Here is a 72089-nt window from a genome sequence, read left to right as displayed (position 1 = left end):
AAACTTTTGAAATTCTCATTACCAGGTGGCACTGGAGAAACTTTGGATATCCTGTTGCTGATCATATGTATACCAGACAGTGCCTTGTTTGACTGGGTTTCATGAAAATGGTGTAGAACAGAGATGACAGTAATTTGGAGCCTGCTGAGTAGTGGGCCTAGAGCAGTGGTGGGCAGGTGTGTGATAAAACATCATGGTGGGGCAATGTGAATCTGCCATTGGCTTCCAAATGGTTTGTATCTGACATCGTACAGACATCAGACCCTTATTTGTAAAGGCATCTTGTTATAAGGAGAGGTTTCAGGGCAATGTTCAGAATCAGGTTGCTATGCTTGTTGGGGCAAGCTATGTGGGACAGAAGCCTTGTTGGTGCATTCTCCTGCAGACCCTGACCCACCACACGTGACAGAACTCCCGCCAGCACTGTATCCCAGTTGAACTTCTTGTATTTTGTGAAGCAAATACCAAATTCCCAGTGCAGCAGCAAGAAACACCAGGAAAATTGGAGGACGACCAAATGTCTTCACAGTCCCCACCGGGAGACACTTAGCCTACAGTGGCCACAGTTTAACTACAAAGAGAGAATTCAGCACTTCTGCCTCATGGTCATTGGAATTTAAGAAACCATGTCTTCCAGGTCACATAGATGCAGACCCTGCTTTGATGGTCTCACCACAAATGAAGCTAAAGCTCCTGAAAACAACATATATTTTAAGTGCCCAACCTCAGAGGCAGTTTCCCAAAAAGTCTTAGGCCAGCAGAGCTCCATGTTTCTGGAGTGTTTACCCTGTCCTTTACTTTTGGAAACTCCTCTACCACCTCCAAGGTTGTGAACTCCCGAGCATATTCCATTCCAGATATGTATTCACAGATTTTCTAACTCTTCTCCTCTAATTGTGTCTTACTTGTGGCGAAGGTAATTTCAAGGCATTGTTCTTAATGTGAGTGGGAGGATTTTTGTGTAGCACATATTTACATACACATTGAATTTATTTTCCAATTTTCCATTTGAAATACTGAATCCCTGACACTATACGATACCCTACTAGACTCTGACTACTTATCCTAATATGATGGTGAAAAATAACCAAAACAAAATAGAAATACAAGCAGTTCAGATGAGGCATGGTGTATAGTTGGAATTGCCTTTTGCATTATATAGTGTAGGAGTTATAAATCTAGACAATTTTTTGTTGAAATAGTTCTACTTGTGTTTTTAAAATTAACAAATATGTGAATTCCTGTCTCCCTTTCTCTGTAGCCTATTCAGCACATGTATTTTTATATGCACATATAAACTCATACCTGATTTCAAACTTACATACTTGTGAGGTGGCTGAATTGGCAGATGCAAATTGTGAGAATTAATCACTCCTCGTATACGCTGTTGAAACTGAAAATTCAACCTATGGGTGAGCTTCCTAGTTGAACAACTTTATACATAAATCCATGTTCAGTAAATTGAATATTTTTCGATCTGTGGATGATATATATTTCATGATGAATTTTGATTGGCATATATATTGCTACTTTTATTATTGGTTGCTCACAACATTACAAAGCTCTTGACATATCATATTTCATTCATTAGATTCAAGTGGGTTATGAACTACCATTTTTACCACAAATACAGATTGAAGAATCACATTAGTTACACATCCACATTTTTACATAATGCCCTATTAGTTACTGTTGTATTCTGCTACATTTCCTATACTCTACTATCCTCCCTCCACTCCCTTCCCATCTTCTCTCTCTACCCCCATCTACTGTAATTCATTATTCTCCTTGTTTATTTCCCCATTCCCCTCACAACTTCTTATATGTAATTTTGTGTAACAATGAGGGTCTCCCTCCATTACCAAGCATTTTCCCTTTTCTCTCCCTTTCCCTCCCACCTCATGTCTCTGTTTAATGTTAATCTTTTCTTCCTGGTCTTCCTCCCTGCTCTGTTCTTAGTTGCTTTCATTATATCAAAGAAGACATTTTGTATTTGTTTTTTAATGATTGGATAGCTTCACCAAGCATAATCTGCTCTAGTGCCATCCATTTCCCTGCAAATTCCATGATTTTGTCATTTTTTAGTGCTGCGTAATACTCCATGGTGTAAATGCCACAGTTTTTTTTATCCATTCATCTATTGAAAGGCATCTGGGTTGGTTCCACAGTGTAGCAATTGTGAATTGTGCTGCTATGTACATCGATTTGGCAGTATCCCTGTAGTACGCTCTTTTAAAGTCTTCAGGGAATAGTCTGAGAAGGGCAATAGCTGGGTCAAATGGTGGTTCCATTCCCCGCTTTCCCAAGAATCTCCATACCGCTTTCCAAATTGGCCGCACCAGTTTGCAGTCCCACCAGCAATGTACAAGTGTACCCTTTTCCCCGCATCCTCGCCAGCACTTGTTGTTGTTTGACTTCATAATGGCTGCCAATCTTACTGGAGTGAGATGGTATCTTAGCATGGTTTTGATTTGCATTTCTCTGACTGCTAGAAATTGTGAGCATTTTTTCATGTACTTGTTGATTGATTGTATGTCCTCCTTTGAGAAATGTCTTTCCAGGACCTTGGCCCATTTGTTGATTGGGTTATTTGTTATCTTATTGTCTAAGTTTTTGAGTTCTTTTTATACTCTAGATATTAGGGCTCTATCTGAAGTGTGGGGAGTAAAAATTTGTTCCCATGAGGTAGCCTCCCTATTTGCCTCTCTTATTGTTTCTCTTGCTGAGAAAAAAAAAAACTTTTCAGTTTAAGTAAGTCCTATTTGTTGATTCTTGTTATTAACTCTTGTGCTATGGGAGTCCTATTAAGGAATTTGGAGCTCGACACCACAATATGTAGAACAGAGGCAAATTTTTCTTCTATCAGACGCAAAGTCTCTGATTTGATATCTAGCTCCTTGATCCACGTTGAGTTAACTCTTGTGTATGGCGAGAGGAGTGGATTTAGTTTCATTTTGTTGCATATGAATTTCCAGTTTTCCCAACACCGTTTGTTGAAGATGCTATCCTTCCTTCATTGCATGCTTTTAGCTCCTTTATCAAAATAAGGTAGTTGAAGCTTTTTGGATTAGTCTCTGTGTCTTCCATTCTGTACCATTGATCCACCTGCCTGTTTTGGTACCAGTACCATGCTGTTTTTGTTACTATTGCTCTGTAATATAGTTTGAAATCTGGTATCGCTATACCACCTGATTCAAAAATTCTTCCTGCTTAGAATTTCTTTTGCTATTCAGGGTATTTTATTATTCCATATGAATTTCATGATTGCTTTATCTATTTCTACAAGAAATGCCTTTGGGATTTTGATTGGCATTGCATTAAACCTATAGAGAACTTTTAGTAATATCGCCATTTTGATGATGTTAGTTCTGCCTATTCATGAACTGAGTATATTTTTCAATCTTCTGAGATCTTATTCTACTTCTCTTTTTAGGGTTCTGTAGTTTTCTTTTTTTTAAAGAGAGAGAGAAAGAGAGAGAGAGAGAGAGAGAGAGAATTTTTAATATTTATTTTTTAGTTTTCGGCAGACACAACATCTTTGTTTGTATGTGGTGTTGAGGATCGAACCTGGGCTGCACGCAATCCAGTTGAGTGCGCTACCACTTGAGCCACATCCCCAGCCCGTGGGTTCTGTAGTTTTCATTGTATAAATCTTTCACCTCTTTTGTTAGGTTGATTCCCAAGTATTTTTTTTTTTGAGGATATTGTGAATGCAGTGTTTTTCCTCATTTCCGATTAGAAGTTTTGTCACTGATATACAGAAATGCCTTTAATTTATGCATGTTGATTTTATGTCCTGCCACATTGCTGAATTCATGTATTAGTTCTAGTAGTTTTTTCTGTAGACCATTTTGGGTCTTCTATGTATAGAATCATGTCATCTGCAAATAGTGATAATTTAAGTTATTCTTTTCTTATTTTTATGCCTTTAATTTCTTTCATCTGTCTAATTGCTCTGGCCAGTGTTTCGAGAAATATATTGAATAGAAGTGGTGATAGAAGGCATCCCTGTCTTGTTTCAGATTTTAGAGGGAATGCCTTCAATTTTTCTCCATTCAAAATGATGCTAGCCTGAGGCTTAACATAGATAGATTTTACAATGTTGAGGTAAGTTCCTGTTATCCCTAGTTTTTCTAATGTTTTGAACATAAAGGGATGCTCTACTTTGTCAAATGCTTTTTCTGCATCTTTCAAGATGATCATATCGTTCTTATCTTTAAGTCTATTGATGTTGGGAATAACATTTATTGATTTCCATATATTGAACCATCTTTGCATCCCAAGGATGAATCCTACTTGATCATGGTGCACAAATTTTTTGATGTGCCTTTGTATCTGATTCACCAGAATTTTATTGAGAATTTTCGCATCTAGGTTCATCAGAGATATTGGTCTGTAGTTTTCTTTTTTTGAGGTGTCTTTGTCTGGTTTCAGAATCAGGGTGATGTTGGCCTCAAAGAATGAATTTGGCAGAGCTCCCTCTTTTTCTATTTCGTGAAATAACTTGAAAAATATTGGTATTAATTTTTCTTTAAAGGTTTTGTAAAATTCCGCTGTATACCCATCCGGTCCTGGCCTTTTCTTGGTTGGTAGTCTTTTGGTTGCTTCTTCTATTTCATCCACTGACATTGGTCTGTTTAATTTGTGTGTATCTTCTTAACTCAGTCTGGGCAGATTAAATGAGTTAAGGAATTTATCGATGTCTTCACTATTTTCTATTTTATTGGAATATAGGTTTTCAAAATAATTTCTAATTGTCTTCTGTATTTCTGTAGCATCTGTTGTGATATTGCCTTTTTCATCCTGTTTGTTAGTAATTTGAGTTCTGTCTCTTCCTCTCATCGTTCGCATGGCTAAGAGTCTGTCTATCTTATTTATTTTTTTGAAGAACCAACTTTTAGTTTTGTTAATTTTTTCAATAGTTTCTTTTGTTTCAATTTCGTTGATTTCCGCTCTGATCTTAATTATTTCTTGTCTTCTACTATATTAGCTGTTGTTTTGCTCTTCCTTTTCTAGGGCTTTGTGATGAAGTGTGAGCTCCTTTATTTGTTGGTTTTTCCTTTTTTGAGAAATGACCTCCAGGCGATGAATTTTCCTCTAAAACTACTTTCATTGTGTCCCATAGAATCTGATATGTTGTGTCTGTATTTTCATTTATCTCTAAGAATTTTTTTGATTTCCTCCTTTATGTCTTCTATAACCAATCGATCATTCAGTAACATATTGTTCATTTTCCATGTGATGTAGAATTTTTCCTTCTTTCTTTTATCATTGGTTTCCAGTTTCATTCCATTATGATCAGATAAAATGCATGGTATTATCTCCACCCCTTTATATTTACTGAGGGTTGCCCTATGGCATAATATATGGTCTATTTTTGAGAGTGATCCATGTGCTGCTAAGAAGAAAGTATATCCACTTGATGATGGTTGATATATTCTATATATGTCAGTTAAGTCTAGGGTATTGATTGTGATATTGAGTTCTATAGTTTCTTTATTCAATTTTTTTTGGAGGATCTGTCCAATGGTGAGAGAGGTGACATGAAGTCACCCATAATTATTGTGTTGTGGTCTATTTGATTCTTGAACATGAGGAGAATTTGTTTTATGAACATAACAGCACCATTATTTGCTGCGTAAATATTGATAATTTTTTATGTCTTGTTGGTGAATGGTTCTTTTAAACATTATATAAGGTCCTTCTTTATCCCTTTTGATTAAATTAGTCTTGAAGTCGATTTTATTCGATATGAGGATGGCCACCCCTGCTTGCTTACGAGGACCGTGTGCATGGTATATTTTTTCCCAACCTTTCACCTTCAGCCTGTGTATGTCTTTTCCATTCAGATGTGTCTCCTGGAGGCAACAAATTGTTGGATTTGTTTTTTTTTTTTTTAATCCAGGTTACAAGCCTATGTCACTTTATTGGAGAGTGTAAGCCATTAACGTTTAGAGTTACTATTGATATATGATTTGTACTGCCACCCATGTTTGATTATTTATCTTTTTTTTTAATTTTCTTTGTTTCTCCATGATTAGCTTTTCCCCTGCTCTCTGTCATTACTGAGGCACTTCCCACTGATGGTTTTGGTTGTTGATTTTCATTTCTTCCTCGTGTAGTGTTTTGCTCAAGATGCTTTGCAATGGTGGTTTTCTGGCTGCAAATTCTTTCAGCTTTTGTTTATCATGAAATATTTTTATTTTGTTGTCGTACCTGAAGCTTAATTTTGCTGGATACAGAATTCTTGTTTGGCATCCATTGTTTTTAAGTGTTTGAAATATGTTGTTTCAGGATCTTCTCTCTTTCAGCGTCTGTGATGAAAAATCCATTGTTACCGTTTTTGGTTTACCCCTGAATGTAATCTGACTCCTTTCTCTTGTAGCTTTTAATATTTTCTCTTTGTTCTGTATATTGGATATCTTCATAACAATGTGTTTTGGCATTTGTATACTGTGATTTTGTGTGCTTGGTGTCCTGTAAGCATCTACAATGTGTATATCCGTTTACTTTTTTATTTCTGGAAAGTTTTCTGTAATTATTTTATTCAGCAGGTTAATCATTCCCTTGGTTTGAATCTCTGTACCTTCGTCTGTCCAGATGACTCATAAGTTTGGTTTTTTTATGTTATCCAATATCTCTTGGATGTTTTTCTCATGATTTTTTACCAGCGTTTCTTTGTTGGCTAGACTCTTTAAAAGATGATATATTTTGTCTTCATTATCTGACATTCTGTCTTCTACATGCTCCTCTCTGTTAGTGATACTCTCAATTGAGTTTTTAATTTGGTTTATCATTTTCTTAATTTCTAGAATTATTGTTTGATTTTTTTAATAATCTCTCTCTCCTGATAAAGATGCTTAACTTCTTCTTTTATCTGTTTATGTAATTCATTTTCAATGTGTTCTTTCACTGTTTGGATTTGCTCTCTCGTATCCTCTTTAAGGTTCCATTCCATCTGTCTGAGGTATTTCTTGAGTTCTTTACATGACCATTTTTCTGATGACTCTAGGTCCTCCTGAATATTTAGGCTGTCCTTCATTGTTTGTACTCATTTTCTTCATTAATTTTTTATGCTGTTCATGTTACTTCTTGTTCAGTTTGAATGCTGAGTTACTGCTTACTCTTATAAATTTCTTTGATTATTGGGAGGAAATACATTAGAAGGGAAGGGAAGAAGTCACTAAAGAGAATGAGAGAAGGCAGGTAGAATTCAATAAAGGGAGAAAAAGAAAATTGCAAAGAAATAAATAGACAAAAGAAAAAAATAGGAAATGAAGAAAGAAAGAAAAAATTTTTAAAACATAATAATGATAATTAAAAAATGAAAATTAAAATTTAAAATAATGATAATAATAATAAAATGAAAAAATAAAAAAATGAAACAATTAAAAAATGAAAAAATGAAAAAGTTAAAGAACAACAACAAAAAAATGAAAATGAAAGAAAAAGAAAAAAATAAAAATATAATAATAATAATACATGCAGTCATAGAGTTCAATTAACTTCTCTTTTAGTAGGTGGACCTGTGCGCATTGGGCCAAGCTTCTCCTCTCAATAAGTGGGAACCAATCACTGTGCAGCAGCTCTTCTTCCCAGACTGGGTGTGTCTCCAATCCTGACTGCCTAGGGCCTTCTCTTTTGTTTCCTCAAGCCAGGTCCCACTCACCTGTGAAGCTCACCTCAATACTGGCTACACGCCAGGCCTCTGCTCCTGGTAGCCCTGTTTTCATGAACGCCTGGGTACACTCTCCCTGTTTGCCTCTCTCAGACCCTAAGTTTGTAGAGCTTGGGGTGAGAACCCCCAGCGAATTTGCTTGCCCTCTGTTAGCCATGTCCCCGGTAGGTGGTGCAAGAGACCTCAGTTGTTATCACTGGTGGGAGCGGTAGAGTCTGGCCCCACTCTTTATTCCCTAGGTCTGGCTATCGCGCTCACGGGAGAGCTGGGAGGGGACCTTACAGGAGAGCAGGGAGGGGCCCTTAAGGTTTTCCCGCTGTGTTGAGAGAGATGGCTAGGGGATTACACACCTGTTGCGCTGGTTTCAATGAAGTTGTCTCCTCCGACCATGATGTCAGTTCTCTGCCATGGTGGTATCCATTTATATGGTGACCGATCGTTTCCTTTGCCGGGTGACCAATGCAACGGGTGTCTCTTCCAAGCCCCATTTCAATCCTGTGGCCACTGACTATGAAGGCTCAGTTGGCTTTTACCTCTGTAAATTCAGAAGGGCTGACCAGTTATTTCAGTGGGAATGTTAGTGCTGAGTCACAAGAAGCAGGCGAATCTGAGCTTGAATGCAGCTGATCCGGGCTCTGTATGTGTTCTGAGGGGCGCAGACAGTTCGCCCAAGATCCACGTCAGGTCAACTTTGCCTAGTGATTCTTAGGAAACAGCATTTACACAGTTTACGATTCCCTCTGGCGCAGAGCTGAAGAGGTCAGAGACATGATTACTCCATGCCCGCCTCCATGTTGGATCTCCTGTATTACTACATTTTAATTTCTGTGCATGTGCATGTGTATGTTTATATATATATATATATATATATATATATACACACTCCCCAGGTTTTTCAAAATATGAAATATATGTGTCTTAATTTAAACTCCCTAAATTCATTCATAGTCATATATGTGGATTTATAATCAACTTTCCACAAGATGATTTTCAGAAATAATCATCCACCTGAAATGCATATTTTTTTCCTAGTACTGAAAACTAACTTCAGTGAATGGTGAATACAAACCCTAATATTTCTACAGTTATTGACCCAGTTTAAAATCAATGCAAGTAGATTCCTAGGGGACATGATATGCATTTTGACATTCATTTTTATTCAACACTTGTATGTTACTATGTCTTCAGTTTATGCACATCATAGGATATATATTTCATCCAAAAGTTAGAAAATTTATAGGCATTGTTTTCACGATCAATCACTTCCTGCTTCAAACCACATGTATTCCTCCATGTTTTTTGACTGGTCTTTTCATGAGACTTCTTTCTAAACACTTTATTTTCGTTTAACATCATTACTTATGAAGCAAAACTCAAACACCTTCATGATAAACCATAATCCTAATATTACCATTAGATGTATACCTGTTTGGAATGAATGATTGTATATCTTATATTGATATACAATATCAATATAAGATTTCCTATATGTTTTCAGATATCAATTCAATTCATTATTTAAAGTGGAACCAGTTACAATATTTATTCACAGTATGGTCTATTCATGCATTATCTCTATATTCATAGACACAGGGTACACCTCTTTGTACCCCTAATACTAACGTATACATCTTCAAAATATTGCTCCCAGAAATGGTGAAAGAAATACTCATGTCACCTGATCTACATATATATTTTAGCACAATAATATTCTGAACAAAAAAAAATGTAAAGGTCACACTTATGATTGTACCAAAGCCTAAAAGGAAAGTGAACCTGGATAACTAAAGACATCGATGTCCACGTATCCTAATGCTCTCAAATATCAATCCTACTGATCATTACAAATTTGTTTCTTCCTAAGATTATATATTCAAACTCAACCCTGTTAAAAATGTCTAATCCTATCACTAACTTTATACTTTGCCTGATTTCATAATGTCTCTATTGATACCTGCTTTCCTACATATTTTCCCCAGTTCATCATTGTGACTGACTCTTCGCATGTGCTGACATTTACATTCACTCTCTAAAAGAAACCCTCTTGTTAAAGAATCTTTTTTTTAAAAGAGAGAGGAGAGAGAAGAGAGAGAGAGAGAGAGAAAGAAATTTTTTTTAATATTTATTTTTTAGTTATCGGCAGACACAACATCTTTGTTTTTACGTGGTGCTGAGAATCGAACCCAGGCTGTACGCATGCCAGGCTAGCGCGCTACGACTTGAGCCACATCCCCAGCCCCAAAGAAGCTTTTTTTTTCCAAATCATATACTCACTCTTCTTCCTAAAACTACCGACTATTTTTCTAATCCTACCGACTATCCCTTTTTCACTGGATGTTCTCTTCTACATTCAATCATACAAGGTACAAGGTCCTATGCCATTGTATATTGATTTAACAGAGACAATTTTGCAGAACGTAATTCAAGGCTAAGTATCCCAATCAAGGGTCCAATACACTTCTGGTCTTCAAATCTTACTTACATTTCCGTTTTCATACATATATTTCACCTATATATTCTTATAAATACCGCAGGTTCCCAATCCAATTATTCATCAAGGAGAATGATTCCTAACACAAATCGAACATGTTATTAACCCTAACAATACACTGTTACCTCCATCTAACTTTACAGAAGAGCAGGGACAGAGTTGTTCTTAAAATACAGAAATGTAGGGGATCTTCCACCTGCTGAGAACCTCAAATATTAATGCAGAAATGATCCGTGGAGAAGATGTAGGCAGGTATGAAGGACCTGAGAAAGCAAAAGTCAACTGCCATGGCAATCATCCTCGTCAGGATAAAGGGTTGTGTCTGAATCAGTCTCTGTCTTCTTAATGTAGGGAAGATGGACCAAACCAGGCCTTTGTGGAGAGCTGTTTCTAGGTTCTCTGAACTTGGGATCCAGGGAGCCAGGCACCCAGAGCCAGTCCCACTCCCAGTTCCAGTGGTATCACTTGTTTTGGATTTACCAAGGATAGAGTCAGTCTTTCTTGGTACCTACAAACTTGAGGAAGGCCAAATGCAAGGAAAGCTCTGAAGCAGGGCTTTTCCTGAGAAAGCAGGTAGTGGCGCACTGCTGGCTCCTGAGAACTTCACATAGTTGGCCAAAGAGACCAGAACTGAAACAGGACAGGCCATTTCGTGGGAACATATTATGGCCCACCAGTCAGAGGACACTCCGGATAGTCACAGACCTACTTGGGGGAAGGAGGTGCCTTTGTGGGTGTGGTTGTGTGTTTGTGGTTTTGTCTCATTTTCTGAGAATAGGTAGGAAAGTTGGTTTGTTTGGTTTGCAATGGAGTGTTTATAGTAAGTCGTTTGACATGGCAAGTGTTTCTATGTCTGTGTATCCCACTTGTCCGTGGTTGTAGACATTAGAAAAGAGAATGCATCAATGGATGTGTCGTGTCTAGTAGAAAGCTTCTCAGCATTCATATTGCCCCAATAATGAATGGACTGTAGTTTTCCTTATCGATGGGCAACATCTGCTATCTTCGTAAGTTCCTGTTTTCTTCCTGAATTCTGGCAACTCTCCAGAATAGGCCCATGGTTTTGTGTCCAAGATATGTACCACCTCCAAGCTCTGTGACATGCCCATGTACTGGATAGCTGAAGGGAATAGCGAGTATCTCAGAAACTCAGACATCAGTGTGACCATGAAAGACTCAGTGAAGAAACCCTGCTTTTGGCCTTTTGATTACCTATTGTTCTGTTTCTCTGAACCTCAGGAAGGTCTTTAACTCAGGACACCTCTTTGTGAAGCCTGAAGAAAACAGTTTTCAAATGGAAATGAATGGGCATACCTGTGGCTCTTTTCTTAATTGCTTTGGAAAGAAATGTGTCTGAATCAGCCCCTTAGCCCTGTGTGAGGCTGTGGCTTAGATTCTCAGCACCTGATGGATCTAAAGAAATTTCCCATGTGTGCATCCAAAACCAAAATGGCCAAAAGAGCAGTCATTGGGATGAAGTTTCTCACCTTCCTCTGTAAGGTTCCTGAATTCCATCAAGTGAAAATAGAACTCATTTGGGTCAAATGAGTTCTTCAAAACCTGCAGAGGCTAGCCCATAGGTGCTTGGGTTTTCTCATGATTCCAGTTCACATAAAGAATCTAAACCCCACAGTCAGTATGCCTCAAATAGGAGAATTGAAGCAGTATGAACGGCATCCCTATTTGATCACTCCTGGTTCACAGGAACGGTGTCCAGGCCACCCTGACTTTAGGCAAATGAGGGGCAAGGGAGCTTATTTTTGACACTGTCTTGGGCTGCGACCCTCATGGAAACCTCCAGCCAGAGGTTATGAAGAGTGTCTATATGGAAGAAGATGAGGGCCATATGGGAGTGTTTTGGTTTTAATTGTGGTCATTTGTGTGGTAGTTGAAAGAGATGACTGGGTCCACCTGGCCTTCAACTCTAGTGTGATTCTCCTTAGAGATTCAGTTCTGGAAATGATCTCAAAGAAGTATTGCAAAAAATAGTGTTGGGATTTTAGGAGGCCACGCTTGAGAGTTGCCCTTGGAAACTGAGATATAGGTCCAGGATGGCTTTCTACAGAGCTCGGAGATTCTGAGCCAGGATGTCAGATGATTTAATTCTCAAAGATTTGGCAGCCATAGTTGAGAATCCAAACACACATGTACCTCACATTGTAGACCTCAATGGCCCTGGATTCATGTGACCTTTTGGCCACTTTTTGGGAAGGCTTACCTGTGGGTGTTCTCCAGAGCTTTCATTGAAATGAGCTTCCTCACCATTTAATGGTTCCTGAATTAATTGAAACCCGCAGTGCCTCCAAATTCATCCTTGAAAAATGGCTAGATAAATACCATTAAATTTTTGAAACTCCCATGACCAGGTGTCACTGGATAACCTTTGGATATCCTGTTGCTGATTATGAGGGTACCAAACAGTGCCTTGATTGACTGGGTTTTGTGAAAATGGTGTAGAACAGAGATGCCAGTAAGTTGGAACCTGCTGAGTACTGGGGGTAGAGCAGTGGACTGTAGGTGTGTAAATAAATATTTTTGGTAGGACCACCTGGATCTTCCATTGGCTTCCAAAAGTCTTGCAACTGACATGGTGCAGGCAGCAGACCCTTATATGTAAAGGCATGTTGTTATATGGAGAGATTTCAGGGCAATGTTCAGAATCACGTTGCTATTGTCAAGGGGGAAAGCTATGTGGGATAGAAGCCTGGTTCATACATTCTCTTGGAGACCCCTACCAACCACACGTTGCAGAACTCCCTCCAACAGTGTGTCCCATTTGAACTCCTTGTATTTCTTGAAGCCAATTCCAAACTCCCAGTGCAGCAGTAAGAAACACCATGAAAAATGGAGGATGTCCAAATGATTTCACAGGCCACACGGGAAGACACTTAGCTCCCAGTGTCCACAGTTTACCTACAAAGAGAGAATTCAGAACTGTTGCCTAATGTTCATTAGAAAATAAGGAACCATGTCCTCCAGGTCACATAGATACACACCCAGATTTCATGGTGTCACTACAAATGAATTAAATCTCTTAACAATTACATATATTTCATGTGCCAAACATCAGAGGCAGTTTTTCAAAAGTCTTTAGGCAAGCAGAGCTCCATGTTTGTGGAGTGTTTATCCTGTCCCTTACTTTTGGAAACTCCTCTACCACCAGCAGTGTTGTGAAATCCTGAGCATTTTCCATTCCACATATGTATTCACAGATTTTCTAACTCTTCTCCTCTAATTGTGTCTTACTTGGAGCAATGGTTATGTCAAGGCATTGTTCTGGATGAGAGTGGGAAGATTTTTGTGTAGCACATGTTTGCATACACATTAGATTCATTTTACTATTTCCATTTGAAATACTGAATCCCTGACACTAACCTATACCATACTAGATTCTGACTACTAATCCTAATATCATGGAGACAAAGAAACCAAACTGAATAGAAATACAGGCATTTCATAGGAAGCATGGTGTATACTTGGATTTGCCTTCTGCTTTATCAAGAGTATGTGTTTTAAATCTAGTCAACTTTTCATTGTAATATTTCTCCATGAGTTTTTAAAGTTATCACATATATAAATTCCTGTCTTTCTTTCTCTGTAGCCTATTCAGTATATGTATTTTTTATGCATATATAGTATCCTACCTTGTATCACACGTACATTCTTGTGAACTCACTGACATTGGAATATAGAAATTGTGAAAAGAGATGACTCCTCCTAAATCCTGATGGAATTGAAAATTCAAACTATGGGTGAGATTCCTAGTGAAAAACCTTATACATAATTCCATGTTCAGTAAAATGAATTTTTCTGGTAATGTGGATGAATTATATTTCATGATGAACTTCAAATGGCATATATATTGCTACATATAAATGTGAGTGTGTATGTGTATATATATATATATATATATATATATATATATATATATATATATTCCAGATTTTCCAAAATATGAAATATATGTGTCTTATTATACACTCCCTAAATACATTCGTATTCATGTATGTGCATTTATAATCAACTTTTCACAAGATTATTCTCATAAATGCTCAACCACCTGAAATACATATTGGTTTCCTATTATTGAAAACTAAGTTCAGTGAATGGTGCTTACAAATCCTAATATTTCTACAGTAAGTGAGCCAGCTTAACATCAATGCAAGTAGATTCCTTTGGGACATGATATGTATTTTGAAGTTCATTTTTTTTCAACTCTGGTACATTACAATTTTTTCAGTTAATTGACATCATAGGATATATTTTTTCATCCACAAGTTCACAAATTTATCTGCATTTGGTTCACTTTCAGTTACTTACTGTTTCAGAACACATGTATTCCTCTATGTTTCTTTACTAGTCTTTTCACTAGATTTATTTCTAAATACATTATTTTCGCTTCCATAATTATTTTTGAAGCAAAACTCACTCTTCATGATTAACTGTAACCCTAATATTACCATTAGATATATAACTGGTTGGAATGAATGTATATGTATCAATATAAGATTTCCAATACATTTTCAGATGCAAATTCAATCCATTATTTAAAGTTGGAACCAGTTATATACTTTATTCAAATTATGGTCTTCATGCATCATCTCAATAATCATCAACACAGGGTAACGCTATTTCTATCTCAAGTACTAACTTATAAGTTTTCAGAATATTGCTCCCCATAATGGTAGAAGAAATACTCATGTCACCTGATTTACATACACATTTTACCACAATAGTATTCTGGACACAAAATGCAAAAGTCACACTAATGATTGTACCATAGCCTAAAAGGAAAGTGAGCATGGATTACTAAAAACATCTATGTCCAGGTTGCCTAAGGCTCTCAAATGTCAATCCTATTGGTTACTACATATTTGTTTCTTCCTAAGATTATATATTCAAACTCAAGCTTGTTGAAAATATCTAATCCTATCACATGCTTTATATTTTGCCTGATTTCCTAATGTCCCTATTGATATCAGCTTTCCTACATATTTTCCCCAGTTCATCATTGTGACTGTCTCTTCACATGTGCTGACACTTATTCACTCTCTTCTTGAAACCCCATTGCTAAAGAACTTTTGGTCCAACTCCTAGACTCATTATTCTTCCTAAACCTACTGACTATCTTTCTAATCCTACATACTATCCCTTTTTGACTGGTTGTTCTCTTCTATATTCAATCATCTGAGGTACACTGTCCTAGGCCATTGTATATTGATTTATCTGAAACCTCCGTGCTGAACATAATTCAAGCTAAGTATAACAATCAAGGTCCCAATGCCTTTCTGGGCTTCAACTCTTTCCTAGATGTCTGTTCTCATACATATATTTCACGTCTATATTCTTATAAATATCACAGGTTCCCAATACCATTATTCATCCAGCAGAATGATTCATAACCCAAATCAAACATGCTATACATATCAATCAACAAGTACATGAATAAATGCTCACCATCTCTAGCAGTCAGAGAAATGCAAGTCAAAACCACCTTAAGATACCATCCCACTCCAGTAAGATTGACAGCCATTATGAAGTCAAAGAACAATAAGTGTTGGCGAGGATGTGGGGAAAAGGGTACACTTGTACACTGCTGGTGGGACTCCAAATTGTTGAGTCCAATTTGGAAAGCAGTATGGAGATTCCTGGGGAAGCTGGGAATGGATCCACCATTTGACCAAGCTATCACCCTTCTCGGACTATTCCCTGAGGATCTTAAAAGAGCGCACTATAGGAATACTGCCACATCAATGATCATAGCGGCACAATTCACAATAGCTAGACTGTGGAACAAACCTAGATATCCTTCAATAGACGAATAGATAAAAAAAAATTGTGGCATCTATACACAGTAGAGTATTACGCAGCACTAAAAAATGCAAAACCATAGAATTTGCAGGGAAATTGATGGCATTAGAATAGATTATGCTAAGCGAAGCTATCCAATCCTTAAAAAACAAATGCCAAATGTTTTCTTTTATATAAAGAGAGCAAATAAGAACAGAACAGGGAGGAAGAGCATGAGGAAAATATTAACACTAAACAGAGATGAGTGGGGGGAGAGAAAGGGAGAGAGAAGAAAAAGCATATGGAAATGGTAGGAGACACTCAATGTTACACAAAATTATATATTAGAGTTTATGAGGGGAAAGGGTGGGAAACAAGGGAGAGAATTGAACAACAGCAGATGAGGTAGAGAGGGAAGATGGGAGGGGAGGTCGGAGAGACAGTAGGGGATGAGAAAGGTAGCAGAATACAACAATCACTAATATGCTATTTTGTAAAAACGTGAGTGTGTAACTGATGTGATTCTGTGATTTGTATTTGGGGTAAAAATGGGAGTTCATAACCCAATTGAGTCAAATGTATGAAAGATGATATATCATGAGCTTTATAATGTTTTGAAAAACCAAAAAAAAAAAAGAAAAAAAGGAATTGAATTTCCTATATTTGAGTCATTTTACAACTTTATTTTTTAATGAAATTGTCTTTTATTTGTTATCTTACTTGCTGTTATCTGTCTTTCAGTTTTAAAAAACAATGTGCTGTAGCCATTCATCCATGTAGTTTGTAACGGAAAATTTTGAGTGTCTCTATATAACCAGATTGGCAAGTCATCAAGGTTTCCTTCACAAACAAGATGAAGACTTTTCCATAAGAAATTTAATATTCTGCAATACAATTTTTTTAACTTTCTAATTAAATTTCCCAAACTTTTTAAAAAAGAAGAATCTAAACCCCACAGTAAGAAGGCCTCAAAGTGGAGAAGTGTAGCAGTATTAACGCAGGCCTATTTATTCATTTCTGGTTCACAGGAAGGTTGTCCAGGCCACCCTGACTTTAGGCAAATGAGGGGCAAGGGAGCTTATTTTGGGCACTGTCTTTGGATGCGACCCTCATGGAAACCTCCAGCAAGAGGTTATGATGAGTGTTTATTTGGAAGAGGATGAGGGCCATGTGTGAGTGTTTTGGTTTTAGTTGTGGTCATTTATGTGGCGGTTGGACGAGATGACTGGGTCAACCTGGGCCTGAACTCTGGTGTGATTCCCCTAAGAAACTGAGTCCTGGAACTGACCTCAGAGAAGTATTGCCATGAATTGTGTTGGAATTTCAGGAGGCCATGCATGAGAGTCGCCCTTGGAAACTGAGATCTAGGCCCAGGGAAGCTTTCCACAGAGCACTGGAAATCTCAGCGAGGATATCACATGATTTTATTCTGAAAAACTTGGCAGCCATAGTTGAGAGTCAAAACACACATGTACCTCACATTGTAGACCTAAATGGGCCTGACTTCATGTGACCATTTGGCCACTCTTTGGGAAGCCTTGCCTGTGAGAATTCTCCAGAACTTTCATTGAAATGAGCTTTCTCAACATTTAATAGTTCCTGAATAAATTGAAACCCACAGTGCCAACAACTTCATCAGTGAAAAATGGCTAGATAAATACCATGAATTTTTAGAAATTCCCATGACCAGGTGGCACTGGAGATGCATTGGATGTTATGTTAGGGATCATGAGTATAATAGACAGTGCCTTGGTTGACTGGGTTTCATGAAAATGATGTAGAACAGAGATGCCAGTAAGTTGGAGAATGGTGAGTTGTGGGCCTAGAGCAGTGGTGGGCAAGTGTGCCATAAACATCTATGGTTGGGCCATGTGGATCTGCCATTGACTTTCAAATGACTTGAGATAGACATGGTGCAGCCAGAAGACCCTTCTATATAAAGGCATCTTGTTATTTGGAGAGGTTTCAGGGTATTGTTTTGAATCTGGTTGCTATGGTCAAGGGGGCAAGCTATGAGGAATAGAAGCCTGGTTGGTGCATTTTACTGCAGACCTGACCCACCACACGTGACAGAACTCCCTCCATCACTGTGCCAAGTTGAACTCCTTGTATTTTGTGAAGCAAATATTAAACTTCCAATGCAGTAGCAAGAAACACCATGAAAATTCGAGGAACGACCAAATGGCTTCACAGTCAACACGGGGAGACACATAGCACCCAGTGGCAACAGTTTACCTACAAAGAGAGAATGCAGCACTGCTGCGTCATGTTCATTGGTAAATAAGAAACCATGTCCTCCATGTCACATAGATGCAGACCCAGCTTTGATGGTCTCACTAGAAAGGAAGCTAAAGCTCCTGACAACAACATATATTTCAAGTGCCCAACCTCAGAGGCAGTTTCTCAAGAAGTGTTTAGGCCAGCAGAACTCCATGTTTCAGGAGTGTTTACCATGTCCCTTACATTTGGAAACTCCTCTCCCACCTCCAAGGTTGTGAACTGCTGAGCATTTTCCAGTCCAGGTATGTATTTACAGATTTTCTAACTCCTCTCCTCTAAGTGTGACTTACTTGGGGCGAAGGTAATGTCAAGTCATTGTTCTGGATGAGAGGGGGAAGATTTTTTTGTAGCACATATTTGCATACTCATTGGATTCATTTTCCAATTTTCCATTCAAAATACTGAATCCCTGACACTAACCCATACCCTACTAGACCCTGACTACTAATACAAATATGATGAGAAAAAATAACTCAAACAGAATAGAAATACAAGCAGTTCAGAAGAGGCATGGTGTATAGTTGGGATTGCCTTTTGCATGATATAAGGTAGGAGTTATAAATCTAGTCAATTATTTTTTGAAATAATTCTCCATGTGTTTTTTAAGATAACAAATACGTGAATTCCTTCTCCCTTTCTCTGTAGCCTATTAAGCACATGTACTTTTATATGCACAAATAGAATCCTACCTGGTTTCACACGTACATTCTTGTGAGGTGGCTGACTTGGCAGATACAAATTGTGAGAAGAGATCACTCCTACTAAATGCTGTTGGAACGAAAAATTGAACCCATGGGTGAGATTCCTAGATGAACAACATTATTCATACATCCATGTTCAGTACAATGATTATTTTCGGATATGCGGATGAGTTATTTTTCATGATGAATTTCAATTGGCATATATATTGCTACATTATAATGCATGTGTGTTTCTCTCTCTCTCTCTCTCTCTCTCTCTATATATATATATATATATATATATATATATATATATATATATAGTCTCCAGATTTTCCAAAATATAAAATATATGTATCTTATTATTTACTGCCTAAATTCATTCATGTTCCTGTATGTGGATTTATAATCAATTTTTCACAAGTTTATTCTCAGAAATATACATCCACTGAAAAACATATTTGATTTCTAGTACTGAAAACTAACTTCAGGGAATGGTGCTTACAAATCCCAATATTCCTACAGTAACTGACGCAGTTTAGCACCAATGCAAGTAGATTCCTATGGGATATACTGTGTTTGTTGAAGTTCATTTTCATTCAAACCTGGTACGTTAATATTTCTTCAGTTTGTGAACATCATAAGATATATCCTTTCATTCACAAGTTCACAAATTTGTAAACATTTGGTTCACTTTCAATCACTTTTTCCTTCAGAACACATATATTCCTCCATGTTTCCTTACTGGTCTTTCAATTAGACTTCTTTCTAAACACATTATTTTCGATTCCATAATAATATTTGAAGCAAAATTCACACACTATTCATGATAAACTGGGACCCTAATATTACCATTAGATATATAACTGGTTGGAATGAATGTATGTATATCAATATAAGATTTTCTATATATTTTCAGATATCAACACAATCCATTATTTAATTTTGGAACTAGTTATATAATTTATTCACAGAATGGTCTATTAATGCATCATCTCTATGTTCATCAACACAGAGTAAACCTATTAGTATCCCCAGTACTAATTTATGAGTTTTCAAAATATTGCTCCCAGAAATGGTGGAAGAAATACTCATGTCACCTGATCTACATATACATATTATCACAGTAATATTCTGGACACAAAATGCAAAGGTCACACTTATGATTGTACCAAATCCTCAATGGAAAGTGAACATGGATTACTAAAAACATCCATGTTCAGGTTGCCTAATGCTCTCAAATATCAATCCTATTGGTGACTACATATTTGTTTCTTCTTAAGATTATATATTCAACCTCAAGCCTGTTGAAAATGTCTAATTCTATCACTCTCATTATACTTTGCCTGATTTCCTAATGTCTCTATTTATATCTGCTTTCCTATATATTTTCCCCAGTTCATCATTGTGCCTGACTCTTCACATGTGGTGTCATTTATATTCACTCTTTAACCGAAACACTATTGCTAAAGAACTTTTGGTCCAAATCATAGACTCACTCTTCCTCCTAAACCTACTGACTATCTTCCTAATCCTAAAGACTATCCCTTTCTGACTGGATGTTCTCTTCTACATTCAATCATCTGAGGTACAGGGTCCTATGCCATTGTATATTGATTTAACTGAGACCTCGGTGCAGAACATAATTAAAGCTAAGGATCCCAGTCAAGGGCCCAAATTCTTCTGGGCTTCAAATATTACCTATATTTCTGTTTTCATACTTATATTTCACCTCTATATTCTTATAAATATCGCAGGTTCCCAATATCATTATTCATCCAGCAAAATGATTCCTAACCCAAATTGAACATACTATTAATCCTAACCATACACTGTTCACTCAATCTCACTTTACAGAAGAGCAGGGACAAAGTTGGTATTACAGTACAGGAAGTTAGGAGATCTTCCACCTGCTGAGTACCTCAAAATCCATGCAGAAATGATCCCTGGAGAAGACGTAGGCAGCTATGAAGGACCTGAGACAGCAAAAGTCATCTTCCTTTGCAAACAACCTGATGAGGATGAAAGGATGTGTCTGAATCAGCCTATCTCTTCTTAATGTAGGGAAGATGTATCAAACCAGGCCTGTGTGGAGAGCTGTTCCCAGGTGCCTACGGTTTCTATACCATTCTAAATTGTGTAAGTGTCACAGGAAATAGAGGCAGACTCCTTTTCCTGAGACCTTATGAAACAACTGTTAGGACAAAGTTGTGGCCAAGGCAGTGACGTCATTCATTTTCTGAAGGAAGTGACCTCACCTCACTTCCTTGGTGATGGAACTCTCTGAATTTTGTGATCCAGGAAGCCAGGTACCCAGAGCCAGTCCCAGTCCCAATCCAAGTGGGCTCACTTGTTTGCATTAACCAAGGACAGAGTCAGTCTTTCTTGGTACCTACTGATGTGAAGGTGGCCAAATGCCAAGAAAGCTTTGAAGAGGGTCCTTTCCTGAGAGGGCAGGAAATGGCTCACCGCTGCCTCCTGACAACTTCACAGAAATGGCCAAGGAGACCAGATCTGAGACAGGACTGGCCATTTCTGGGGAACATCTTATGGCCTACTGTTCAGAGGACACTCCAGATAGTCACAGACCTACTTGGGGGAAGGAGGTGCCTTGGTGTGTGGTTTTGTCTCATGTTCTGAGAATAGGTAAAAAGGAGGTTTGTTTGGTTTGGTGTGGACTGTTTCTAGTAAGTCATTTGACAAGGAGACTGTTTCTATGTCTGTGTATCCTGAAAGGAAAGTGACCACAACACTCGGAGCAACCAAAAGATCTTTATTGCAGCAGTGCAACAAAGAGAAAGGAAAGAAAGAAAGAGAGAGAGAGAAAAAAGAAGAGATGAATAGGGAGAGAGCAAGAGCAAGAGAGAGACAGAGAGCACGTAAGAAAGATAAAGAGCAAGAGAGAGAGAGAGCAAGAGAGAGAGAGCAAGAGAGAAAGAGCAAGAGAGAAAGAGAAAGAGAGAGGGGGGCCTGGTAGGAGGAAGTTTTTATAGCCCAAATCTAATCGGGCCTCTGGATCTGCAAGCTGCCTTGTTGGGCCAAGGGGTGTTGAGTGCTCAGCCTTGAGTGGGACTTGACCCAAACAGGTGATAAAGGACCAGATAGAGGGGGGTTTGAGTGTGTGGGCTATCTTGCAGCCAACATCTGTTCAGCCTGCCCTGTCGACAACACAGTTCATCCTTCTCTGCACCCAACATTCCTCCCTTTTGGTTTTCCTAAGTGACATGGGGGATGGCGTAAAGTTCTCTGGCTACTTCGTGCTTAATGGTGGGCGGCGTTGGACTTCGAAGGGGAAGTGGAGTAATGTTCGGGGGACAGGTCTGAGAACACCAGAGCAGAAATAACACTCAGTGGCTACAGACAACTACTTTGGTAGAGCTAAATTCCATAAAAGTTCCTTGAAGCCACAAGTCCTCGATGGCAGCAAACCAGTGCTAGATCGAGGAGATTCTTGGTATCGCCACTGGTCCTGTAGCAGGGACTCTAGGAAGTATTGGAGGTGGCTTGGTTGAATCTAGTAATGTAAATGGTGACAGACCGATTACAGCCAGTGGAAGGGCAATCGCCTTGACCCATTAACTGAGAGTGGGTAGTGTCATCCTGGTGTCATGTTGCTTGGTTGTAGAAGCAGTATCTGTGGTTTGAGATAAAAACTTGAGAGAGAATAATGATTAGTAAAAGAAGAAGAGGGTTGGTGAGGAATTTTGAGTTTGGTGGGCATGGTGGAAGTCCAGAACTGGACATTTGGAACAAGTGCCTTTTTAAGGTGGGAGACATGGTGGTACCAGGGGGAGTTTAGGTTTGATGTTTCCTTGTGGGGATACAGTAGAGCAGACAGAATAAGCAGAGTCGACGTGCTAGAGAGTAGTTCTCATTCCTAGGAAGTGAAATAGGGGTTGTGAAAATTGGAAAAAGGGTTAGAAGGGGTTTTAGATGGGCACAGAATCTCTGGAGCCAGAGGAGTTGGTCATGATTCATAGGTGTCCATCTTGGGCATCAGGGCTGGTAGACTTAAAGAAGTAGTTGATTGACCAGCTTGTTCGTGAATTTGTGTATCTGATCTTGCATGAACTTCTGTAGGCGATTTAATAGACAGAGTCCTATTGGGAGAAAAATAAAGAGAACTAATAGGGGTCCTGTGAGGGGGGGGAGCCAAGGCCATAATTAACTTAACATTCCCCATGGAGCCTGTTGGCTTAGTTGCTGTCTTCTCTTTTCTAGCTGTTCTTGTCCTTTATTACTCCCAGGAATGACTGTGTTTTCCCTTAACAGTTTTTGGTAGGTGTTTAAGATCAAGTTGGTCAAAATTGACTTTGTTTCTCTCTATTGTTAAGAGTCAGCCAAGTTCCCATAAGGGTCACTCGTGGGGGAACCTGAGAGCAACTTCTTAGTTCTGCTAGTGTCATTTGCGCTAGGATGGGTCCAGGTCTTGCTTGACCATATGGCTTCCCTTGGAAGCATCAGGGATGTCTCCTGTCTCCAATGACCCTCCAATTCACAGCAAGTACACTGATTGGCTTTTCATTCTCCAGTGGTCTCAATAGTCTCCCTGATCAGGATGTTATGTGGCCCAGAGTTGCAATGCTCTTTAGAGAAGTTCCCTGTTCCCTGGATTCAGACTGACTCAGACGGCCAGAGCCAAATATTGGTTTTCTTGGCCAATTTAATTTAACTTTAATCGTGATCATTAACATCCAGCAAAGTCAGTTCCACCTTAAATTAAGAGTGTTGGACTTTAGCTGAAGTCTGGCCTACTTTGGAGTCATTCTGACATGCAGTAAAATGGGAAGCAGAGCCTTATCTCAGGTAAGGCTAAGGTTTATAAATCTTAGGTAAAGTGTTCTAGTATTGAAGCTGATTTTTTAAAATATTATTTTATAAAGTTTATATATGTTGTTGCTTGATGTCACATGAATACTAGGTAATACAGTATATTACATTTAAATTGTACCCAGTGTATAGAACTTGATATTAATCTTATTGATAACAGGTCCAGTTATAGAACATTAAATGATATAAATTAATCTCCAATATGTTATTTTTATAAGCATAAAATAACCATGCAACCTTTTGGAGAACACCAGCTTGATATAGTTTTTTAAAGCTTCTATCTTAATGAAATATACCTGGAAAATATGAGCACATTCAATATACAAAGAAGAGTAATAGTACCACAATTATTATTGATGTTTTTATATTAGTCACTTTTAGCTTTTAGAGAAATAATATATTACAATATTGCAAAATAACAGTTGTTGTTTAATCATAGTTGTATAATGTTTAATTCCTTCAAGATTACTTGCTCAAAAAATTTACATATATAACCAACTTACATAGACCTTCTTTAGCACTTACTTAAACCCTCATATTTACTTAATAGACTCTCTTATTCAGAAACACAATTTTCTTGTATTAAATCCATACTTAGAATCTTCTAATTTCTCTTTCCTATTTGTTAACTCTTTCTTTTTTTTTACATTTTTAAATAATCCTTGTAAATTTCTGAATTTAGGCAAATTATTCCATTTTAATAAGAGATATTTTGTTATTTGCAGTACACAATTAATTCCATCTGCTGACCATTTCGTGAAATCGTGAACAATGTTTAAGTATATAGAATTATACTGTTGTACGAACAGACTAGGCAAGGCACCTAAGATAGCACTGAACATAGGGAAATAGTTTTATTTGGTTGCAGCCAGATTTAGAGGTCACATCTTCTGCTGTAATCAATTAATCCCCTGAACCCCAAATTTAGGTTGTTTCAGAATTTTGTACCCAACATGTAAGGGAAGGGGCTCAGAAGTTTGCAGTCTGCAGAAGTTCACAAAAAGCAGGATTTTTATATTTTTTTCCTCTGTTCTGGGCAAGTTAACCCTTCAAGGAAACTTGGGAGGGGGAGAGCTTTTTTTCCTTTCTCTCCTCTTCCTTCCACTCTCCCCACCCCTGCCAGCTGTTATCATGGAGCCCAGTTGGTAACCTCCTTATCTTAGACATGTAGCCTTCTCTTTGAAGCCCCAGCTCAAGGCCAGAGGCCTTGTTTTACATATTTTTTGAAAAACTAGTAAGGGGGTGTCCAGCGCCAAGAGTGCTGATATTTCCAGACAGTGACCAAGTAAAACAGGGCAACAGGAAAATAGGAAGTTTACATACATTGAACTTTTTGTAGAGATTCTTTTGCTGAAAGTCCTAAAATCAGCCATGGTGAAGATTTCTGGAGAAGGTCAGTTAAGCCATTTCTGTGGGCCTGGGTAAGGAGGGGAAGATGAGAAGGCGGGGCTGAGAGCAGCTGTGGATCTGAGAATGAGGAACGAGTGTTGTAAAAAATAGGATTTTCCCTAGCAAGGAAAACTTGAGCAGAAGAACAGGTAGAGCAGACGGGAGAATGGGAGTGTGTATCCCAAAAATGCCTGTGAGGGACAATTCTTAGTAACCTCTTTTTAGTGATGACAAAGCAACTTTAAAGACCATTTTCACCAGATCTCTGATAGGGGTCCAAGGGCTCTCCTCAGCTGGTTTGAGCTTTGGGTTAGCTGGTAAGAGGACCTGGTGAGACCCAGTGTGGGCACTGACAGGAGAAGAGAGGGGTGAGTGGGTAGAGGGATTCCTTCAGTACTTGCTACCTCATAAAAGAGGCAATATTTTGAGGAAAGAGGGTTGTTTAGGTTTTTGATCTAGTGAGTGGAGAGGAGAAGTCAGGTTTGATCAAATATAGCACCTAGTCCTGGCCCACTTATGCCTTAGACAACCAAAGCAGATGGTTCCTCTTTTGGGTCCCTGGATCCCTCCATTCTAAGGGATCTCTACAATTACTTTGAGCATTCAAAAAAATGGTAAAAAGCTGCTATATCAAAGCTTACTTCTTGCTTGTGCTCTCTGCACCTCTTGCAGACCTCTGCAAATTCTTCTAGCTTGCAAACCAACACCCACAACCACTGATCCTTAATCTCCTCCTCCTCCAGACTCATCCACTACCTTTGATCCTATTGATGAATTTCCACCCTATCGCCCAGCTCAAATAAGTCCTCACCCTCAACCTTCTGCCCCAACCCCAACCCTGAACAACCTGACTTCTCCTCTCCACTCACTAGATGGGGTTTGATGTCTGGTGTCAAGGAGAGGGTTTTGAGGTTATCCAAGAGGCATTATAGGGGAGAGTCGACCGGCAGAGAGGACACATTACCCATGTCGCAAAGTAGTATTAGGAGGAGGGAAGGGGATGCAAACTTGGTACAGAGGAGAAGGAAGGAGACACAACCGTAGTATAAGAGAGAAGGAGAAAACTGATTTATTGGCAAAAGGGGCGTTTCCACTAGAGTCAAAAATCAGGAGTGCCTTAGTGGCAGGCTCGAGCTTCAGAGATTGGTAGTCACCGAATCCTGACAGTCGAAGCTCTCGTCCTGGACGGAGCTGGAGCTATGGGAGACCTTGGCCAAGGCTTTTCTTTTGGGGACCCCTTCTGGAGAGGCTGGAGACTTGCAGGGCCAGAAAGAGGGGAAAGAGAGAGATAGGGGAAGAGGGAGAAAGGGGAGGGTATATGTCTGAGGACTAGGACTTTATGAGAGCCACCAAGATGGTGAAGGTCTGGGTGGACTGTGATGTTCAATTCTGTGTTATGTGTCCCTGGAGGTTACACAGTCCTTTGAGGGAGACCTACAAAGCCTATGCTGGTAACGAACAGCTGGCAAGGGAAGGGAATAATTTTAAACCCAGGAGTCTATTCTGCCCTAGGAAGGAGTCCCTGAGGGCCACTGTAGCCTTAAAGGCTGTGGTGGGATGTTTTCCTCCCCGCAGGTGGGCAAAGAGGTTTGCCAGACAATCAACGGCCCAATCCTCCGGACACCACCATTGGGTTTAGGACTCCAGGAAGGGGAAACTCACAAATTGAAGGCTATTGGTGGATGGAGTTCTGGCAGTCGAGAAAATGGGCTCAGGCCTGGGTTCAGGCAATCCGGTGAGTGGCACTACCGAAGGAAGAGGGACCCAAAAGTGGGTTTTAACCCTCTCCCCGGTTTCGGCACCAATGAAAGGAAGGTGACCACAACACTCGGAGAAACCAAAAAATCTTTATTGCAGCAGAGCAAGAAGAGAAAGAAAAGAAAGAAAGAGAGAGAGAGAGAAAAGAGAAGAGGTGAATAGGAAGAGAGCAAGAGCAAGAGAGAGACAGAGAGCACTTAAGAAAGATAAAGAGCAAGAGAGAGAGAACAAGAGAGAAAGAGCAAGAGAGAGAGAGAAAGAGAGAGGAGGACCTGGCAGGAGGGAGTTTTTATAGCCCAAATCTAATGGGGTCTCTGGGTCTTCAAGCTGCCTTCTTGGCCCAAGGGTGGTGGGGTTGAGTGCTCAGGCTTGAGCGGGACTTGACACAAACAGGTGATAAAGGACCAGATAGAGGGGGATTTGAGTGCTATCTTGCAGCCAACATCTGTTCAGCCTGCCCTGCAGACAATACAGTTCAGCCTGCTCTGCACTCAACATATCCCACTGTGTCCTTGGTTGTAGATATTAGAAAAGAAAATGGCTCAATGGGTGTGTCCTGTCTAGTAGAAAAATTCCCAGCATTCATCCTGCCCAACTAATGTAAGAACTGAGGCTTGCCTTATCCATGTGCAAAACCTGTTCTCTTCCTAAGTTCCCATTTTTTCGTGAATTCTGGCCACTCTCAAGATTAGTTTCATGTTTTTTTGTACAAGATATGTACCACCTCCAAGCTCTGAGACATGGCCATGTACTGGATAGCTGAAGAGAATGGCGAGCATCTAAGAAAACTCAGATATCAGAGTGACAGGAAAGTCTCAGTGGAGAAACCCTGCTTGGGGCTTTTTGATTACCTATTTTTCTGTTGCCCTGAATTCCAGAAAGGTCTTTGACTCAGGACAAACCTTTGTGAAGCCTGAAGAAAGAGTTTTTAAATGGAAATGAATGGGCATCACCTTTGGCTCTTTACTTAACTGCATTTGAAAGGAATGTGTCTGAATCAGCCTCTTGGCCCTGTGTGAGGCTGTGGTTTCGATTCTCAGCACCTGATGGATCTAAAGAAAGATCCCATGTGGGCATCAAAAACCAAAATGGCAAAAAGATCAGTCATTGTGGATGAAGCCTTTCGCCTTCCTCTGTAAGATTTCTGACCTCTATCAAATGAGAATAGGGATCCTTTGTGACAAATGAGTTCTTGAAAGCCCTGCAGAGGCTAGACCATAGGTGCTTGGGTATTCTCATGATTCCAATTCACATAAAGAATCTAAACAACACAGTCAGTAGGCCTCAATTTGGAGAAGCGGAGCAGTATTAACAGCAGGCTTATTGATCAATCCTGGTTCACAGGAAGGGTGTCCAGGCCACACGGACTTTAGGCAAATGAGGGGCAAGGGAGTTTATTTTGGACACTCTTTTGGGATGAACCTCTCATGGAAAACTCCAGCCAGAGGTTATGATGGGTGTCTATATGGAAGAAGATGAGGGCCATGTGGGAGTGTTTTGATTTTAATTGTGGTCATTAGTGTGGTGGTTGGAGGGGATGACTTGGTCCCCTTGAGTATGAACTCTGGTGTGATTCCTTTTAGAGACTGAGTTCTGGAACTGATCTCAGAGAAGTATTGCCATGAATTGTTTTGTGATTTTAGGAGGCCACTCATGAGAGTCGCCCTTATAACCTGAGGTCAAGGCCCAGGGTGGCTTTCCACAGAGCACTGAGAATCTCAGCGAGGATTTTACATGATTTTATTCTGAGAGACTTGGATGCCATCGTTGAGAGTCAAAACACACATGGAAAGGTAGCAGAATACAACAGTTACTAGTATGGTATTATGTAAAAATGTGGATGTGTAACCCATGTGATTCTGCAATCTGTACTTGGGGTAAAAAAGGGAGTTCATAACTCACTTGAAGCTAATGTATGCTAATGTATGAAATATGATATGTCAAGAGCTTTGTAGGGCTTTGAACAACCAATAAAAAATGAATTCCAAAAAAAAAAAAACCACACACACACACACACATGGACGTCACATTGTAGACCTCAATGGGCCTGGCTTCATGTGACATTTTGGCCACTCTTTGGGAAGCCTTGCCTGTGAGTGTTCTCCAGAGCTTTCATTGAAATGAGCTTCCTCACCATTTAATGGTTCCTGAATGAATTGAAACCCACAGTGTCTCCAAATTCATCCTTGAAAAATAGCTAGAAAAATACCATAAAACTTTTGAAATTCCCATTACCAGGTGGCACTGGAGAACTCTTGGATGTTCTTGTGCTGATCATGAGTATACCAGACAGTGCCATGATTGACTGGGATTCATGAAAATGGTGTTGAGCAGAGATGCCAGTAAGTTGGAGCCTGCTGAGTAGTGGGCCTAGAGCAGTGGTTTTCAGGTGTGTGATAAAACATCTTTGGTGGAGCCATGTGGATCTGCCATTGCCTTCCAAATAGCTTGTAACTGACATGGTGAAGCCAGCAGACTCTTATATGTAAAGGCATATTTTATATGGTGAAGTTTCAGGGCAATGATCAGAACCAGGTTGCTATGGCCAAGGGGGCAAGCTATGTTGGATAGAAGCCTGGATGGTGCATTCTCCTGCAGACCCTGACCCACCACACCTTATAGAACTCCCTCCAGCTCTGTGTTCCAGTTTAACTCCTTGAATTTCATGAAACAAGTACTAAACTCCCACTGGAGCAGCAAGAAACACCACGAAAAGTGGAGGATGACCAATGGGCTTTACAGTGTACACGGGGAGGCATTTAGCCCCCAGTGGCCACAGTTTACCTACAAAGAGAGAATTCAGCACTGATGCCTCATGTTCATTGGAAAATCAGAAACCATGTCCTCCAGGTCACATAGATGCAGACCCAGCTTTGATGGTCTCACTACAAAGGAAGCCAAATCTCCTGACAACAACATATATTTCAAGAGCCCAACCTCAGAGGCAGTTTCTCAAGAAGTCTTTAGGCCATCAGAACTCCATGTTTGTGGATGCTTTACCCTGTCCCTTACTTTTGGAAACTCCTGTACCCTCTCCCAGGTTGTGAACTCCTGAGCATATTCCATTCCAGATATGTATTCATAGATTTTCTTACTCTTCTCCTCTAATTGTGTCCTAACTGGGGCGAAGGTAATGATAGGCATTATTCTGGAGGAGAGTGGAAAGATTTTTGTCTAGCACATATTTGCTTACGCATTAGATTGATTTTCCTATTTTTCATTTGAAATACTGAATCCCTGACACTAATCCATACCCTACTAGACTCTCACTACTAATCCTAATATAATGGAGAAAAAGAAACTTAAAAGAATAGAAATACAGGCCGTTCAAAGGAGGCATGGTGTATACTAGGACTTGCCTTCTGTCTTATCAAGGGTATGTGTTATAAATCTAGTCAACTTTTCATTGTAATACTTCTCCATGAGTTTTTAAAGTTAACACATATGTAAATTTCTGTCTTCATTTCTCTGTAGCCTATTCAGCAAACGAAGTTTTTTTATGCATATAAAGAATCCTACCTGGTATCACACGTACATTCTTGTGAGCTCACTGATTTTCAAATATACAAATTGTGAGAAGAGATCACTCTCCCTAAATAATGATGGAACTGAAAATTAAACCTACGCGTCAGCTTCCTAATGAAAAATATTATACATAAATCCATGTTCAGAAAAATGAATATTTTTGGATATGTGGATGAATTATATTAAATGATGAATTTCGATTGTAATATGTATTGCTACATTTTAATGTGTGTGTGTTTGTGCGTGTGTGTCTATATATATATATATATATATATATATATATATATATATATATATATATATATAGATAGATACTCTCCAGATTTTCCAAAATATGAAATACATGTGTCTTATTATACACTCCCTAAATAAATTCATGTTCCTGTATGTGGATTTATAATCAACATTTCACAAGATTATTCTCAGAAATATTCAACCACCTGAAATACATATTTGTTTCCTAGTACTGAAAACTAAATTCAGTGTATGGTCCTTACAAATCCTAATATTTCTACAGTAACTGACCCAGTTTAACATAAATGCAAGTAGATTTCTATGGGAAATGATGTGTATTTTGAAATTCATTTTTACTCAACACTGGTACATTACTATTTCTTCAGGTTTTGGACATCATAGGATATATCATTTCATCCACAAGTTCACAAATATATATGCATTTGGTACCTTTCTATCACTACCTCCTTCAGAACACATGTATTCCTCCATGTTTCTTTACTGGTCTTTTCACTAGACTTCTTTCAAAGCACGTTATTTTCGATTCCATAATCATTTTTGAAGCAAAACACACACTTTTCATGATAAACTGTGACCCTAATATTACCATTAGATATATAACTGGTTGTAATGAATGTATGTATATCAATATAAGATTTCCTACATATTTTCAGATATCAATACATTCATTATTTAAATTTGGAACAAGTTATATAATTTATTCACAGTATGATCTATTCATGCATCATCTCTATATTCATCAACACAGGGTAAACCTATTAGTATCCCCAGTACTAATTTATAAGTTTTGAAAATATTGCTCCCCGTAATGGTGGAAGAAATACTCATGTCACCTGATCTACATATACATTTTATCACAGTAATATTCTGGACACAAATTGCGAAGGTCACACTTATGGTTTTACCAAAGTTTAAGTGGAACGTGAGCATGGAATACTAAAAATATAATGTCCAGATTGCCTAATGCTCTCAAATATCAATCCTAATGGTGACTACATATTTGTTTCTTCCTAAGATTATATATTCAACCTCAACCCTGTTGAAAATGTCTAACCCTATCACTCACTATAAACTTTGCCTGATTTTGTAATGTCTCTATTGATATCTGCTTTCCTACCTATTTTCCCTAGTTCATCATTTTGACTGACTCTTCACATGTGCTGACATTTACATTCATTCTCTAACCAAAACCCTATAGCTAAAGAACTTTTGGTCCAAATACTAGACTCACTCTTCTTCCTAAACCTACTGATTATCTTCATAATCCTACAGACTATCCATTTTTGACTGGATGTTCTCTTCTACATTCAATCATCCGAGGTATAGAGTCCTATGCCATTGTATATCAATTTATCGGAGACCTCGGTGCAGGACATAATTCAAGCTAAGTATCCCAATTGAGTGCCCAATGCCCTTCTGGGCTTCAAGTCTTTCCTATATTTCTGTTTTCACACTTATATTTCATGTCTATATTCTTATAAATATCACAGGTTACCAATCCCATTATTCATCCAGCAGGATGATTCCTAACCCAAATCGAACATGCTATTAACCCTAACCATACACTGTTCCCTCAATCTCACTTTACAGAGCAGCAGGGACAGAGTTGGTCTTACAATACAGCAAGGTAGGGGATCTTCCACCTACTGAGAACCTCAAAAGTCCATTCAGAAATGATCTCTGGAGAAGATGTAGGCAGCTATGAAGGACCTGAGAGAGCAAAAGTCATATTCCATGGCAAACAACACAATCAGGATTAAAGGATGTGTCTGAGTCAGCCTCTCTCTTCTTAATGTAGGGAAGATGGACCAAACCAGGCCTGTGTGGAGAGCTGTTCCCAGGTGACTATGGTTTCTATACCATTCTAACTTGTGAAAGTATCACAGAAAGTAGGGGCAGCCTCCATGTCAGGTGATGCTAGGAAGCAACTGTTAGGACAAAGTGGTTGCCAAGGCAGTGACCTCATTCAGTTCCTGAAGAAAGTGACCTGACCTATTTCCTTTGTAATGGAACTCTCTGAATTTGGTATCCAGGCATCCAGGCACCCAGAGAAAGTCCCAGTCCCAGTCCCAGTGGGCTCACTTCTGTGGATTTACCAAGGACAGAGTCAGTCTTTCTTGGTACCTACTGATGTAAGGGTGGCCAAATACCAAGACAGCTCTGAAGAGGGGTCTTTCCTGAGAGAACAGGAATTGGCTCGCCACTGTCTCCTGACAACTTCACAGAGTTGACCAAGGAGATCAGATCTGAGACAGAAAAGGCCATTTCTGGGGAATATCGTATGGCCTACCAGTCAGAGGACACTCCAGATAGTTACAGACCTACTTGGGGGAAGGAGCTGCATTTGTGGGTGTGGGTTTGTGTTTGTGGTTTTTTCTCATGTTCTGAGAATAGGTTAAAAAGGTGGTTTGTTTGGTTTGGTGTGAATTGTTTCTAATAAGTCGTTTGACAAGGCGAGTGTTTCTATGTCTGTGTATTCCACTGTGTCCGTGGAGGTTGTAGATATTAGAAAAGAGAATGCATCAATAGATGTGTCCTGTCTAATAGAAAGCTTCCCAGCATCCACCCTGCCCAATTAATGAATGGACTGCGGCTTGCCTTTTCCATGGCAACACCTACTACCTTCCTAAGTTCCTGTATTTTTCCTGAATTCTGGCCCCTCTCCAGAATAGGCTCATGGTTTGTGTCCAAGATATGTACCACCTCCAAGCTCTGTGAAATGGCCATGTACTGGATAGCTGAATGGAATGGCGAGCATCTAAGTAAACTCAGATTTCAGTGTGACCAGTAAAGTCTCAGTGGAGAAACCCTGCTTTGAGCCTTTTGATTACCTATTTTTATGTTATCATTAATGTCAGGAAAGTCTTTGCCTCAGGGCACCGCTTTGTGAAGCCTGATGAAAACAGTTTTCAAAAAGAAATGAATGGGCATCACCTGTGGCTCTTTGCTTAATTGCTATGGAAAGGGATGTGTCTGAATCAGCCTCTTGGCCCTGTGTGAGGCTGTGGCTTAGATTGTCAGAACCTGATGGATCTAAAGGAATATCCCATGTGTGCATCCAAAACCAAATTGGAAATAAGATCATTCATTGTGGATGAAGTCTCTCGCCTTCCTCTGTAAGATTCCTGACCTCCATCAAGTGAGAATAGGGATCCTTTGTATCAAATGAGTTTTTCAAAGCCCTGCAGAGGCTAGACAATAGGTGCTTGGGTATTCTAATGACTTCAATTCACACAAAGAATCTGTACCCTACAGTCAGTAGACCTCAAATTTAGAAGTGGAGCAGTATTAATGTCAGGCCTATTTGATCACGTCTGGTTCACAGGAAGGTTGTCCAGGCCACCATGACTTTAGGCTAATGAGGGGCAAGGGAGATTATTTTTGACACTGTCATGGGCTGCACCCCTCATGGAAACCTCCAGCTAGAGGTTTTGATTAGTGTCTATATAAAAGAAGATGAGGGCCGTGTGGAATTGTTTTGGTTTTAATTGTCGTCATTTGTGTGGCATTTGGAAGAGATGCCTGGGTTTACCGGGGCTTAAACTCTTTTGTGATTACCCTTAGAGACAGAGTTCTGTTCTAGAACTTACCTCAGAGAAGTATTGTCATGAATTGTGTTGGGATTTAAGGAGGCCACGCATGAGATTCGCGATTGGAAACAGATCTAGGACCAGGGTTGCTTTCCATAGAGCACTGGGAATCTCAGCCAGGATATCACATAATTTTATTATGAAAGATTGGCATCCATAGTTGAGAGTCAAAACACACATGGAAGTCACATTGTAGACCTCAATGGGCCTGGCTTCATGTGACCTTTTGGCCACTCTTTGGGAAGCCTTGCCTGTGAGAGTTCTCCAGCGCTTTCAATGAAATGAGATTCCTCACCATTTAATGATTCCTGTATAAATTGAATCCAACAGTGCCTCCAACATCATCATTGAAAAATATCTAGATAAATACCATGATTTTTTTGAAATTCCTATGACCAGGTGGCATGGGAGAACCTTTGGATGTCCTGTTGCTGATCATGATTGTAGCAGACAGTGCCTTGATTGACTGGGTTTCATGAAAATGGCGTAGAACAGAGATTCCAGAAAGTTGGAGCCTGCAGACTAGTGGGCCTACGCAGTGGAGTGTAGGTGTGTGAAAAAACATCTGTGGTGGGGTTACGTAGATTTGCCATTGGCTTCCAAATCACTTGTGACTGACATGGTACAGCCAGCAGACCCTTCTTTGTAAAAGCATATTTTTATATGGAGAGGATTCCTTCCAATGTTCAGAATCAGGTTGCTATTGTCAAATGGAAAAGCTATGTGTGATTGAAGCCTCATTTGTGCATTTTCATGCAGACCCCCACACACCACACTTGAGAGTACTCCCTCCAGCACTATGTTCTAGTTGAACTCCTTGTATTTCATGAAGCCAATACCAAACTCACAGTGCAGCAGTAAGAAACACCAGGAAAGTGGAGGATGACCAAATGGCTTTACAGACCACATGGTTATATACTTAGACCCCAGTGGCCAATGTTTACCTACAAAGAGAGAATTCAGCACTGCTGCCTCATGTTCACTAGAAAATAAGAAACCATGTCATCCAGGTCACATAAATGGAGACCCAGTGTTGATGGTCTCACTACAAAGGAAGCTAAAGCTCCTGACAACAACATATATTTCAAGTGCCCAAACTCAGAGGCAGTTTCTCAAAAAGTCACTAGGCCAGCAGAGCTCCATGTTTGTGGAGTATTTACCCTCTCCCTTACTTTTAGAAACTGTTCTACCTCCTACAAGGTTGTGAACTCCTGAGCCTTTTCCTTTCCACATATGTATTCACAGATTTTCTAACTCTTCTCCACCAATTGTGTCTTACTTGGGGCTAAGGTAATGACAAAGCATTGTTCTGTATGAGAGTGGGAAGATTTTTGTGTAGCACATATTTGCATACACATTAGATTCATTTTCCTATTTTACATTTGAAATACTGAATCCCTGACACTAACCCATACCCTACTAGACTCTGACTACTAATCCTAATATGATGGAGGAAAATTCAGAATAGAAATACAGGCCTTTCATAGGAGGCATGGTGTATACTTGGACTTGCCTTCTGCTTTATCAAGGGTATGTGTTATTAATCTTGTCAACTTTTAATTGTAATACTTCTCCATGAGTTTTTAAAGACAACACATATGTAAATTTCTGTCTCCCTTTCTCTGTAGCCTATTCATCACATGTACTTTTTATGCATATTTAGAATTCTACCTCGTGTAACACGTACATTCTTGTGAGCTCGCTTATTTTGGAAGATACAAATTGTGAGAAGAGATCGCTCCCTCTAAATACTGATGGAACTGGAAATTCAACCTATGGGTGAATTTCCTAGATGAACAATATTATGCATAAATGAATGTTCAGTAAAATGAATATTTTTGGATATGTGCATGATATGTATTTCATGATGAATTTTGAATGTCATATATATGGCTACATTTTAATGTCTGTGTATGTGTGTATCTATCTAATTCTCTATCTATCTATCTATATAGATATAGATATCTACTCTCAAGATTTTCCACAATATGAAATATATGTGTCTTATTATACACTCCCTAAATCCACTCGTATTCATGTATGTGGATTTATAATCAACTTTTCAAAAGAATATTCTTAGAAATATTCATCCACCTGTAATACATATTTATTTCCTAGTACTGAAAACTAAATTCAGTGAATGGTGCTTACAAATATTAATATTTCTACAGTAACTGACCCAGTTTAACATCAATGCAAGTAGACACCTATGGGACATGATGTGTATTTTGAAGTTCATTTTTATTCAACACTGGTACATTACTATTTCTTCAGTTTATGGACATTATAGGATATATCCTTCCATCACCAAATTCATAAAGTTATAGGCATTTGATTCACTTTCAATCACTTTCTGCTTCAGAACAAATGTATTCCTCCATATTTCTTGACTGTTCTTTTCATGAGTTTCTTTCCAAACACATTATTATTGATTTCCATAATCACTTTTGAAGCAAAACTCACACACTCTTCATGATATACCATAATGCTAATATTACCATTAGATGTATGACTGGTTGGAATGAATGTATGTATATCAACATAAGATTTTCTGTAAATGTTCAGATATCAATTCAATCCATTATTTAAAGTTTGAACCAGTTATATTATTTATTCACAGTATGGTCTATTAAGGCATCATCTCTATATTGATAGACCAAGGGTATTCATATTTGTATCCACAATACTAATTTATAAGTCTTTAAAATATTGCTTTCATAAATGGTGGAAGAAATACTCTAGTCACCTGATATATACATATACATTTCATCACAGTAATATTCCTGACACAAAATGCAAGGGTCACACTTATGATTGTACCAAAGCCTATATTGAAAGTGAACATGTATTACTAACAATGTCCTGATTCACTAATGATCTCAAATATCATTCCTTTTGGTGACTACATATTTGTTTCTTTCTAAGAATATATATTCAAACTCAACCCTGTTAAAAATGTCTTACCCTATCAATCACTTTGTACTTTTCCTGATTTCCTAATGTCTCTATTGATATCTGCTTTCCTACACATTTTCCCCAGTTCATCACTGTGACTGACTCATCACATATGCTGACATTTACATTCAATCTCTAACCAAAACCCTATATCTAAAGAACTTTTGGTCCTATCCGTTTTTGACTGGATGTTCTTTTCCTCATTAAGTCATCCAAGGTACAAGGTCCTATGCCATTGTATATCGATTTATCTGAGACATCTTTGCAGAAATAATTCAATGCTAAGTATCCCAATTAAGGGCCCAGTGCCCATCTGGGCGTCAAATCTTACCTATATTTCTGTTTTCATACTTATATTACACCTATATATTCTTGTAAATATCGCAGGTTCCCAATACCATTATTCATCCCACAGAATGATTCCTAACCCAAATGGAACATGTTATTAACCCTAACCATGCACTATTCCCTCAATCTAACTTTACAGAAGAGCAGGGACAGAGTTGGTCTTACAATACAGGAAGGTAGGGGATCTTCCACCTGCTGCGATCCTCAAGTTCCATGCAGAAATAAACCCTGGAGAAGATGTAGGCAGCTATGAAGGACCTGAGAGAGAAAAAGTCATCTTCCTTGGCTAAATAACTGGTCAGGATACAGGGATGTGTCTGAATCAGCCTCTCTCTTCTTTATGTAGAGAAGATGGACCAAACCAGGTCTGTGTGGAGAGCTGTTAACATGTGCCTATGTTTGATATACCATTTAACATGTGAATGTGACAAAGGAAGTAGGTGCAGCCTCCATCTCATGGGAACCTTGGAAGGAACTCTTAGGACAAAGTGGTTGCCAAGGCAGTGACCTCATTCAGTTCCTGAAGGAAGTGACCTACCTCACTTCCTTGGTGATGGAACGCTCTGAACATGGGATCCAGGAATCAAGCCACCCAGAGCCAGTCCCAATCTCAGTCCCAGTGGGTTCACTTGTTTGGATTTACCAAGGACAGAGTCAGTCTTTCTTGGTACATACTGATGTGTGGATGGCCAGGAAAGCTCTGAAGAGGGGCCTTTCCTGAGAAAGAAGGTAGTGACTCACTGATGGCTCCTGACACCTTTACAGAGTTGGTAAAAAAGACCAGATCTGAGACAGGACAGGCCATTTTGGGGGAACATAGTATAGCCCATCAGTCTGAGGACACTCCAGATAGTCACAGACCTACTTGGGTAAAGGAGGTGCCTTTGTGGGTGTGGGTGTGAGTTTGTGGTTTTGTCTCATGTTCTGAGAATAAGTAGGAAAGGCAGTTTGTTTGGTTTTGAGTGCACTGTTTTTAATAAGTCATTTGGCATGGCAAGTGTTTCTATGTCTGTGTATTCCACTTTGTCTGTGGTTGTAGATATTAGAAAAGTGAATGCATCAATGGATGTGTCCTGTCTAGTAGAAAGCATCCCATCACACATCCTGCCCAATTTATGAATGGACTGTGGCTTGCCTTATCGATTGGCAACAGCTACTACTTTCCTTAGTTCCTGTTTTCTTCCTGAATTCTGGCCACTCTCCAGAATAGGCTCATGTTTTTTTTTGTGCAAGATATGTACCACCTCCGAGCTCTGTGACATAGCCATGTACTGGATAACTGAAGGGAATGGGGAGCATCTCAGAAAATTCAGATATCAGTGTGACCAGTAAAGTCTCTTTAGAGATTTTTAGATTTTTAGAAATTCCTTTTGCTTACTGCTGTTCTGTTGACCTGAATGTCAGGAAGGTCTTTGCTTCAGGCCATCAGTTTGTGAAGCCTGAAGAAAACTGCTTTCTAATGGAAATTAATGGGCATTACCTGTGGCTCTTTGCTTAATTGCTTTGGAAAGGGATGTGTCTGAATCATCCTCTTGGCTCTGTGTGAGGCTGTGGCTTAGATTCTCAGCATCTGATGGCTCTAAAGAAAGATCTCATGTGTGCATCCAAAATCAAAATGACAAAAAGATCAGTCATTGTGGATGAAGTCTCTTGCTTCCTCTGTTAGATTCCTGACCTATATCAAGTAAGAATCGGGATCCATTGGGTCAAATGAGTCCTTTGAAGACTGGCAGAGGTGGTTGTGGTTTCACATGACTCCAAATCACATAAAGAATCTATACCACACAGTCAGTAAGCCTCAAAATGGAGAAACAGAGCAGTATTGATGGCAGACCTTTTTGATCAATCCTGGTTCACAGAAAATGTGTCCAGGAAACCCTGACTTCAGGCAAATGTGGGGCAAAAGAACTTATTTTGGACACTGTCTTAGGCTGGGCCTCTTATGGAAACCTCCAGCAAGAGGTTATGATGAGTGTCTATATGGAAGAAGATGAGGGCCATGTGGGAGAGTTTTGGTTTTAATTGAACATGTTATTAACCCTAACCATACACTAGGGTTCCCTCAATCTAAGTATTCAGAAGAGCAGGGACAGATTTGTTCTTACAATACAGGAATGTAGGGGATCTTCCACCTGCTGAAAACCTCAAAAGTCAATGCAGAAATGATCTCTGGAGAAGTTGTAGGCTGCTATGAAGGACCTGATAGAGCAAAAGCCATTTTCCATGGCAAACAACCTGGTCAGAATGAAAGGTTGTGTCTGAATCAGACTCTCTCTTCTTAAGGTAGAGGAGATGGACCAAACCAGGTCTTTGTGGAGAGCTGTTCCCGGGAGCCTATGGTTTGTATACCATTCTAACTTATAAAAGTGTCTCAGGAAGTAGGGGCAGCCTGCATCTCTTGGGACCCTTGGAAGCAACTTTTAGAACATAGTGGTTGCCAAGGCAGTGACCTCAATCAGTTCCTGACAGAAGTGAACTGGCCTCACTTCCTTGGTGATGGAACTCTCTGAACTTGGTATATAGGAAGCCAGGCACCCAGAGCCTGTTCGAGTCCTAGTCTCAGTGGTCTCACTTGTTTGGATTTACCAAGGACAGAGTCATTATTTTTGGTACCTACTTATGTGAGGATGGCCAAATGCCAGGAGTACTCTGAAGAGAGGCATTTCCTAAGAAAGCAGGTAGTGGCTCAATGCTGGCTCCTGACAACTTCACAGAGTTGGCCAAGGCAACCATATCTGAGGCAGGACAGGCCATTTTGGGGGAACACAGTATGACCCACCAGTCAGAGGACACTCTGGATAGTCACAGACCTACTTGGGGGAAGGAGTTGAATTTGTTGGTTTGGGTGGGGTTTTGTGGTTTTGTCTCATGTTCTGAGAATAGGTAGGAAAGGTGGTTTGTTTGGTTTGGAGTGAACTGATTCTAGTAAGTCCTTTGACAATGTGAGTGTTTCTATGTCTGTGTATACCACTGTGTTAGTGGTTGTAGACATGAGAAAAGAGAATGCATCAATGGATGTGTCCTGTCTAGTACAAAGCTTTCCAGCATTCATTCTGCCCAATTTATGAATGGACTGTGGATTGCCTTATCGATAGGCAACACCTTATATCTTCATAAGTTCCTGTATTCTTCTTGAATTCTTTCCACTCTCCAGAATAGGCTATTGGTTTGTGTCCAAATTATGTACCACCTCTAAGGTCTGTGACATGGCCATGTGTCGCGACCCCTTGCCCACAAGGAAGACGCAACTCAGGAATCTTCTTTCAGCAGTTTATTCAGGTCTTGATTAAAGTATCTTTTAGTGACCCCCCTCTTACCCGAGCGCCCAAGCACAGCCTAATAAAGCCTCCCACGTACCAATCTTAAGCCGCCAGGTGGATCTTTCTTATAGGGTGGCAAGGGATAGCGTGCCAACTCTCCACAAAAGAATTTGTTTACCACAGGCCACAGTGGAAGCCGGCGCCATCTTCTAATGGTGGCCACAATCTACAACAATGGCTTACCACAGTTCCCCCTTCTAATTTATAAAACAATGCAGGCGAAAGTAGAGGTCCTATCCCACTGTGCAGAAGCGGCTGCAATGTATGGTTCAGTCCCAAAGAGGCGCCTTCCCCAGACCTGACCCCATATCAGCCGATGCCTTTTTTCGTAGGGCGGGGGCGTGGACGTCAAACCCGCATGCAATAGGACATGCTTTCCATGAGGTCCGTTGAGGGATCACTCAGGTGCAGTGCTTTGCCTCGCATCCTGCATCGTGACGACGGCAAGAAGTAGGGCAACACAGGTAGCCTGGTAACAATAACAAATTTTTAGTTGGCAACACAATCCCTAAGCCCCAGAGGAGAGTAAAAAGTCTGTAGCCGAAAAGAAAGACCAGTCCTAAAACCCATCTGCGTGCAATGGTAACAAGACCTGCAGAGTGCAAGGGCTATTCAGTACTGGGGGAGAATAAGAAAGAGGACATGCCAATCCCAGTGCAATGTGAATTTAACTTGGGGTGCAGTGGCCATGCCCAGAAAATCACTGTTTAAGATGTGCAAGCCAGATTTGCAGAGACATGCCATTTTCTAAAGCTGCAAAAGCTTGGATGATCATATCCTTATCGTGAGCATTGCGGGCCTTGAGGCGACAGAGAAACCACAAACAGAGAAACATACTGAAGCAACACATTGCACCAAAAATGCCTACCCCCACCCACTCTTTAAAAAACGAAAAAGCAGAAGATATCCAATCGGTGAATTGACCCAAAGTCACGGGATCAACACGGGTGTTATTCAAGACAGCTATCTGGGTTGGTTGAGACTGGATCATGTCTTCCACTTCCATGGACCAATTTCCGGCCAAATATTCGCCAATGATGCGGGAAGCATTCCTGGAATCATTAAATCTAACAGAGGTTATGCATAGATGTGTACGTTGGTCAACACAACCCAAAAGCACTAAGTCAGCCAATTCTTCTACCTGAGCTTGGAGTAAATCTATTCTTTGGTTGGCAGCTAAAATCCCTGACAAAATATGTTGATTAACTGTATTTTGGGATTCAAGTATGGTGGAAGTTTGTTGGACAACTTGATTAATAGTGGCAGCAGTTTGTACTTGATTGGCCATAGCCACTCCGGCCGTAACCGCTGCAGCAGCAGATATCGCCATGGCTGTCACTATAGCCGCTGTGATTCCAAAATCTCTGCGGACTCTAAGTAGCTCAACAATAGGGAATTTATCAGGATCCGCAGTGACCGGGATTGGGACGAAAGTTGGAATTTTCATAATCACTGCTACAGTCCAGGAACCATTCCAACACTCAGATAAGAGACAGGTAGTATGAGAACAATCCAGCATCCCCGATGAGGTGGCCTTAGCCAAAAGGAATAAGAAGGGGGATTGGACACAGACCATTGCAGGAGGCAATGTGGCATTATACAACAGAGAGTTGAATGAAACAGATGTAAGTCTATTACCTTGTTCACTTTCCCTAACAGTACCAGAAATATTAGCCAGCCAACTTTTGGCTCCTACCAACTGAGCCAGTGCAGAAATATCGGCTGAAGCCCCCTTTTCATTGGAAATCAGCCATTGAAACCAGGACCAACCTACTCCTGTAGAGGAGCTGGCACTATTGTTAAAGTTATAAACATACCTATTAAGAGAGGGGGAAAGGGAAAAACCTTTAGCAACTTGATGTTTCTCCCAAGAATGATCCTGACAAGGCGTAAATGTTGGGGGGAAACAAAGATTAGGGGAACAGTAAGGAGAGGCTTTGAAATGAGTGGCATTATAAATACTACTAGAAGAAGGAGGCACTGGGATTAGTACCTCGGAGATAATAGCCAAGGTAGTTATGTTAAGAGCAGAGCTGCTGTTTGCGGGGGTCTCTGAGCCTGATTGTTTCCCCGAAGCTACCTTGCTCAATACAGCACTGATAATGCTTCCTGAGACCTGATTGGACCGCAATGGGTCCTCCCAGTTAGTCAAATTTTTGGTCTTAAGGCTAATGCAATTAGCGTTTCTAAGGCTGAAACAAAAAACCCCTGTGAGATTAACTTGAGATTGATTAAAAATTCTCTCCATGTCTCCTCTAGGAGAGGAACAGGGAGCAGACATCTCACATGAGGTTGAAAAAAGAGTGGGGAGGACACTAGAATTACCATGAACCGGCATCGGCATTGGCCATGCCCGTGCCACTGCCCACCACCGCATTGGTGTCGCCTGTGCCATCGGCACCAGCACCAGAGCCAGAGCACTTAGCAGAATGAAGATCCTCATCACAGGATTGTTGTGGTATCTCTTGTTGCTGGTCAGTTGATGTCGAGACTCTTCTTGTCAAGCGTTCAGGGACCCACAACGGTTCTGTACGATCCTTTGGAAAAACACATACAGATCCTCGTGCCCATGTCAGCACGGGGTCAGGGCCGTTCCATTGGCCTGTAAGAACATCCTTCCACTTAACATAGCCAATCACAGAGGGCTGAGGAGACACATGTCTATCGGCCGCAGAGCGACCATGAATATCCAAATTCAAAAAATTAATGGTAAAGAGAGCTAAGGACAGGCGTTCTTTAGGAGTGTGTTCAGCTCCTATTCCCCCTTTTTGTTTTTATAAAGTTTCCCTTAAGGTGCGATGAGCACGCTCAACAATGCCTTGTCCTTGAGGATTATAAGGCAAACCATGAGTAAGTTGCACTCCCATAGTAGAACAAAGGCTGTAAATTGTCTGCCAGTATAAGCAGGTCCATTATCAGTCTTAAGGGATGCAGGTGCACCCCATGCTGCCCATGCCTCTAAACAGTGAGTAATGACATTACGTGCCTTTTCTCCCGATAAAGCAGAAGCATGGATAATTCCAGAGCACGTATCAACGGAAACATGCACATACTTAAGGTTACCAAAGTCAGGTATATGTGTCACATCCATTTGCCAAACAACCAATGGCTTCAATCCCCGTGGGATTACTCCATAATTAGGGGGATGAAGAAATGTGACACAATGGGGATATTGCAATACTATCTGCCGAGCATCCGCTCTTGAAATGGAAAAACTCCTGCGCAGCGTTAATGCATTAACATGGAAGTTTTGATGAAACAACTTAGCCCCCTCTAAGGAGGAAGCCAAGCATATCAATTGGCCTCTAGTGGCTAAGTCCGCACAGGCATTACCCTGGGATAACGGACCAGGAAGAGAGGTGTCAGCCCTGATGTGCATTGGATAAAAAGAAGCAGTGCGGTTAGAGATAAGCTGTTGAAGCTGAGTAAAGTAAACAGACACATTGTGGGCATCACTAATAGCTCCCACGGCCTCCAGGACTTTTAGTGCTTGTACCACATAGCTGGAGTCCGAAATAAGATTAAAAGGAAAAGAACACTGTTTAAAAACTTCAATAACAATTTGTAGTTCTACCCATTGTGGATTTCCAGGAGCAAATTGATGCTGGATAGGGGGAGAGTCATTAATTACATAAGCTCCCATTCCAGACTTGGAACCATCAGTAAAAATGTTAACAGCCCCCGGAATTGGACTGGATGAAGTTACCTTAGGGAAAATGATGGGATGTTCTTTAACAAAATGGAGTAATGGATGAGAAGGGTAGTGATTATCAATACCCCCATGAAACGAGCAACACAGAATAGCCCAGTTGTCTAGAGTAGCACATAAAACATTAAGCTGAGCTTTAGTGTAGGGTATGATAAGAGAAGAAGGTGATTGGCCGAAAAATTGAACGCTTTGTTGAATCCCTTTAAGTGCCAATGCTGCAACAGCATCAGGATAATATTCTAAGGATTTTCCTGGGGATACATGTTGGTGGATCCACAGTAAAGGCCCATCTTGCCACAGTACCCCAGTAGGCTGCCGCATAGTGGCAAGCACACATAACTGGAAAGGTTTATCACTCTGGAGTCTGCATACCATCTTGCCACAGTACCCCAGTAGGCTGCCGCATAGTGGCAAGCACACATAACTGGAAAGGTTTATCACTCTGGAGTCTGCATAGAGTGGCATGCTGTATAGCTTGTTCTACTTTTATAAGGGCCGCTCTAGCCTCAGTAGTGAGGCTACGAGGGGAAGCAAGATCTGGATCACCCTTAAGAGTAGCATACAAAGGCTGGAGCACAATATTAGGAATATGTAAATATCCTCTTATCCAATTAATATCTCCCAGCAATTTTTGAAAATCATTTAGAGTTTGGAAATCTTGAGTCCTGATGGTAATTTTTTGCGGTTTTAATTTGTCATACCCAATTGTCGCTCCCAAAAACCTGATAGAATCCCCCGTTTGAACCTTTTCAGGTGCGATGTGCAGTTCATGTTGAGCCAACAGCATCACGAGTTCTTTATAAGCCTCATTAACTGTCTGTTCTAATTTTGCGGCCAATAACACATCATCCATATAGTGAATGATCTTGGTGGAGGAATACTTATGTCTGAGAGGTGAGAGTGCCTTCCCCACATACATCTGGCACATAGTGGGACTGTTAGCCATCCCCTGTGGCAACACCACCCACTCAAACCTTTGATCTGGTTCCTCGTAATTACACGAGGGAAGGGTGAAAGCAAAACGTTGTGAATCTTTAGGAAGCAAAGGAATGGAAAAGAAACAGTATTTAATGTCAATAACAATTATATGCCAGCCTTGAGGAACAGAGGAGAGCAGAGGCAGCCCTCTTTGAATGGGCCCCATAAGCTGCATCTGAGCATTAACTGCTCGTAGATCATGCAGTAGGCGTCACTTCCCTGATTTTTTCTTAATGACAAATATGGGAGTATTCCATGGAGAAGTAGAAGGTTGGATGTGACCCAAATCAAGTTGTTCTTTGACTAGATCATGGGCTGCTGCCAGTTTAGCCGAGGGAAGAGGCCACTGAGGCACCCAAACAGGCTCCTCGGTGAGCCATGTTATGGGTATTTGAGCCCCAGTGGCCCCCAGGAAAAACCAGACCAAACCTGTTAAGCTTTTGATGACGTTGCACAGGATGCTTACACCCCTGTAGGTGTCTATTAGGGTCCCCAAAAATCTTTCCAGCGGCATCCACCATCCTTGCTACAAAATCTGAAAAGGGTTCTGTAGGGCCATGCAGAATCTTAGTCAAGTTACCAGACACCTCTCCTCTATTTGGAAGTGACTTCCATGCCCGAATGCAAATGTTGTTAATTTGATCATATGCCTCAGGAGGGAATCCTGTCTATTGATTAGCAAATCTGCCTTGTCCCAAAAGCATATCCTTGTCCCAATGGGGGTGTCCCGCCACATAGTTTTGGGCAGCCTGCTCTACAGCGCCCTCTAGCACAAAGGCACTCCAGTCTCTTGGGCTAAGCCCCTCATGGACACCTCCAGCCAGAGTTTTAATGAGTGCCAATATATAAGAAGATGAGGGCCATGTGGGAGTGTTTTGGTTTTAATTGTGGTCATTTGTGTGGTGGTAGGAAGAGAAGACTGGGTCCACCTGGGTTTGAACTCTGGTGTTATTCCTAATAGAGACTGAGTTCTGGAACTGACCTCAGAGAAGTATTGCCGTGAATTTTGTTGGGGTATTAGGAGGCCACACATGAGAGTCGCCCTTGGAAACTGAGATCTAGGCCCAGGGGGGCTTTCTTCAGAGCACTGGGAATCTCAGCCAGAATATCACATGATATTATTTTGTACGACTTGGCAGCCATATTTGAGAGTCAAAACACACATGGACTTCACATTGTAGACTTCAATGAGCCTGGATTTATGTGACCATTTGGCCACTCTTTGGGACAACTTGCCTGTGAGAGTCCTCCAGAGCTTCATTGAAATGAGCTTCCATTACTGAATTAAATGAATTAAATGAAACCCTCAGTGCCTCCAACTTCATCCTTGAAAAATGGGCTCAATAAATACCATGACATTTTTGAAAATCCCATGACCATGTGGCAATGGAGAACCATTGGATATCCTGTTGCTGATCGTGAGTATACCAGACAGAGCCTTGATTGACTGGGTTTCACCAAAACAGTGTAGAACAGAGATGCCAGTAAGATGGAGCCTTCTGAGTAGTGGGCCTAGAGCAGTGGTGGGCAGGTTGAGATAAAACATCTGTGTTGATTTCATGTGGATCTGTTATTGGCTTCCAAATGGCTTGTGACAGACATGGTGCAGCCAGCAGACCCTTATATGTAAAGGCATCTTGTTATATGCATCGGTTTCAGGGCAATGTTCAGAATCATGTTGCATGGTCAAGTGGGCAGGCTATGTTGGACAGAAGCCTGGTTGGTGCATTCTCCTGCAGACAGTGTCCCACCACACGTGACAGAACTCCCTCCAGCACTATGTCCCAGTTGAACTCCTTGTATTTCATGAAGCAAATACCGAACTCCCAGTGCAGCAGCAAGAAACATCACGAAAATTGGAGGATGACCAAATGGCTTCACAGTCCACACAGGGAGAAAATTAGCCCCCAGTGGCCACAGTTGACCCACAAAGAGAGAATTCAGCACTGCTGCCTCATGTTCATTGGTAAATAAGAAACCATGTCCTCCAGGTCACATAGATGCAGACGCAGCTTTGATGATCTCACTACAAAGGAAGTTGAAGCTCCTGACAACAACATATATTTCAAGTGCCCAACCTCAGAGCGGAGTCTTTAGGCCAGCGGAGATCCATGTTTGTGGAGTGTTTACCCTGTCCCTTACTTTTGGAAACTCCTCTTCCACCTCCAAGGTTGTAAACTCCGGAGCATATTCAATTCCAGATATGTATCCACAGATTTTCTAACTCATCTCCTCTAGAGGTGTTACTTGGGGCCAAGGTAATGTCAAGGCATTGTTCTGGTTGAGAGTGGGAAAAATTTTGTGTAGCACATATTTGCATACACATTGGATTCATTTTCCAATTTTCCATTCAAAATACTGAATCCCTGACAATAACCCATACCCCACTAGACTCTGAATACTAATCCTAATATGATGGAGAAAAATAACTCAAACAGTATAGAAATACAAGCAAATCAGAGGAAGCATGGTGTACAGTTGGACTTACCTTTTTCATTATATAGGGTCAGAGTTAAAAATCTAGTCAATTTTTTGTTGAAAGAGTACTTCATGTGTTTTCAAATGTATCAAATATGTGAATTCCTGTCTCCCAAATTTATTTGTATCCTATTCAGCACATGTATTTTTATTTGAACATATAGGATCGTACCTTGTATCACACGTACATTCTTCTGAGGTGGCTTACTTGTCAGATACAAATTGTGAGAAGAGATCACTCCTCCTTAACTCTGTTGGAACTGAAAATTCAACCTATGGGTGAGCTTCCTAGTTGAAGAACTTTATACATAAATCCATGTTCAGTAAAATGAATAATTTTGAATACATGGATGATATATATTTAAAGATAAATTTTGATTGGCATATACATTGCTAGTTTTTAATATCTGTGTGTATGTGTTTGTGTGTGCAGACCCATCTTTGATGGTATCACTACAAAGGAAGCTAAATCTCCTGACAACAACATATATTTCAAGTGCCCAACCTCAGAGGCATTATCTCAAGAAGTATTTAGGCCAGCAGGGTTCCATGAAAGTGGAGTGTTTATCCTGTCCCTTATTTTTAAAACTCCTCTACAACTTCCAAGGTTGTGAACTCCTGCGTATTTTACATTCCAGATATGTAATTACAGATTTTCTAACTCTTCTCCTCTAATTGATGATAAAGGGTAGGTGTTATAAATCTGGTCAATTTTTAATTGAAATAGTTCTCCATGTGTTTTGAAAGGTATCAAATAACAATGAGGGTCTCCCTCCATTTCCATGCAATTCCCCTTTTCTCTCGCTTTCCCTCCCACCTAAAATTCAAACTATGTGTGAGCATCCTCGTTGAACAACATTATACATAGATCCATGTTCAGTGAAATAAATATTTTTGGATCTGTGTATGAAATGTATTTCATGATGAATTTCGATTGGCATATATATTGCTACTTTTTAATATCTCTGTGTGTGTTTTGTGAAAAATCTACACTCTCTAGATTTTTCAAAATATGAAATATATGTGTCTTATAATACACTCCCTAAATTCATTCATTTTCATGTATGTGGTTTTATAATCAACTTTTCACAAGAGTATTTTCAGAAATATTCATCTACCTCAAGTACATATTTGTTTTCTAGTACTGAAAAGTCATTTCACTGAATGGTGCATACAAATCCTTATATTTCTCCAGTAGCTGACCAAGTTTAACATCAATGCAAGTAGATTCCTATGGGGCATGATGTTTATTTGGATGTTAAATTTTATTCAACACTGGTACATTACTATTTCTTCAGTTTATGGACATCATAGAAAATACATTTCATCCACAGTTCAAAAATTTAAAGGCATTTGGTACACTTTCAATCACTTCCTGCTTCAGATCACATGTATTCCTCCTTTTCTTTGACTGGAATAAACAAGAGACTTCTTCCAAACGCATTATTTTTGATTACCATAATCATTTTGAAGCAAAACTAACACAATTTTTATGATAAACTATAACCCTAATATTACCATTAGATTTATAACTGGTTGGAATGAATGATTGTATATCAATATAAGATTTCCTGTATATTTTCAGATATCAATGTATTCCAATTCTAAAGTTGGATCCAGTTATATTTTTTATTCACAGTATGGACTATTCATGAATTATCTCTACATTCATAGACACAGGGTACTACTCTTTGTATCCCCAATACTAATTTATAAGTTTTCAAAATATTGCTCCCCATAATGGTGGATGAAATACTAATGTCACCAGATCTACATATACATTTTATCACATTAATATTCTGGATAAAAAATGCAAAGATCACACTTACATTTTTCCAAAGCCTAAATTGAATGTGAGTATGGATTACTAAAAAAATCCATGTAGAGGATGCCTAATGCTCTCAAATGTCAATCCTATTGGTGACTACCTATTGGTTTATTCCTAAGATTATATATTCAACCACAATACTGTTGAAAATGTCCAATCCTATCACTCACTTTATACTTTGCCTGATTTCCTAATGTCTCTACTGATATCTGCTTTCCTATATATTTTACCCAGTTCATCATTGTGACTGACTCTTCACATGTGCTGACATTTACATTCACTCTCTACCCGAAACCCTATTGAAAAGAACATTTGGTCCAAATCCTTTACTCACATTTCTTTCTAAACAGACCGACTATCTTCCTGATCCTACCGACTATCCCTTTTTGACTGGATGTTCTCTTTGACACGGTACACGGAACTATGCCATTGTACATCGATTAGACTGAGACATCTGTGTAGAACATAATTCCAAGCTAAGTATCCCAATCAAGAGCCCAATGCCCTTATGGGCTTCAAATATTATGTAATTTTCTGTTTTCATACTTATATTACACCTATATATTCTTATAAATATTGGAGGTTACCAATACCATTATACATCCCGCAGAATGATTCCTAACCCAAATCAAACCTGTTATTAACACTAACCATACACTGTTCCCTCAATCTAACTATAGAGAAGAGCAGGACAGAGTTGGTCTTACAATACAGGAAAAAAGGGTGTTTTCCACCAGCTGAGAACCTCAAAGGTCCATGCAGTAATGATCCCTGGAGAAAATTTAGGCAGCTGTGAAGGGCCTGAGAGAGCAAAAGTCATCTTCTATGGCAAACAACCTGGTCAGGATGAAGGGATGCGTCTGATTCAGCCTCTCGCTTCTTATTGTATTGAAGATGTACCAAACCAGGTTGGTGTAGAGAGATTTTCCCGGGTGCATATGGTTGACAGACCATTCTAATTTGTTAAAGTGTCACAGGAACTTGGGGCAGCCTCCATCTCATGAGACCCTTGGAAGCAACTGTTAGGACAATGTGGTTGCCAAGGCAGTGATCTCATTCAGTTTCTGAAGGAAGTGACCAAACTAATTTCCTTGGTGATGGAACTCTCTGAATTTGGGATCCAGAAAGCCAGTCACACAGAGCCAGTCCCAGTTCCAGTCCCAGTGGGTTCACTTGTTTGATTCACCAAAGACAGAGTCAGTCTTTCTTTGTACATACTGATGTGAGGATGGCCAAATGCTGGGATATATTCAAAGAGGGGCCTTTCCTGAGAAAGCAGGTAGTGGCTCACCCATGACTCCTGACAACTTCACAGAGTTGGCCAAGAAGTCCAGATCTGAGACAGGAAAGTCCATTCCTTGGAAGCATACTATGGCCCAAAAGTCAGAGGACACTCCGGATAGTCACAGATATACTTGGGGTAAGAGGTGCCTTTGTGGGTGTGGCTGTGAGTTTGTGGTTTAGTCTCATGTTCTAAGAATATTTAGGAAAGGCAATTTGTTTGGTTTCGTGTGGACTGTTTCTAGTAAGTTGTTTAACAAAGTGAGTGTTTCAATGTCTGTGTATCCAACTGTGTTCGTGGTTGTAAGCATTAGAAAAGAGAATTCATCAATGGATGTGTCCTGTTTGGTAGAAAGCTTCCCAACACTCATCCTGCCCAATTTATGAATGGTCTTTGGCTTGCCTTATGGATGGGCAACACCTACTATCTTCCTAATATCCAGTTTTCTTCCTGAATACTGGCCACGCTCCAGAATAGGCTCATGGTTTTGTGTACAAGATATGTACATCCTACAAGCTCTGTGACATGGCCTTATACTGGATAGCTGAAGGGTACTGGAGCATCTCAGAAAACAGAGATATCAGTGTGACCAGTAAAGTCTCAGTGGAGAAACCATGCCTGGCCATTTGCTTACCAATTGTTCTGTTGCCCTGAATGTCAGGAAGGTCTTTGACTCAGGCCATCCATTTGTGAAGCCTGAAGAAAACATTTTTCAAATGGAAATGAATGGGCATCACCTGTGGTTTTCTGCTTAATTGCTTTGGAAAGGGATGTGTCTGAATCAGCCTCTTGGCCCTGTGTGAGGCTGTGGTTTAGATTGTCAGAACATGATGGATCTAAAGAATGATTCCATGTGTGATTCCAAAACCAAAATGGCCAAAAGAGCAGTCATTGTAGATTAAGTCTCCCCTTTCCTCTGTAAGCTTCCTGACATCCATCAAGTGAGAATATTGATCCTTTGTGTCAAATGAGTTATTCAAAGCCCTGCAGAGGATAGCTCATATGTGCTTGGGTTTTCTCATTACTCCAATTCATATAAAGAATCTATACCAGAGAGTCAGTAGGCCTCAAACTGGAGAAGCAGAGCAGTATTAAGGGCAGGCCTATTTGTTCACTCTGGGTTCACAGATAGGGTGTCCAGGCCACCCTGACTTTAGTCAAATGAGCGGCAAGGGAGCTTATTTTGGACACTGTCTTGGGCTGCACCCCTCATGGAAACATCCCGCCAGAGGTTATGATGGATGTCTACATGGAAGAAGATGAGGGCCATATGGGAGTGTTTTGGTTTTAATTGTGGTCATTTGTATGGCGGTTGGAAGAGATGACAGGGTCCACCTGGGCTTGAACTCTGGTGTTATTCCCCTTAGAGACTGAGTTCTGGAACTGACTTCAGTAAAGAATTGCCATGAATTCTGTTGGGATTGTAGGAGGCCACGCATGAGAGTCGCCCTTGGTAACTGAGATCTAGGCCCAGGGTTGCTTTCCACAGAGCACTGTGAATCTCAGGCAGGATATCACATGATTTAATTCTGAAAGACTTGGCAGCCATCAATGAGAGTCAAAACACACATGGACCTCACTTTGTAGACCTCAATGGGCCTGGCTTCATGTGACGTTTTGGCCACTCTTTTGGAAGACTTGCTGTTAGTGTTCTCCAGAGCTTTCATTGAAATGAGCTTCCTCACCATTAAATGATTCCTGAATAAATTAAAACCCATATTATCTCCAACTTCATCCTTGAAAAATGGCTAGATAAATACCATGAAATTTTTGAAATTTCCATGACCATGTGGCACTGGAGAATCTTTGGATGTCCTGTTGATGATCATGAGTGTACCAGACAGTGCCTTGATTAGCTTGGTTTCATGAAAATGGTGTAGAACAGAGATGCCAGTATGTTGGAGCCTGCTGAGTAGTGCCCCAGAGCTGTGGTGTGCAGGTGTGTGATAAAACATCTGTGGTGGTTCCATGTGGATCTGGCATTGACTTCCAAATGGCTTGTGGCTGACATGGTAGAGCCAGGAATGCCTTATATGTCTGAAAGCTCTCCATATAAAGGCATCTTATTATATGGATAAGTTTCTGGTCAATGTTCAGAATTACGTTGCTATCTTCAAAGGGGCAAGCTATGTGGGATCGAACCCTGGTTGGCGCATTTTCCAGCAGGCCCTGACCCACCACACGTGAAAGAACTCCTTCCAGCACTATGTCCCAGTTGAACTCCTTGCATTTCATGAAGCAAATACCAAATTACCAGTGCAGCACCAAGAAACACCACAAAGAGTGGAGAATGACAAAATGGCTTCACAGTCCACACGGGGAGACACTTAGCCTTCAGTGGCCACAGTTTACCTACAATGAGAGAATTCAGCACTGCTGCCTCATGTTCATTGGAAAATAAGAAACCATGTCCTCCAGTCACATTGATGCAGACCCGGCTTTGATGGTCTCACTAGAAAGGAAACTGAAGCTCCTGACAACAACATATATTTCAAGTGCCCACCACAGAAGCAGTTTCTCAAGAAGTCTTTAGGCCAGCAGAGCTCCATGTTTGTGGAGTGTTTACCTGTTAGACCAGGACGTAAAAAAAGAACACTGATTCCAATTAAAATCAAATTAATGCAAGCTTATTATTTCCACCAGCTAGGCTGCCCCTCCCTCCACAACGGTGGGAACAAGACAGCAATCCCAACTTTTCTATATCCCAGATTTATAGCCTAGAAAGTTACACAAAAGGGGGGTTACAGATAAGAGAACTCTGACAAGCATCATACTAATGGTAGCTTACATTTTTTTTTGCTAGCCCTAACATCAGAATTTATGAGGACAATTAGAACCTCAGAGTGGGTCATTGTCTGGCCAGGGATGGCCAATATTTATGAGGTGTCACTAAAGTTTCAGAGAGGGCTGCTATCTGGTGAGAGAACCAGGCAGGGGTGAGTTCAAGGCACGGACAGGCATTCCAAGCAGGTTCAGAATTTGCAGTAATTTATAGTAAAGCCAAAATTATATTTTCATTGCTTTCTGGCAAGTTGGCTCCCAATTTTAATAAAAGATCAGGTTGGGTCTATCATTCCCCCCTTTTCTTATGTGTCCCTTTCAAATCTTTGATAGGGTAGGGGAAGAGCATTGAGGAAATTTTAATCCTTCAGGTAACAGTCTCCAAATATTTAGCTCACCAAAAACCAGTCTCCCTGATTTTACCTGACTGAATATATTACTTATATTGATAGTCTACTTATTTTTGTCTCCATTGTTGTAAGAAGAGAGGAGTCACTCATCTTGGCTTCTTCTGAGCTGAGAGAGGGTGACGTGAGGGCGCACGACGTGAGGGACCTGAGTTGCCTTTTAGAAGTCAGTTAAGGGAAATGAGTTGCCTTTTAAAAGTCAGTTCATTTTGAAGTCTCGTTGGGGAAGAACAGGTTGTAAAGTCTTCTGGGGATGGGTTATTCTATGAGAGAATAGAAAACTATGAGCACTGAATAAATGTTGCAGCAGCTGGAACATGTCACTGTATAGAAGTTCACTCACCAGTCTTTAATATCCCCAGTTATCAGGACTGTCAACTTAAAATTTAACTTTTAGTGTTAAATTTGTCCCTTCCCATAAGATACAGTTTAATAATTTAATGTCATCTGATCTCGCAAAATCCTTTTACTAGTATGACCACTGTGTCTAATAGAGAAACCTTTTATTCTATTACTCAGGGCTGGATAATCGTACTAGAAAACACCAAGCCTACCTATTTAGGTTAGAAATGTCTGTAGGCCTTAAACTAAAAACTTCTGCCTCTGGCGGCTCCTCTTGATAGTCTCTTTTTATATTGATCAGGCATTCCTCTCTGAGAATCCTTCTTTGTTGCCAACAGTTTTACTTATTTTGGGAGGTTAACATAAAGTTTATTCCTTAAAATATTATTATTATTATTATTATTATTATCATCATCATCATCATCATCATCATCATCATCATCATCATTATCATTATTATTATTTAAAATGCCCAGGAATGGCTGTATTTTGGTTTTAACTGTCTATGCTAAGTGTTTAAGATGAAGCAGTCAAACTGACTTTTGTTTCTATCTATTGTTAACATTCAGCTGAGATTTTATTGGAGTCATTCCTGGAGAAACTTGAGAGCAGCTTCTTAGTTCTGCTAGTGTCATTTGCGCTAGGTGGGTCCAGTTCTTTTTTGATCATGTGGCTTCCCTCGGAAGCATCAAGGATGTCTCCCTTCTCTGATGACTCTCCTCTTCGTAGCAAATGCACTGATTGGTTTTCTGTTCTCCAGTGGTCTCATTAATTTCCCTGATGGGGAGGTTATATGGCCCATATTTGCAAAGCTCTTTAGAAAAGTCCCCTGTTACCTGGTTTCAGACTGACTCAGAGGGCAAGAGCCAAATATTTGTTTTCTTGGCTCTTTTCATTTAATTTTAATTTTAAATCCTCATTTTAAACATCCAGCAAATAAATTTTAACAGCCTTATATTAATAGTACTGGGCTTTAATGTCTATAACTTTATAATTATTTATCTTTTTATTAATTGGGATCTGTATTATTCTGTCTGTCTCGTAGGTGATTACTTATTATCTAAAATTAACCCATGTTGTGTTCTTAAAGAAACACTTCTATAAAACACTAACAGGGAATCTTTAGATCACTTATTAGGAAATTACAAAATAAAATTAACAAGAGTAAAAAACTTAGTTTGCATAATAGCTACCCTGAATTTTTAGGCAGAGTTACACATTATATCCTCTGTTTGAGATCCTAGTAATTTTGACAGAAAAAAAAAACAACTTTTGAACATAACTTTAAAAGAAATAAAATCTGACCTACTGCTTTCATAGTCATTCTCACATGTAGTAAGATGGGACACAGAGCCTTATCTCAGGTAATGTAGGGGTCTTTATAAATCTTAAGTGTTTTAGTTTTAAAGCTTATATTAGTTTTTTTAAATATCATTTTACAAAGTTTACATAAATTGTTTGAGGTCACATGAACATTAGCTATCAACATATGATATTACATTTAAAACATGAATTAAAGAAAGGCTGAAGGTTTTTAACCTTAACATAGATTAGGCTCTCATTAATTTAAAAATACATTTAAACCTTTCCCCAATGTAAAAAGTAACATAAAACTTTACATATCTTATTGATAACAGGTAAATAAATCCCCAAATTATTTTTTTACCATACAACTTCAGAACCCCAGCTTGATATAATGCTCTTTTAAAGTTTCTACCTTATAGACTTGTATACCAGGAAGATATGAGCACATTAATAGCATCACAATTACATTGTTGTTTCTACATTAAGCAAGTTCAGCTTTTAAAGAAATGGCAGGGCAATGCTCTAACATAACAGTTATTATTTAATCAGTTGTTTAATTTTTATGTTTGCTTGCTCTAGAAAAAATAAAACTTAATAAACACAATGTTATGGGTAAACTTATTTTTTCAAAAATTTTTGTCTCTTTAACATATGACTGATTTTTACAAACTTATACAGACTTTAGTGCAAACTTATACAGACATTAGTAAATCAATCAGATATCTAACAAAGGTACTCATGAATGAGTAATCCCATATCAAATTTATTTTCTTATATATCAAAATTTTAGACAACTGCATTGAACAATGTAAAACATTTTTGTTGAAGGAAAAGTCCTAGAATCAAGGCATATTGGACCTTTCGTAGACATTAATATTTTATTAGATTTTTGAACACCTAGAAAAACTTGTGAGCTTCCATTTAAAGACATTTATTGTTATCTGTTTATCCAATTTAAATTGAACCATTTAAATCACATGAATTAAAGAACTTTGGATCCATTTTTTAAAATTTGTTTTTATGAGCTCTATTTTTATGAGTGCTCCTTATATATGTTAATTTGTGTAGCATATATATAAGGACATATATATAGAGAGAGACATACAACACATAACAAAAGTGTGCACGCATAATAATAGTAAAGCCCTTGTAGCTTTTCGCAGGTGAAAACTCCATTGCAATATTTCAAAAACTCCACTGTTGGTCAAAGATAGAACTGATCAGAAAAACATTAACCTAGGTCTGTATGTTCAAAATCATGAGCTCAAAAAATAAGACAATAAGGAAAAAAATAAAGGTTTAGAAAAAATGACTGGCCAGTAATTAGTAAATACCATACTGGCCAGTAATTAGTAAATACCAATACCATACAATTTACCATTTTCATTTTTCCCTTAGGCCTCAGATCTGTCTCCTACTGAGCTTGCAGGCTTCTTTCATTTGCATTTCCACATAAGTCCTAGCTTAGGTCTATAAGGAGGAGGAAAAAACTGCTATTCTTAGCAGACACCTCAGGCCTAAGGCATTTTAACCATTATTTTCAGGTTAGGATGTTGAAAATTCTGATAAAAGTTTAAGATACAATTCACAAAATTTTATATCTTCACATCTTGTTTTGTCAAAAGATACCAAACTATGATTTACTATCCTTGTCCAAATTAATGCACTGGTACACACAGTGACGTTTTCCCAGGCTTCCCAATTCAAAATTCGTGAAAAAAAAGCCTGAATGATTTGGAAGTTACTTGCCAACATGGAAGTAGAGTTCTCTAGTTTTCCATCATAAGTATTTAAGTTCTCTGGCATGAATTATCTGAAATCATAAACTAAACAATTACCTAAACCCGACTTTTAACTTCAAGACTGTGCAATGCTTCAAAAATCCATTCAGATACCAGATTGTTACAATGAAACATCATCAGTTAGACACACATTCAGCTAAGATCATTACCAAGAAACAATTTATAATATCAACACATTATTGCACATATTTTAAAGGGCCAGAAACAAAGACACAAGAGAGACAGAAAGGAGCTACAGACTCTGGCTGACAGACAGAATCTTTTAAAACAGAGCAGATAAGAGAAAAGTCTCCTACACCAGTGGCACCATACATGTCTCCACAAGTGGACCAGATGTTTTCAAAGAGGAGCAACATGAAATGTAAAATCAAGAGTCTTTCTGGTGACTTTACTGCATTTAGGGTCCCCTTTTTCTTTTTCTTTTTTTTAACAAGACAGAGGTGGCATAATTCTTACAGTGCAGGGAAGGAAGGAGGGAATTCCCTGAAGCAACAGGAATTCGGCAGCTGCTGAGAGTGCTTCAGTCTCTTCATTTACTTACAGGATTAGCTCCTCTGGTTCGGTTCCACCCCAAGCATGCTCCATCTCCTAACATTTCAGTAGTCACCTCTAAAAAAGTTCCGTGATGGGGGGGGGTATCAAAATTTGTAAGTCAAAGTTGGGTTCCTGATCTTGAAGCGAACTAATGCCAATTTACTAATGAGGACAGGGTTTTGAGAAAAAGAAAAAAGGGATGTTTATTGCTTTGCTCACAATGGAGATACAAAGGGGACTATGCTCAAAGATTGTGACTCTCTTGATCTGGAAGGACAAGGGGTTTTAAAGGAGTTTCACCTGTTAACCTGGGAGATACTCAGTTCTTTGGTCCCCTGCAGGCATTGCCCTCTGCAGTGGTTTTGCTCCAGGCAGCCAGCTAGTGGCTTCTCTCATCCTGCTTAACAAAGGGGGGTAAAGTTCATTGCACTACCTTAAAACACAGTGAAAAAGGTGTCAGGCTTACTTGCTTTATTACCCATTTTCATGTGCAATATCCTTAAGTTTTACCACAGAAATCACACAACAAAATGCACAAAAACAAACAAACAATAAGCATATAGAACACAGAACAAAACACAAAAATACAGTAACCCAGTGTTGAAACAGAAAAACCTAGGAGCAATGCAACGTCTTGCTAAAGCTCCGGGGTAGGAGCACGTGCTTACCCGTCGGTACCTCTCTACCCTTCCAGAGGAATTCCCTACAGAACAGAACAAAGGACAGAACGATTCTCATTACTGTCCCGGACAGGAGTATATGTGAGCCTCCCCAGGCCACCTCTCTGTCATCAGAAGAGATCTAACTTAACCGGATATCAGATGTTATAAAGGCGCCTCTTACCTATTGAGGCCTCCTCCACCAGGTGCTTGCTAATAGTTTTAGTGTGGTGGTTCACTGCAGTGCTCCCCAGACCGAAGTCTCACTCCAAGTCCTTGGAACATCTCAAGTTGTGCACCCTCTCCAGCCCAGAGCCCTGAAGGGAAGGCCAGCTTCAGAATTTCCAGCAGTTTGGTCTTGTGATCTGGTCGTGCAGGGTCATCTTGCTGGGGAACTCCAAAATGTTACACCAGGATGCAAGAAAAGACCACTGACTCCAATTAAAATCAAATTAAGGCAAGCTTATTATTTTAACTGGCCAGGCTGCCTCTCCCTCCCAAAACGGCAGGAACAAGACATCAACCCCACCTTTCCAACAGCCCAGATATAAGGGGGGTTACAGATAACAGAACTTTGACAAGCATCACGCTAAGGGTAGTTTATATTTTTCTACTGGCCCCACCATCAGAAATTATGAGGACCATTAGAACCTCAGAGAGGGACGTTGTATGGCCAGGGAAGGCCAAAATTTATGATGTGTCACTAAAGTTTCAGAGAGGGCTTCTATCTGCTCAGAGATCCAGGCATGGGTGAGTTCAAGGAACGAGCAGGCATTCCAAGCAGGTTCAGAATTTGCAGTAATTTATAGTAAAGCCAAAATTAACTTTTCATGGCTTTCTTGCAAGACGGCTCCCAATTTTAATAAAAGTTCAGGATGGGTCTATCAAACCTGTCCCTTACTTTTGGATATCCTCTACCACCACCAAGGTTGTGAACTCCAAAGCAGATTCCATTCCAGACATGTACTCTCAGAATTTCTAACTCTTCTCCTCTAATTGTGTCTTCCTTGGGGCAAACGTAATATCAAAGCATTGTGCTGCATGAGAGTGGGAAGAATTTGTTATAGTACACATTTGCATACACATTGGATTCATTATCTAATTTTCCATTCGAAATACTGAAAACCTGACACTAAAACATACCCTACTAGACTCTGACTACTAATCCTAATATGATGGAGAAAAATAACCCAAACAGAATAGAAATACTAGCAGTTCAGAGGAGGCATTGTATATATTTGGACTTACCTTTTGCATGATAAAGGTTTGGTGTTATAAATCTAGTCAGTATTTAATTGAAATAGTTCTCCATGTGTTTTTAAAGATAACAAATATGTGAATTCCTGTCTCCCTTTCTCTGTAGCCTATTCAGCACATGTATTTTTATCTGCAACATAGAATCCTACTTGGTATTACACGTACAGTCTTGTGAGGTGACTGACTTGGCACATAAAATTGTGAAAAGTGATCACTCCTCCTAAACTCTGCTGGGACAGAAAATTCAATCTATGTGTGAGCTTCCTAGTTGAACAAGATTATACATAAATCCAAATACAGTAATGTATATATATATATATATATATATATATATATATATATATATATATACTCTGCAGATTTTTCAAAATGTAAATATATATGTCTTATTATTCACTCCCTAAATTCATTCATGTTCATGTATGTGGGTTTATAATCAACTTTTCACAATATTATTCTCAGAAATATTCATCCACCTGAAATACATATTTGCTTCCTGGTACTGAAAACTAACTTCAGTGACTGGTGCATAGAAATCATAATATTTCTACAGTAACTGACCCATTTTAACATCAATGCAAGTAGATTCCTATGGGACAGGACATGATGTGTATTTTGACGTTCATTTTTATGCAGCAGTGGTGCATTACTATTTCCTCAGGTTACGCAGATCATAGGATATATATTTCATCCACAAGTTTACAAATTTATAGGCATTTGTTTCACTTTAAATCACTTCCTGCTTCAAAACACATGTATTCCTCCAGGTTTCTTGACTGGTCTTTTCATGAGACTTTTTTCCAAACACATTATTTTCGACTTCCATAAACAATTTGAAGCAAAACTCCCACACTCTTCATTATAAACCATAATCCTCATATTACCATTAGTTGTATAATGGGTTGGAATGAATGATTGTATATTAATATAAGATTTTCTGTATATTTTCAGATATCAATTCAATCCATTATTTAAAGTTGGAATCAGTTATATTATTTATTCACACTATGGTCTATTCATGCATTATCTCTATATTCATAGACATAGGGCACACCTATTTGTACTCCCAATACTAATTTATATATCTTAAAAAAATAGCTCCCAGAAATGGTGGAAGAAATACTCATGTAACCTGATGTACATATACATTTTATCACAGTAATATTCTGGACACAAAATGCAAAGTCACATTTTTGATTGTACCAAATCCTAAATGGAAAGCGATCATTGATTATTAAAATCATCCATGTCCAGGTTGCCTAATGCTCTCAAATGTCAGTTCTATTGGTGACAATGTATTTTTTTTCCTCCTAAGATTATATGTTCAACCTCAAGCCTATTGAAAGTATCTAATCCTATCACTCACTTTATACTTTGCCTGATTTCCTAATGTCTCTATTGATATCTACTTTCCTACATATTTTCCCCAGTTCATCTTTGTGACTGACTCTTCACATGAGCTGACATTTACATTCACTCTCTACTCGAGACCCTCTTGCGAAAGAACTTGTGGTTCAAATCATATACTAACTCTTCTTCCTAACCCTACGGACTATCATCCTAATCCTACTGACTATCCCTATTTGACGGGATGTTCTCTTCTACATTCAACCATCCAAGGTACAAGGTCCTATGCCATTGTATATCGATTTATCAGAGACAACTGTACAGAATGTAATTCAAAGATAAATATCCCACTCAAGTGCCCAATGCCCTTCTGGGCTTCAAATCTTACTTAGATTTCTGTTTTCATACTTATATTTATCCTATATATTCTTGTAAATATCGCAGGTTCCAAGTACCATTATTCATCCCACAAAATGATTCCTGACCCAAATCGAACATGCTATTAACACTAACCAAACACTGTTCCCTCAATCTAACTGTACAGAAGAGCACGATCAGAGTTGGTCTTATAATACTGGAATGTACGGGATCTTCCACATGCTGAGAACCTCAAAGGTCCATGCAGAAATTATCCCTGGAAAACATGTAGAAAGGAATGAAGGAACTGAGAGAGCAAAAGTCATCTTCCATGGCAAACAACCTGGTCAGGATGAAGGGTTGTGTCTGAATCAGCCTCTCTCTTCTTAATGTAGAGAAGATGGACCAATCCAAGCCTGTGTGGAGAGCTGTTCCTGGGTCCCTATGGTTGATATACAAATCTAACTTGTTAAAGTGTCAGAGGAAGTAGGGGCAGACTCCATCTCATGGGACCCTTGGAAGAAACTGTTAGGACAAAGGGGTTACCAAGGCAGTGACCTCATTTACTTCCAAAGAAAGTGACATACCTCATTTCCTTGGTAATGGAACTCTCTGAACTTGGTATCCAAGAAGCCAGGCACCCAGAGGCAGTACCAGTCCCAGTCCCAGTTGGCTCACTTGTTTGGATTTACCAAGGACAGAGTCAGTCTTTCTTGGTACCTACTTATGTGAGGATGGCCAAATGCCAGGAAAGCTCTGAAGAGGGGCCTTTTCTGAGAAAGCAGGTAGTGGCTCACCGCTCGTTTCTGACAACTTCAGAGAGTTGGCCAAAGAGACCAGATCTGAGATAGGACAGGCCATTTCTGGTGAACATAGCATGGTCCACTGGTCAGAGGACACTCCGGATAGTCACAGACCTACTTGGGGGAAGGAGGTGCTTGTGGGTGTGGGTGTGAGTTTGTGGTTTTTTTCTCATGTTCTGAGAATTGATAGGAAAGGCGGATTGTTTGGTTTGGAGTTCAGTGCTTCAAGAAAGTCGTTTGACAAGGTGAGGGTTTCTATCTGTGTATCCCACTGTGTCTGTGGTTGTAGACATTTGAAAAGAGAATGCATCAATGGATGTGTCCTGTCTAGTAGAAAGCGTCCCAGTATTCATCCTGCCCAATTAATGAGTGGACTGTGGTTTGCCTTATGAATGGGCAACACCTACTATCTTCCTAGGCTCGAGTTTTCTTTCTGAATTCTGGCCACTCTCCAGAATAGGATCATGGTTTTTTTTCCAAGTTATGTACCACTTCCAATCTCTGTGACACAGCCATGTACTGGATAGCTGAAGGGAATGGGAGCATCTCAGAAAACCCAGATAACAGTGTGACCAGGAAAGTCTCAGTTGGGAAACCCTGATTTGGGCCTATTGCTTACCTATTCTTCTGTTGCCCTTAATGTTAGGAAGGTCTTTGCCTCTGACAGCCCCTTTGTGAAGCCTGAAGAAACCAGTTTTTAAATGGAAATTAATGGACATCACCTGTGGCTCCTTGCTTAATTGCTTAGGAAAGGGATGTGTCTGAATCAGCTGCTTGGCCCTGTGTGTGGCTGTGGCTTAGATTCTCAGCACCTGATGGATATAAGGAAAGATTCCATGTGTTCATCCTAAACCAAAATGGCAAAAAGTGCAGTATTGTGGATGAAGTCTCTCGCCTTCCTCTGTAAGGTTCCTGACCTCCATCAAGTGACAATAGGGATCCTTTACGTCAAATGAGATCTCTAAAGCCCTGCAGAGGCTAGCCGATAGGTGCTTGAGTTGTCTCCTGACTCCAAATCACATACAGAATCTATACATGACAGTGAGTAGGCAGCAAATTGGAGAAGCAGAGCAGTATTTAGGGCAGGACTATTTGATCACTCCTGTTTCACAGGAAGTGTGTCCAGGCCACCCAGACTTTAGGCAAATGAGGGGCAAGGGAGCGTATGTTGGACACTGTCTTGTAATGCACCCCTCATGGAAACATACAGCCAGAGTGATGATGAGTGTCTATAAGGAAGAAGATTAGGGTCATGGGGGAGTCTTTTGGTTTTAATTGTGGTCATTTGTGTGGCGGTTGGAAGAGATGACTGGGTTCACCTGGGTTTGAACTCTGGCGTGATTTCCCATTGAGACTGCATTCTGGAACTGACCTTAGAGAAGTATTGCCATGAACTTTATTGGGATTTTAGGAGGCCATGCATGAGTGTTGCCCTTGGAAACTGAGATCTATGCCCAAGGTGGCTTTCCAGAGAGCACTGGGAATCTCAGCCAGGATATCACATGATTTTATACTGAAACACTTGGCAGCCATAGTTGAGAGTCAAAACACACACGGACCTCCCATTGTAGACATCTACGGGCCTGGCTTCATGTGACCTTTTGGCTACTCGTTTGGAAACCTTGCCTGTGATCATTATCCAGAGCTTTCATGGAAATGATCTTAGTCACCATTTAATGGTTCCTGAATAAATTGAAACCCACAGTGCCTCCAACTTCATCTTTGAAAAATGGCTAGATAAATACCATGAAATTTTTGAAGTTCCCATGACCAGGTGGCACTGGAGAAACTTTCGATGTCCTGTTGCTGATCGAGAGTGTACCAGACAGTTCTTTGATTGACTGGGTTTCATGAAAATGGTGTAGAACAGTGATGCCATTAAGTCAGAGCCTGCAGAGTAGTGGGCCTAGAGACATGGTGTGCAGTTGTGTAATAATACATCTGTGTTGTGGCCAAGTGGATCTGCCATTGGCTTCCATATTGCTTGTGAGTGACATGGTGCAGCCAGGAGACCCGTATATGTAAAAGTATGTTTTTATATGGAGAGGTTTTAGCGCCATGTTCAGAATCAAGTTCCTATGGTAAATGGGGAAAGCTATGTGGGAAAGAAGCCTGGTTGGTGCATTCTCCTGAAGACACTGACCCACCGCAAGTGACAGAACATCGTCGAGCACTCGGTCCCAGTTGAACTCGTTGTATTTCGTGAAGCAAATACCAAACTCCCAGTGCAGCAGCAAGAAACACCACGAAAAGTGGAGGATGACCAAATGGCTTCAAAGTCCACATGGGGAGACACTAAGCTTTAAGTGGCCACAGTTTACCTAAAAAGAGTGAATTCAGCACTGCTGCTCATGTCTTTTGTAAAATAAGGAACCATGTCCTCCAGGTCACATAGATTCAGACACAGCTTTGATGCTCTCACTAGAAAGGAAGCTAAAGCTCCTGAAAACAACATATATTTCAAGTGCCCAACCTCAGAGGCCGTTTCCCAAGAATTCAGTAAGCAAAAGGCCAAAAGCAGGGTTTCTCCACTGAGACATTACTGGTCACACTGATATCTGAGGTTTCTGAGATCCTCCCATTCCCTTCAGTTATCATGTACATGGTCATGTCACAGAGCTTGGAGGTGGTACATATCTTGGACACAAACCATAAGCCTATTCTAGAGAGTGGCCAGAATTCAGGAAGAAAACAGGAATGTAGTAAGATAGTAGGTGTTGCCCATCCATAAGGCAAGTCACAGTCCATTCATAAATTGGAAAGGATGAATGCTGTGAGCTTTATACTAGACAGGCCACATCCATTGATGCATTCTCTTTTCTAATGTCTACAATCATGGACACAGTGGGATACACAGACATAGAAACTCTCGCCTTGTCAAAAAACTTACTAGAAAAAGTCCACTACAAAACAAACAAACCGCCTTTCCTACCTATTCTCAGAACATGAGACAAAATCAGAAATTCACAGCCACACCCAAAAAGGCACCTCCTTCATCCACGTTGGTCTATAACTATCCGGAGTGTCCTCTGACTGGTGGGTCATACTATGTTCCCCCGAAATGAACTATCCATTCTCAGATCTGGTCTTATTGGCCAACTCTGTGAAGTTGTGAGGAGCCTGTGGTGAGCCATTACCCGCTTTCTCAGGAAAGGACCCTCTTCAGAGCTCTCCTGGCATTTGGCCATCCTTACATCAGTAGATACCAAGAAAGACTGACTCTGTTCTTAGTAACAGCAAACAATTGTGCCCACTTGCACTGGGACTGGGATTGGTTCTGGGTGCCTGGCTTAATGGATCCCAAGATTAGAGAGTTCCACCACCAAGGAAATGAGGTAGGTCACTTCTTTCAGGAACTGAATGAAGTCACTTCCTTGGCAACCACTTTGTCATAACAGTTGCTTCCAAGGGTTCCATGAGATGGAGACTGCCCCTACTTCATGTGACATTTTCACAAGTTAAAATGATATATCAATCATAGGCACCAAGGAACAGCTCTCCACAAAGGCCTGGTTTGGTCCATCTTCTCTACATTAAGAAGAGAGAGGCTGATTCAGACACATTCCTTCATCCTGACCAGGTTTTTTGCCATGGAAGGTGACTTCTGCTCTCTCATGTCCTTCATAGCTGCCTACATTTTCTCCGGGGATCACTTCTGCATGGACCTTTGAGATTCTAAGTAGGTGGAAGATCCCCTACATTCCTGTATCGTAAGACCAACACTGTTCCCTGCTCTTCTGTCAAGTTAGATTGAGGGAACACTATGTGGTTAGGGTTAATAAGAGTTTTGATTTGGGTTAGGAATCATTTTCCGGGATGAATAATGGTATTGGGAATCCGTGATATTTATAAGAATATAGACATGAAATATAAGTATGAAAACAGAAATCTAGTTAAAATTGGAAGCTCAGAAGGGCATTGGGCTCTTGAGAGTGATACTTAGCGTTGAAATATGTTCTGCACAAATGTCTCAGATAAATAGATATACAATGGCCTAAGACATTGTACCTTGGATGAATTAATGTCGAAGAGAAGCTCCACTCAAAAGGATATTCGTTAGGTTTAGGAAGATAGTCACTAGGTTTATAAAGAAGTGTGAGTATAGGATTTGGACCAAAGATCTTTACCAATAGGGTTTCAGTTAAAGAGTGAATATTAATGTCAGTCCATGTGAAGAGTGAGTCACAATGATGAACTGAGGAAAATATGTTGGAAAGTAGATATCAATAGAGACATTAGGAAATCAGGCAAGTATTAAGAGAGTCATAAGATTAGGCATTTTCAACAGGGTTGAGGTTGAATATATAATCTTAGCAAGAAACAAATATGTAGTCACCAATAGAATTGACATTTGAGAGCATTAGGCAACCTGGACATGAATGTTTTTAGTAATCCATGCTCACTTTCCATTTAGGCTTTGGTGAAAGGTTAATAAAGTAGGTACTTGTCACTTCCTGTTTTTCTGTATGCTTAACAAAACACTGTTGAAATCCTGAAAACTTTTTGCTAATCTTGTCCCAGAATGTGCTGTCCCCAACTGCCAAACTGCAAAATGTACTCCCTCACCATTTACACGCAAAACGCCCACTCGCCCTGACCCATCAATAAACTTCCCTCCCTGCCCTCTCCAAGGAATGTATATAAGCTCTCCTTAAGCTGTTCTCAGGGCTCTGTGCTCTATTCATGTGAGCTCTGAGCCACAGAATTCTGGACCCTTTGCTGTTGCATGAGACAGTCTCTTGGTGGTCTTTTCCTCTGACGCTCGCCCAACTTTTACATTTGAGGTCCCCAGCGAGATCCAGCAGCGGTGGACGAAAGATGCCCAATGGGCTCCTCTCAGGGTAAGTAAGGCGCCTCTTTCTGGTTTCAGATTTCAGGTTAGGGATGGGCAAAATGGCTATCGGTGATGAGCGTGAGCTCTCTCCGATGGTGGCTGACACACATGTCACAGAGCCACAGGCCATGTCCCTGGGGGACGCCCCAGAGGATTCGGGAAATCGAGTAACAATAGTCTCCTCGACTCAGTGATATTTTGTTTCGAATTCGGTATTGCCAGCCCATCAGGTTTTGCCGGCTACTCAGTCCTGGTCTCAGTATTGCACGTCCATTGCCTGTCTTTATTGTCTTGTCTGCGTCTTGTGTCATTGCTTTCACTGTTTGTGTATCTTTCATATGGGACAGAGCACTTCAATGCCTCTGTCCCTGACCTTTGATCACTGGACCAAAGTCTGCTTAAGGGCTCAGAATCTTCCTTTTTCAGTAAAATGCCGGACCTGGACGACTCTCTGTGCCACAGAATGACCCACCATTGGAGTCGGATGGCCCCCCAAAGGATCTTTCTACTTCCAACTAATTTGAAAACTCAGAGATATTGTCTTTCAGCCGGGTCCACATAGACATCCAGATCAACAGCCATATATCTTAACTTGGCAAGACATCTGCAAATCTCCTCCTCCTTGGGTGAAGCCTCTCATTGTCCCTGCTCCTTCTCCTTCTGCTTCCCCCATGATTCTATCTCTCAAACCATCTGTTCCTCCTCCTCCACCCTCTGTTCTTCCTGAGTCTCAAGACTCTACTGGACTCTCCTCTCCCTCCTTATGCCCTGCCCTCGCCCCCCAACCCCTAACACCTTCTAAGTGATTCCCGTGCTGCTGACTCAGCCTCTCAGCCATTGGAGGAATCTAGACCAGCCCAGCGCCCTCCAGATGACTACCCCGTGGCACACACAGCCCTTCCTTCCCTGGAGGAAGCTGGCCCGGCCAAAAAAACTTAACGAACTCGCCGGCGGGGAGTAAACTTTGAAGTGGATACAGGGGCAGTATACTCAGCCATTAAGGACCCATTGGGCCGACTATCAAATAAAAGGACTCTAATTCAAGGGGCTAATGGCATTAAATATGGGGCTTAGACAACTAAGAGGACCATGGACCTGGGGAAAGGAAAAATCCATCACTCCTTCCTAGTAATCCTAGAATGCCAGGCCCCATTGATGGGCAGAGATCTGCTCAACAAGATCCAGACCAGAATAACTTTAAACCCTGAAGGCCCCCAAGTGAAATTTCTAAATCCTTCAGTAAAAACTCCTATAGTCACGGCTTTAAATCTGTCAGTAGAAGATGAGCATCAACTCGTCACACCCCCCAAGAGTGATCAAAAAGGCATACTACCCCAGAAATGGATAACAGATTATGCAGATGCCTGGGATAAAACTGCTGGGTAAAACCTAGCCGTGAAACAACCTCCAATAACAGTAGAGTTAAAAACTTCAGCCCCCCCAATCAATGTCAAAAAATATTCTCTGAGCAAAACAGCTAAAGATGGGATAAGGCCCCATATTCAGAAATATCTGGCCTTAGGGGTCCTAAGGCCCTGTCATTCCAACTGGAACACTCCCCTGCTACCAGTAAAAAAATCCAGGAACCGGGGACTATCGCTCCATTCAAGACCTAAGAGAGATCCACAACAGAGTGCAGGACATTCACCCCACAGTACATAATCTGTACAATCTGCTTAGCACTCTGAACCCTGAGCGGAAATGGTATACTGTTCTGGACTTAAAAGATGCTTTCTTTTGCTTGCCTCTGCATAAAGATAGTCAGTTGCTATTTTTTTCGAGTGGGTAGACCCAGGAACCAGAACTTCTGTTCAACTAACTTGGACTAGACTCCCACAGGGGTTCAAAAACTCCCCCACTCTCTTTGATGAAGCCCTCCACAGTGATCTCAACAACTTCAGAACTATGCACCCTGAAGTCACCCTGCTTCAATATGTGGATGACCTGCTACTGGAAGCCAACACCAAGGAAAACTGTGAGTCTGGGACCCAAGCACTATTATTCGAGCTTGCTCAACTCGGGTATTGAGCTTCTGCAAAAAGGCCCAAATTTGCCATCCAGAACTAATCTTCCTGGGCTATTCCCTTAGGGGCGGTAAACGATGGCTCACTGAGCCCAGAAAACAATCCATTGAGCAGATACCACCCCCATCTAACAGCAGACAACTCAGAAAGTTTCTTGGGACTGCTGGCTTTTGCAGGTTATGGATACCTGGGTTTGTGTCCTTAGCTGCTCCTTTATACCTGCTGTTAAAGGGAGATGCCCAATTCCAATGGACTCCTGAGCACCAGCAAACTTTTGATAACATCTAGGGACACTGACACTGAAATCTTCAACTTCACTGAGCCCAGCCTGCATTTTCAGAAAGCCCTAAACTACGTTCAAAATGTACATCAACTCACTCACCTTGGTTCAAAGAAACTGCAGGCATTCCTGAAGGATCAAGAACAGAGTTTTCCACTAACCAACTCAAAGTGAAAGGAAATAACTGAACTGGTAACAAAAGCCTGTCAGGTCTGTCATGGTTAATGCTTACCCTTCCAATTTTTCTGCAAGAAAGCACCTACAAGGAACCAGACCAGGAAAATTCTTGGAAGTGGACTTTACTGAAATTAAACCAGCAAGGTATGGACTTAAATATCTACAAGTCTTTGTAGATACATTTTCAGGATGGATCGAAGCCTTCCCCACAAAAAAAAAAAAAAAAAGCAACAACAACAACAAAAAAATAAAACTGCACAAATGGTGGTCAAGGACATCCTGAAAGATATTTTTCCAATATACGGACTGCCAAAGGTAATAGGCTCTGATAATGGACCGGCGTTCATGGCCCTGGTAAGTCAGGGGTTAGCCAGGACCCTGGGGATTACTTGGAGGTTACATTGTGCTTATAGACCTCAGAGATCAGGACAGTTAAAAAATAATTAGAACCATTAAAAAGACCTTAACGAAATTAAGCTTAGAGATCGGCATAAAACATTGGACAATGCTCCTGCCTTATGCACTGTTTCATGCAAGAAATACTCATATTCCCTCTGTTTCTTTGTATAAACTCACCCGCTATGAAATTCTCTATGTTCCCTCCTCCAGTAAGGGACCTAACCCCAACTGTAAGACCTAATGATGCCTTCCACACACCCTTCCTTACAGACTTAAAAGCTCTTGAAAGACCTCAGCAATTTCTGTAAAAACAGCTGGCCACTTCCTACCAACCTGGGGACAAGGGGACACCATATCGATATCAAGTAAGAGACTTCGTCTACATAAGACAACATCAGGTGTCATTCCTGGAACCCCACTGGAAATGACCATACCAGGTGCTACTTATAAAATCTACAGGGGTAAAGGTAGAGGGAATCACTTCCTGGATCCATGCCTCTCATCTCAAGCCTGTGCCCTTTCCAGACTCTGGCTGGAAACTGGAAAAGACTGATAACCGTTTCAAATTGTGTATTCGCCATATGGATAAGGCTATAGACTCTCCCCTTGGCCAATAGTAGTCCTAAACCTCATCAGACTGTTCAGCAGGGATGGCTGATCACAAATCCTACTGTACAAGAAGTGTGGTATATCTTGCATACAGCCCCCTTAGGGACCTGGTGGCCATCTACTTACCCAGACATTTGTAAGCTGGATATACGTCTTTCTCATAGGGATATCCCTGATGAAGAGGATCCCAATAAAATTTCATTAAATCCCTTACGTACCATAGATAATGGAAACAAACATTATGAATGTAGGTACACATGAGCCAGATTCAGGTTGGCTATCCTAGATTACTATGTTTGCCCAGCGGACTATCAAAGCCACAAACAGCCACGGCTGTGTGGGGGAAAATCCAACTTCTTCTGTAAGTCATGGAGATGTCAGCATACAGGGGCTGCCTGGTGGAACCCAAACTCCTCATCAAATTCAGTACACAGCATTGGCCATATTACCAATTAGACAACCAAAACCGATGGCCCCCAGAGGGGTCTCTATATGCTCAAATTCTGCATGACCTTTTAAACTTCTGCAAGTGCTCAAAAGGGTGGAAGGAAATTCCCCTATGTGGAGGCCTTTTCTCTCCTTTGCTCACATCATGAAATATGCTTCTCCAATAGATCCTCACCCACAGCTTTCTTCTCCAGAGTCTCTGCTGTCACTCCCACCTCAGCAACCTGATTTCTTCACTCCAATTACTAGATCAAAAACTGAAACCCCCGCCGGTTCTCAGACCATTGCCAACTTGCTGAGGTAGCAGGTACTGAGGTACCCATCCACCCACTCACTCCTCTCTTCTCCTGTCAGTGCCTGCTCCGGGTAACACCAGGTCCTCTTACCAGCTAACCCAAAGCTCAAACCAGCTAAGGAGAGCCCTCAGACCCTACCCAAGATGTAATGAAAATGGCCTTTAAAGTTCCTTTGTCTTCACTGAAAACAGGTTACTAAGAATTTAAAGTCCCTCAAAGGCCTTTGGGGATACTCAATCCCATCTTCCCCTCTGCACTACCTGTT

Source organism: Callospermophilus lateralis, chromosome 13 (assembly GCF_048772815.1).
Source record: "Callospermophilus lateralis isolate mCalLat2 chromosome 13, mCalLat2.hap1, whole genome shotgun sequence".
Taxonomy (NCBI): domain Eukaryota; kingdom Metazoa; phylum Chordata; class Mammalia; order Rodentia; family Sciuridae; genus Callospermophilus; species Callospermophilus lateralis.
This window is presented reverse-complemented; position numbering follows the sequence as displayed.